The sequence below is a fragment of the Varanus komodoensis genome, unplaced genomic scaffold, assembly GCF_004798865.1.
Source record: "Varanus komodoensis strain SLA01 unplaced genomic scaffold, ASM479886v1 scaffold7_3, whole genome shotgun sequence".
NCBI classification, from domain to species: domain Eukaryota; kingdom Metazoa; phylum Chordata; class Lepidosauria; order Squamata; family Varanidae; genus Varanus; species Varanus komodoensis.
The window spans coordinates 11772806-11844894 of record NW_025336480.1 but is presented as its reverse complement, the minus strand read 5'-3'; the positions used below and the strand labels follow the sequence as shown (position 1 = coordinate 11844894).

Sequence of the window (72089 nt, the reverse complement as noted above, 5' to 3'; positions counted from 1 at the left end):
AACCTTGACAACATCCTTGACAGTGGGTTCCAGAAATGCTCACAGCATGGAAAGGTACATAATTAAACTCGATATGTATTAATGTCAACATGCTTTCCCTAGTTCTTGCTTTACAGGAAAGAGAAATAAGAGTTCCTAATTCCTCTCTTCCATAATATTCTTGATCTTTTATTGCTCTATTATATAGCTCAGAAACCCACTAAAATCTATCAGATTTCCAGTTGTGGAAGACCCCTTCTTTGGGACAAAAATAAATGAGTTCAGCTTAGTTCATTTGCTCTATGACAGCCTTCCCCAACCTGGAGGTCTTCAGAGGCATTTGGACCGTAGCTCCCAGAATTCCCATCCTGCAGGGTCATTGACTGGGAATTCTGGGTGTTGCTGTCCAAACGTGTCTGACAGGCATAAGGCTGGGAAAGGCTGCTCTATGCTGACATTTGCAGCCTGCTGCCATGCATTTCTACCCTGATGCAAGTCCCACAGAGTTCAGTGGAGCTCACTTTGAATCAATAGGATTGCAGCCTCATTGTGCAAAATGATGATAGCTCAATGTTCAAAAAAGTTCAGTGTTGTAATGAAGTATAATTGACTTGCCAAATATATAACTGCTCTTAAATTAAAATACGGGAATGCTTATTTTCAGGGCCTTTCCTTTTAAAAATCCTTTGTTTCTGCCAAATAGCGCTGCCCACCGTTTCCAAGGCCAGACAATAAATCCTTTCTTTTATTTAGTCCAGTGTCAATGGCTTCTACTTAAGGCATTTAGTTTATTACTGTTTTTCCATTGGCAAAAGCAGAGAAATATGTAGATATCTTAGGGAGCAAAACTTTGCTGCTCCATCTCCAACACTGGATATGTTTGTACTTTATTCATGAAACAAAGACCCTTAATATTTTAAATTTCACAGTCATCTCAGAGAATACTCTTTTTGGTACTAGAATTCACAGCACATTTCCTGTTCATGAAGTAGTAAATTTACTTATTTATCAGAGTTATATCCTGCTGCTTTTCTTACAAAAAACTCAAAGTGGCTTACATTATTCATCTCCTCCAGTTCTCAATCTTTTCCCCATAACAAGAACCCTGTGAGGTAGGCAGGGCTGAGAGTCTGTGACTGGCCCAAAGTCACCCATTTGGCTCCATGGCTGTGTGAGGACTAGAACTCAGATCGCCCGAGTCCCAGTCCCACACTCTTGAGCAAAGCACCACACTGGCTCTCTGTACTCTCTCAAGTTTCTATTTGATAACAGATTCATTATCATGCATAATTGTCATTTCCCCCAGTGTTTCACTTTTTCCTGAGGGAATATGCTTCTGGTTTTCCTGGTTTCAAACTTACTTTTTATCCAGAGATTTCAAAGTAGTTCTGGCTGCAGACTTACAAATCAACCTCTGGTGGGCTGGAAAATTGGAAGTGCTTCTTTCTGGTGGGGCTGAACTTGTGTCCCCAGAGGAGGCGCCAATATGGCAGCAGAAATATCTGCTAGCACAGAAGCCCGGCCAAGAGGGTTTTGTCGCCTGTGTGGGCAGAATGAAAGGGCAGGTTTGGAGCACAGGTCAAAGCAGACGAAGGAACCTCTTGGGACTGCACTTTCCCCCTCATTCCCCAACAAGGTGAGAAAAACTATGGGAGAGATTTAAAAATAAATAAATAAACAGAGTGGGAGGAAAAATCTTTTCCTTCCTTCTTGTTGTTATGTGCAGTTGAGTTGTCTCCAGTTTATGGCATGAATGCCCTTCAAAACGTCCTGAATTTGATGGCTCGGCTCGGCTCAACTCTGCTCGGCTCATATAAACCCTGCACTTTCTACCTGGGATTTAAGAACTGGCAGCTCCTTCAGTATAGATTATATTCCCATCTGATAAGATTCCCATATTTAATTCTACTATGGCATCTTTGCAGTAGCTTATTTTCTTCTTTTGCTCCCATCCCCACTTCCTAGTCTGGAGTTTGAAAATGTATTTTTGCCTCTGATGAAATAGATTATTGCCTGAAAATTCTCATGTCACAATAAACATGAGCCTCTGATTTTTTAAAAAAGTTGGCTTTCTGCTCCATGTTAACATCTGGAACAGTCATTTGTTAATGCATATTCAGAACAGAAGGAGGATTTACTTTTTAAAAGCTCTTTCATATGATAAAACCCTGCTCTGGAGCAACTCTAAACAAGAATCCCCAGTCCAGTTTTTTGATGTATAAAAGTAGCAGTTTGGATAGAAACAATTGGGTCAACTCCCTCTGGAAAGTAAGTATTCAGCACAGGGTCATAATCTCATCCCTGGACTATTATATACAATAAAATTGGTTTCAAAATCTGCACATGGGATTAATCCATAGTCATGTTTTTGATGCTCAAGTTCCTAATGTGTCTTTCCTGTGTTCTTTTAAGTTGCAGTATTTCAGACCCTTTTCTCTCACAGGTACAACAGCAGAAGCACTGGGGCTTGTTGATAAAGAGAGCTTCAAAACAGAAAATCTCTCTTCATTTTCAGCAATAACACGCAGTGGTGGATGCTGTTCAGCACCATTGCAATGTAAAAACAGAGACGTTGTTGTGAGAACACGTGCCTGGATAGCTGCTAGTGCACAGAGCCTTCCCCAGCACACCGACAGCCCCCATCACAAAGGAAGGTGCCCTCTGCATTGATGGTGTCCAGGAATGGCAGAGCTCTCCACAGCCACAAGAATGATGGCTCCAGCCCAGCGTTCACCGCAATCAGTGGCGCGCCTCCCTCTCACGAGGTCATTAGTGCTTTGAAAAGTCAGACAGAAGACGAACACATGTTCTAGCACTTGCCAAGTGGATATTGCACATGTTGTCTTGGAACGGAGCCCATGCATGAGTGCTTCTCATCATTTGCAAGTACCGTGTGTGCAAAACCAGACTCCTTGTGGATATTGTTATTACACAACAGCAAGGAAAGCTGTCCAGTCTTTTGGAGAATGCCTAATGCAAGAGCACTACATTAGTTAGGCTGAGTATTCAGTGTGGAGTTTCAGATGATGATCAACATGCTTCTGGCAATGGCCTTGGTTTACCATTTAATTAGCTTATATACAACATGGTTAAACTCCAAAGTTTGCTTTCTTTTAGTCAATGGTTTGGATCAAGACTTCCATGAACAGAGTTCAGCTTCCAGGATGGGGTAATGCCGGTGTGGTGTATTGGTTAGAGTGCTGGACTGAAACACAGAAGATCCAAGTTTTTGTCTCCCAGAGACAGGAACGTCATGGCTGAATAATGAAGTTCCTTCAGTGACTTTCAGCCAGTCACTGATTCTCAGCCTAACCTACTTCACAGGGCAGTTGTAAAAATAAAATGGAGAGAAGGATCATGCATGGCGCTGTGGTTTCTTTGGAGGAAAGGCAGGATACAAACAAAAATACAAAGTCAATAAATGGAAGGCTCTCTCAGATTTCAGCTTCTCCATTCCACAGGAAATTGGCAAATGCCACACATGCCCAACCTCCATTAATGGAAGCTGCCACTGGCCCAAATTCATTCCATACATGGAAGGAGCAGTCCCATGAAAGTTCTATGGACAGCAGAGAGCTTTGGATCCATCCCACTTGCCATCCGCAAAGCCTTCCCGATCCATCTTGCTTTGGAAATTGGGCATGGTGTCTTTGTAAGAATCCTGATTATTCCAATGTTTAAAAATATATTTCATGGTTTCCAGTAGGATGGCAGCAGCATATCCTGAAGATTCAGGAAGTGCAAGATTAACATAGAGCAACTCGTACTATTAAATGTTCTGATCTCAACGTGGCTAAAGATTTTAAATATGAAATTACTCAGAACGTTGAATGCTGTTCCAGGACTATTACGGATAATTCCAACAAGCTGACCTACTTCCAGCTATGAACAGCTACCGTTCTGAAGGTTGTCTCTTCCATGTCTCAGCACTCACACATCTGAGCAAGTACCATTACGACTGCTGAACCTTAAACAGAAGTTGAATTAAATGTAGACTGTTTCCCAAACAGCTCAACATACTTATCTCTCTTGTTTTCATTTGGTTTGTATTTCAAAACAAACCAACTCATCTGTACCTTCTGGACAAATGTATGGCATGAAATGTAGTTACTTAGAGTTTTACATTTCTCTGAATTTTGAGATGCAGATCTCAGCACACGTGCATATAAAATGCATATTTTAGGAAGAAACACACAGACTGGATTGTCCTGTTACAAAGTGGTAACATTTCGGTGCCCTGGAACCACTGGTCACTGATTTGACCACAGGAAAGACAAGCCTGGACCCAATGCTATGTAGCAACCAGGACGGAGTGCAAGATGGGAATGCTGTTGAACTGATTGGAGCATTGGCCATAAAGATATCCAATTTAATTAACATGCAAGAAGTAAAATGCCAGACAGTCAAGAAATCACATTTGACTTTGAAAGAACTATGTAAAAACAAGAGGCTTGGTTAAAAAAGAAAGAGGGAAATGACATTTAAAGGGAGAGCCAAGAGAGTCTAATTTGCTCAGAATGCTTGCAGATTATCCAAAACCACAATAGCAGAGGTTCAGATAGAAGGTATCCCACAGGTCAGTAAAGGTACCACTGAATCAGGAGGCTGCCTATATGGATAATGAGTAGTGTCAAGGAAACTGTTAGATCAGACTCCTTCAACCTGGTGTTCTCCAGATGTATTGGACTACATTTCCCATCAAAATAAGACAGCCTAATTAAATGATGGGTTTGCTTCTGCAAGTTGTAGTGACAACAGCCAACCTGCATGGCCTTAAATAGGCATTAGACAAACTAATGGAAGATAAAAGCTACCAGTTGTAAGGGCTGTGAACTGCTGACTGGTTTGTAGTTCCCTGGTGGGTTTTTTCCTTTCCTTTCTTGAAGATAGGGACAACATTAGCCTTTCTTCAGTCACCTGGCATTTCTCTTTCCCCCCATGATTTCTCAAAGATGATAGACACTGGTTCTGAGAGTTCTTCTGTAGCTCCTTTATGACTCTAGGGTGGTATTCGTGGGACCCTGGAGATTTCAACTCATTCAACCCAATTAGATGATCCTTGACCATTTGTCTATCTATCTTGCGCTTCCATCCTGCTCTTTCAGCTTGTACTTCCCCTTCATCAGGAAGGTCATAGCTTTTATTTTGGAAGGAGACCAAAGTAGGAATTGAGCAGTTTCTGCCTTTCTTTGTCATCTGTTGTTGTTGTTGTTGTTGTTGTTGTTGTTGTTATTATTATAACATTTCTATGCCGCCCCTTGCCGAAACCTCGGGGCGGCTTACAACATGATAAAATACATTGAAATACAATAGTACATAATAAATTACCATTAAATATAACAATACAAAAAATACATTGATTTACAAGTACAAAATTAAAATTATCAGTATAAGATAAAAATATAGGAGGAGAAAGAGAAGGAAGAAGAAGTTGCCCAGGCCAGATCATATGTTTTAACAATTGAAATGATGTTTAAATAAAAAGGTCTTTACCTGGCGCCGGAAAACCAGTAACGACGGTGCCAGGCGGACCTCTTTGGGGAGTTAATTCCATAGGTTGGGCGCCACCGCAGAGAAAGCCCTCCTCCGGGTACTTACTCTCCTAATTTCTTTCATGGAGGGTTCCCGGAGAAGGGACTCTCCCGCAGATCTCAAAGGGCGGTCGGGCATATACGGACGTAAGCGCTCATTCAGGTAGCCAGGACCCAAGCCATTTAGGGCTTTGTAGGTCATAATCAACACCTTGAATTGGGCCCGGGCTTCAATGGGAAGCCAGTGAAGCTGATGGAGGACTGGAGTCATGTGAGCATAACCCCCCGTCCCCGTCAGCAACCTGGCAGCTCTATTTTGCACCAATTGAAGTGTTCGGACTGTCTTCAGGGGAAGCCCCACGTAAAGCGCGTTACAGAAGTCTAGGCGGGAAGTCACCAGCGCGTGTGTCACCGTCGCCAGGCAGTCGTATTCCAGGTAGGGGCGCAGCTGATTAATCAGCCGAAGCTGAAGGAAGGCGTTCCTTGCTACCGCTGTCACCTGAGCTTCCAAAGAAAGCTCCGGGTCGAGGAGTACTCCTAAGCTGCGGACCTTATCCCTAAGAGGGAGTGTTGCACCATTCAGGACCAGGTCAAATCCACCCTCTCCGAAACCCGATCCGCCAACCAACAGGACCTCCGTCTTGTCTGGGTTGAGTTTCAGTTTATTGGCCCTCATCCATTCCCTTACCTCGGCCAAGCACCGGTTCAGCACAGCCACTGCCTCACCTGGATTAGTGGAGAATGAGAGGTAAAGCTGGGTATCATCAGCGTATTGATGATTCCGCAGCCCACACCTCCTGATGACCTCTCCCAGCGGTTTCATATAGATGTTAAATAGCAGAGGGGATAGAATGGAGCCCTGTGGTACCCCATGGCATAGCTGCCATGACGTAGAGACATGGTCCCCCAGCACTACCTTCTGGAATCGACTGTTGAGATAGGAGCGGAACCACTGCAAAGCAGTGCCTCCAACCCCCAATCCCGCAAGTCTATCCAGAAGGATACCATGGTCGATGGTATCGAAAGCCGCCGAGCGGTCCAGAAGAACCAACAGGGATGTACTCCCCCTGTCCTTCTCCCTGCACAGGTCGTCGTACAGGGCGACCAAGGCAGATTCAGTACTGTACCCGGGTCTGAAGCCGGACTGAAAAGGATCCAGATAATCAGTTTCCTCCAAGAGTGCTTGGAGTTGTCCCGCCACCACTCGCTCCAGCACCTTGCCCAGAAACGGGATGTTGGCCACAGGTCTATAGTTAGTGGCCATCTCTGGATCCAGTGACGCTTTCTTCAGGACTGGTCGTATTACCGCCTCCTTTAAAGGGGCAGGCACTCGACCCTCCCTCAGAGAAGCGTTAACCACTTCCAAAATCCAGGTCCCAATCCCGTGCTTGGAGTTATTTATTAACCAAGACGGGCAAGGATCCAATAGGCACGTGGTGGGACGTACTCTTCCAAGCACCTTGTCCACATCATTGGGCCGCAATAATTGAAATTCCTCCAGTAATTTTGGACCAGACGGTGGCATTGGCGACTCCTCAGAGACCTCTGATTCATTAGTGGAGTCCAGCTCGTGACAAATCTGAGCGATTTTCTCCCTGAAATGCCTGGCAAAGTCGTCACAGCGGGCCTTTGAGGGTGGCATCGGATCTTCCTTAGGACCCAGGCGAACCAGGCCTTGCACCACTCGAAAAAGCTCCGCTGGACGGCATTGTGAGGAGGCAATGGAAGCGGAAAAAAACTTCTTTTTCGCCGCCTTCACCGCCACAGCATAGGCCCGATAGTGGGCTCTCAAGTGTGTTCGGTCAGATTCATCCCGTGATTTCCTCCACCTACGCTCTAGCCGTCTCCCAGCTCGCTTCATCACCCGTAATTCAGGTGTATACCAAGGGGAAGAGCGGACTCTGCCCGGTGGGAGAGGACGCTTAGGAGCGATCGTGTCCACAGCCCTGGTCATCTCTCCGTTCCACAGTTCGACCAGAGCCTCGACAGGAGCACCAGTCTTGTCCGCCGGAAACTCCCCCAGGGCCCCCAGGAATCCATCCGGATCCATCCGGCTCCGGGGGCGGGCCCATACAATCGGGTCCGCACTCTTATAGAGGGAGAGGCCGCTCTCGAGCACAAACCTCACCAGGAGGTGATCTGACCATGACAGGGGAGTCAAACATAAGTTCTTCACCCTCAGGTCATCCTCTACCTGCCCCGTCGTGAATACCAGGTCCAGAGTGTGTCCACGTTCATGGGTAGGGCCAGTGACGTGTTGAGACAGGCCCATGGCCGTCATAGAGGCCATGAAGTCCTGAGCCGCCCCGGTCAGTCCAGACTCGGCATGGAGATTGAAGTCCCCCAGGACCAACATCCTGGGGGTCCTCAACACCAGATCCGAGACGGTCTCTGTCAGCTCAGATAGGGAGACTGCTGGGCAGAAAGGTGCACGGTACACCAATAGAATCCCCAATCTGTCTCGTTCGCCCAACACCAAGTAGAGGCACTCCAGCCCTGGTCTCAAAGGGACCGGAAGACCCGTGAGAGAGATGGAGGCTCTGTAAACCAACGCGACTCCCCCTCCTCTCCCTTCTGGGCGTGAACAGTGTTGAACCAGATACCCGGGCGGGCACAACTGGGAGAGGGCAACATCCCCTCCCTCTCCCGCCCAGGTCTCCGTTATGCAAGCCAGGTCGGCCCCCTCATCCACAATCAAGTCATGGATGAGGGAAGATTTATTATTGATCGACCTGGCATTGAGCAGCAGCACCGTCAGACCCGAGGGGTGGTTGACAAGGCTACCTGGCGCCCTCTGGTTGGGGGCAGGATCAGAAGGAGGGACAGGTGTCAGCCATCTGTCCATCCTTCTTCTACGTGGACACGTTAAGCCCCTATTGTTGTAACGACCATTGCCCGTGACCACGCCAATAGCAGCCCCCGTGGGTTCCCCAGGATATATAAACGTCGACATGGCCTGGAATGACTCAAAGCACTAATTAAAGCAGGGTAAGATTATAAAGTAGGTCGGAGGAGGAGAAAAAGAACGATAAAAAGAAAAAAAAAGGAAAAGGGGATCCTTCCTCTTCCCTGAGAATCAGCAGTAGGCAAGCCTATTTCAACAAGAGTCCATGGCCAGCCCAGCCCCCCTCTCGTCCCCCCGAACGGCACCCCAAACGGCGGCAACCCCTTTGGTCGCCGCCCTTCGGCCGCCGGCCCGAGGCCGCCGGCCCCGGCCGTTGCCGCGGCTTTGACTCCGCAGGGCGCCTCCGAGACCCGCCCCGTCGCGCACCGCGTGCGCCCGATCACCTGGGCTGGCGGGCGGCGCTCTCCGGCGCCGCGTGCGGCCGCGCTGGCCGGTGGAGCTGGCTGCCGTCGAGGTCGCAGCCGCGTGCGTCTGCCTGCATTCGCTTGCCCGGGACATTTGCTATCCACATTGAGTAGTTGAACTCCAATTTCCTTCCTCTGTCTTTTACTTTGGACATATCTGAGAAAGGCTTTTTTGTTGCTTTTAGCATCCCTCACTAGCCTCAGTTCATTCCTGACTTCAGCCTTCCTGTTGCCATCCCTGCAGTTCTGTGTTACCTGCCTGTATTTCTTCCTTTCTAGCCTGGCCTTCCTCCCACTTCCTGCACATGTCCTTTTCTGTTTTCAGATCATCTCTAAGCTTTTTGAGAAGCCACATGGGTGTTCTCTTCTACCTCTTTTCCTTGTTGGAATTGTACCTTTAGAATCTTTCTTTCTTTTAATTCTCACCCATCTTGGACTCCTTTTCTCATTAGAATTGCTTGCCATAGGACTTTCCTTATCAGTGTTCTGAGCTTATTAAAATTGGCGTTCCTAAAGTCCAGGGTACATGTTTGGCTACCATTGGCTTTTGAATCAAGAACGGCATAGCAACTTTCCCCCGGAGTTCCTGTAGTTTGTCCACCAGGTCTTCCCTGTTGGTCAGAATCAGGTTAAGTATGGCCATTCTTCTTGTTCCTTCCTCCACTTTCTGTTGGAGGAAATTATCAGTAACGCATGTTAGGCATCTCTTGGAGGGGTTGTGCTTGACAGAATTTGTCTCCCAACAGATATTGAGGAAATTAAAGACACCCCCTAATGACACCATGTCCCTTTATTCTCTGTAAGCTATCTAGAGTTCCTGTAATAGATATACATGAGATACAAATATTTTAAATAAACAAACTCTGGCAATTTGCTTTTCAAAAGTTTCATCCTCATCTTCTCCTTGACTGGGTGGTTGGTAATAGACTCCAACCATTGTGTGCCTTTTATTCTTTGCTCCATTAATTATATTTATATTAATCCAGATGCTCTCAATGGGGCTACTAAGTTCATCCTCCTGTATTTCTGTGCAGAGATATGTATCTTTAACATATAGTGTAGGTCCACCTCCCTTTCTGTTCCTTTTGCTCTTCTTGAGCAGGTTATATCCTTCAATTGTTGAATTCCAGTCAAGGGAGTCATCCCACTAAGTTTAAGATATAACTGTCAGGTCTTGTTCCGCCTCCTTCATTAAAAGTTCAAGTTAATGCCTTTGTTTCCCATACTCTGAGCATTAGTATATAGACATCGAAGACCATGTGCTTTATACTCTAGCTTTTTTCCTGCATTTTTGGAAGATTATTATCAGGTTCTGTTAGAGCTGCTGTTTCTGTTGCAGAGGATAAGGCTTGGTAGGCCTTTGGTCTAATCCAGTGCTGCTTTTCTCCTGTTCTCATCTGCAATTCATTTTGCTTTGCTTTGCTTTGCTTTTGCAGAAGGTTGAGAGAAATAAGTGTCTACACATGGATCAACAGTACATATTTTTATGGCTTATTGTTTATTTCTAAACAATATCAAAAGCCTACTTTGTATTACAACACTAAAGTTTGACTTAATCTATTTTCTTATGATGGGTATGTGTATGTATGTCTTTGATAAAGTTGTAATAAATAAAATGGCAAGCACACATGTACACATTTAGAAAAATATAAAAATAAATGCTATAACATATAATGTATCTAAAATAATATGGTAAAACTCAACTAAGCCAGCACAAAGCTCACTCTCTCCCCAACTATAACCCATTCTGTCTCATTTTTCTTCAACATTCCTTGCTTCAAGGTCAGAAATATAATACCCTGCCATTTGGTTGCTATGGTCCAGCATCCACCAAGCTCATGTAAATATTATATAATCACACTGTTTAGGTATAAGTGGAACATGCACGATGCACTCCTCCAATATCTGTTTCTGATCTGAACGCCCTCTTTCTCAAGGAAAGGGATTCCAAGCTAAGCCTTGCATGCTAGAATTTTTGCCTTCTTATCAGGACAGGAATGGGAGATAACTGCACTTGAAAAGGTTATAAAAACCAAGAATTAATTCCAAAAGCTTTGGGCCCAAAAAGTATTAAGAGGCCAAGCAGGTTAGGGAATAGATTCATCACAGGGCAAAGAACTGCAGAATCCTGTAACTTCCCAATATTCAGGGGATGCTTTTTTGGGAAACACTTAGGAAAGGATAATGAATTACTCTTGGGATTCACCTATAGATAGCAGAGCCTACAACACACATGGAAGAAAGGGACTCATGATCAGAAATGTGTGTCGAAACTTTCTTGCCAGTTAGGTCAAAACCTGAACACAGCTTGATTGATAAAAGCAGAAACAAACTCCCCGTCAGCAGCAAGAAAAAGGTTGAAACTCTTGAAGCGCTTTTTGTCTGTTAGGCAAAGCGAAAACACTGAATCGTAGAATCATGCAGTTGGAAAGGCTTAGAAGGCCATCAGGTCCAGCCCCTGCTCAATGCAAGACACAAGGCTCCCATCCAGATTCTAACCAGTGCGTTAGTTCATTGGAATGAGGGGGATTCCTGGGTTCCCTTAAATTGTAGCCCACTAAAGGAAGGAGAGATGAAGCTCTTCCTTCATTGTTCCTTGCATCTAAAACCGCAGCTCAAACTGTGGGTGCGAGTGTGCGTGTGTGTGTGTGTGTGTTTTATAAAAAAATATTGAATTTCATCTTGCAGGATTATGGAGAAGACATTTAGGGGCTCTTTTCTGGGGACAAAAACAAAGCAAAGCAGCTGGGAGGGATTAGGCCAGACTGGTGTCTGCTTTTCCAAACCAATTCACTTTTGCCGCACAAGACATTGTATCTTAAGCCTGTTCAAAGCAAGTACTTTTCATTTGACCATGGGGTAAGTCTGTTTATAGTGTGTTGGAGGCACCAGTTTGGGGAATTCAAGGAAGCGGGGGTGCACCCCGTTCTCTGCTGGGCTTCTCTTTTTGGAGGCACTGAGAGCACAGCTTCCGGGGCTGGTTTACAATGCACAGCGGCTCCCTTTCTCAGCACTGCACGCCTTGCTTCCAGACGTGGGAGAATGAAAGTCAGCTCGCTGGCAGGCTGGCTGCTTGCACCTCCACTGCCTCCAAAGGGGAAGGGCTCCTTTCTCGTGCGTTAAAATCAATAGCTGGACCTTTCTTTAATGGTGGAACCATCTGTAGGACCAGATGAGATACTTCAAGCAATGGGGCTAAGATTGCTCTGAATTTCTGTACCCTTTGCACTGTGGGCTCTGGTGTGACTTGTGTCGTTAGGATTCTAATCACATGTGCGTACAGCAGTGCACACCTGGGCACCTTTTGCATGCATTCATCTGAAAGTGTTGGTTGGAACAAGGCTAGTCTGCACAGTCCCCAGACAGGATGAAAATTAATGGGTTTTTTCTATTTTGAATTTTTAATTTCTAGCAGATTTTTAATTTAAATTGGATTTTTTAAAAAATAAAATGCTTTTTGGGGTGATATATGTGTGTGTGTGTTGCCACAAAAAGGATTTTATATATACGATCTATTATATATAGGATATACACGTTTATCTCTATGTATGTATATGTGTGCATATATGATATGTGATTGAGATATAGATACGTATGTATGTATGTATGATCTATTATAGTCCAAAGGTTATTCATTATGAAATAAGGATGAGTTTTTAATTATGTAGCATGAGGCTGTATATTCATACAATTTTAAAAAATTGTGGTAAATGAATTTCATTAATCCATTCACAATGTCGTGCTCTTCCAGAGGTTTCTGTAAGATTATTGGGCACTTTTTCTACCTAGAAGATAGCACAGATGCTTGGCTTGACAGTTCTGAAAACTGAATTTGTGCTGCAGAGACCACATGCCTTTTCTTCACAGCAAAAATGTTACAAAATAAATGTACAGAATTGACAAAAAGACCCTAATCTCATTGCTCCTTTGCAAAACTATGAACACATAATCGGCCCCTTACCTAAGTGTTAAGTTTCAAAAATTCAATGCATAGAAGATTGTTGGGAGTGGAATTTATCTTCACAAGAAGCTTAAGTGTGAGGAGGGTTCAGAATAACCCTTTTGAGCAGAATACTTGACATGTCTTTGAGTCTTTTTTGGTATATTCTGAGGTTTACCATAATATTCTTTCCATGGAGGAGAAAACCTATAATGGCAGCAGGCTGTAAAAGAGACCCAGTTTGGGAACATTTTAATGAAGTTCCTGTATCCACGGGTAAGGCAAGCATGCATGCAAAATGCAAGCACCTCACAATACTTTCATAATTATCTATCTGTTTCCAATAGTATTACCAAATCTGTAATTTAGTATTATCTATGTGTTGCTAATATTATAATCCAATCATTATATAACTGTAGAACTAATCTGAAAAGTTTTTATTCTAAAAATGAATCCTTCATCTGATTGCAAATAATAAGATTATACCAGCAAGCATGAGCCTTTATGTAGAAAACCATGATTTAAATCTAGTCTTAGAGACTTGTGTTTTAAATTGTGATTTAAATCATGTTTTGAATTGATTTGATTTAAACCCACCCTGACAGTCCGTCTCCGACCTTTTTGTGCAAGTGCCCATGAAAAGAATGGGCAAAAGAATCCTTTGGAGAGTGGAAACGGGTGAAAATGTCTATTAACAATTAACTGCATGGGGGCATTTATATCCTTTAACCAGATCTGGTTGGCTATAGAGCTTAGTGGTATTGTCTTCACAGATTGGATGAAATCATGCAACAAGTGGGGGGAAATGGTACCTAAGGAGAATGGTGGATCACAATAGCTGCAAGAAGCCACCTTGGCAAATAGGTACATGATGGGGTGGGAGCATGAACACTTGGCACTCTTTCAGAAAACTTTTGCACCCTGACCATTTGCAAAAGAAAAAGATCGGAGCAGCTCCAGCAGAGGCCTAAATCATTTTGCCCTCTACTACATGCTGCAAACGCCAGGCAAAAGGGAATGTTGCTCAGATAGCTTCTCTTGTTTGATCCACCTTAGTCAGGGATTGCAGTGCTGATGCAGTCTCTAGCTGAAAGGTGTAGACACCTGGGATTTACCCCAGAACACTTTAGCATCCGGCACCCAGCCTCAGCTCAGGTGTTATCTGAACACAGAGCCGTTCTGTCATTGCCCTTAGAAATGGCAGTGCAGGCTGAATACACAGGCGGTGGTGGAACCGATGTCCAGAGTGCCCAACCGAGTCTCTGAAAGACATAGAAGAAGCATGCAAAATTGGCCAGTGGCTCTGTGGTGAAGCACGCAGGCAACCCTCTGTGTCACTCCCTGCCTGCCAGTGTGCCTGCCAAACTGCTGTCGCGGGAAAATCAAGCCAGCGGTCCTGTCATTTAACACCAAACAGCTGGCTTCTGGTTAACAATGGGGCAAAAGGAAGGGGGAAAGCCCTGGGGAAAACCCCCAGTGGGAAGAAAAAGCAGGGAAAGCGGAAGGAATGCTTTTAGCAACTCAGTTATGTAACTTGTGAGCTAGGCTGTACGTACAGTCTTTCAGGATGAGAAAGGGAAAGGCTGTAGCTCAGAGGGAAAGCATATGCACCGTGCACAGAAGCTCCCATGCACAACCCCAGGCATCTCCCTTGTGCAAAACCCTGGAGACACCCTGCCTGTCAGTCTGTATGGTGGAAGATGCTGAGGCAGACACTTGGTCCATCTGGCCCAGTATTGTCAGCACAGACTGGCAGCAGTGGCTCGCCACAGTTCCACGCAGAAGCCATTCCTAACCTGGAGTTGCCTGGAACTGAACCAGAGCCCTCTGCATGCACAGCTGGCCCTCTGGCACAGAGCAATGGCCTTGCAGAAGGTCCTTTCCTAGATTCCTAGGAGAAGCCCAGGTAGCTGGGGAAGGTTGTGAACAACCTGAGTTGATCCAGGTTGTGAACCATCCCAGGAGACTCAAGGTGGCCATAACTCTGGTTCCCATGACCTACTCCAAATGCACATATCACTGACATTGCTCTAAAATGCTTCGAGTGTCACATCATTGCTAGGTTCCCTTCCTTAGCTACGTTAGGTGGAGGGCAGAAGGGTCCATTGTATATGCCCTGGCTGACATGCAATGCTCATTCACCACTTCTGCTTTGCATCATTTTGCTAAAACAACCCCAGGAGACTGTTCCTTGGTGGCTGAGAATTGCACAATCCGGAGTTTTATCCCCTTCCCCCCACAAAAATAGTCACAGTCAAACTCTGGATTGTTTCATCCTCAGCAACCCAGAGTGCTGGGTTAGATGTTACAACCATCAACCCATGAATGGGGCATTCCTAGGCTGTTTCGTTCAGCTGATGCAAAGGGGACGCAGCAAGTCGGCAGGAAGCAAGATGCCCGTTCACACTTAGCCCTGCAAGCCGTGATTTAAACAGCCCCAGGCTGCTTTGTGCGTGAATTGGGCCATAGAGTTTTGCTGGTATTCACATGTGTGAATCAGTCTTTGGCAAGACAGATGAAAGCATTAATTCTTTGACTTCACACTGATTACCATGCAGCCCTTTTCAGTGCTGAAAGTCACTAACAACTTATGGTGAACCAACTGGTTAGACTTAAGCAAATACCATCAAACCTGAACTTGGTCAATAGTACAAAACAGGAAAGCTTTCACTCGTTTGACTTTTTATTCAACTATTTCTATCATTGTTCTGATAATAATCAACAGACTTTCCCCCCTCCCAAGTCTAATATAAATTCATGTAGACTAGGCACTAAAATACACCCTTCATGGAAAACCCACATGTAACTTAAGTAGATTCATTTTAATTAATCACAACATGATAGTAGATCCGACTCTTAAATGGCCCCATAGGGAACTCATATTGTTTAAATATACATTTTAAATATGTCAGCCCTCAGGTGTGTAGGAATTAACACATTTAGGATGGAATCCTATCACCTCCCACTATCATCCAGGAAGCCACAAGATTCTTCAGAGTCCCACCTCTGAAATCCTATGGTCTCAGATTTGAGACTCCAAAACCAAGCACCTGCCCCACCTCCTCACAGCTGACACAGAAGGAATCACACCAGGTCCTTCCCAGTGGCTGTAGCTCAGAGGGAGGGAAAAAAGGGCCATCTGGAGAAAATGCAGAAAGTGGAGTGCATCCTACTTCCACTGGATGCTTCTAAGCATCACCTGTGGGCACTCTTACAGAGCAGTCCTACTCCTGCCTACTCATAATCAGCCGAGTTCAGTGGGATTTCTGTTCAGGGAAATGGGCACAGGATTGCAGCCTTGAACATGTGGGTTTACGTGGACCATTCCCCTTGCACAGGGTAAGCTGGGGGAAGCTTCTATACATTGCAACTGGAAGACCTCCATGAAAATGTCTTCCTAGATGAAGAAGCACTGGCACAAAATGAAGGCCTTGGCCTGGTGCAGCTGCCAGTAGGTAGCCCAGTTCAGGAAACCCACGCTAGCACAGCTCAGCTGCAGAGGCAGGCACAGGGGGGCTAAATTTTGTTTCCCCTCCCCCCGGAGAGCTACAAATTATTGACGTAGGACTAGAGGCACAGAATCCCAGGAGAGGCACACAGGATGCTGCTGGATCAGGGCAGAGATGATAATAGTGCTGGAGATCTTGCTTTCCCCCTAGAGACCCAGCCCCGGACCCTGACCCTGGAGCGGAAGCTGGGGGAGTGGCACCCTTTCAAGCTCCACCCTGTTTCCCATATCAGAATTTTTTAAAGTTATAAAATTATAATAATATAAATTATACATGTATTAGATTTATATCCTGCCTCAAGGAATTCAGGGCAGCTTATACAATTATCCTCCCCCTCCCAATCTGATCCTCACTGCAAGAACCCTGTGAAGGAAATGAATCTCGTGACTGGCCCATGGTTACCCAGCAGGCTCCATGGATGAGTGGGGACTAGAACCCCGATTCCCTGAGTCCCGGCCCTGCGCTCTTCACCACTGCACCACACTGGTTTTCTTGCTCATCAGCGGCTGCACAACAAAGGGGTCATCAGAGTGGCAGCCAACTACATTTAATCCTTAATCCCTTGTAGCACTTACAGTTAAGCAATGTATAAATAAACTGAGTAGTGGGTTCTCTTCATTCTGATGGGTGCCGCTAGAGTTGTTACTGGAAGAAAAGGTACATGGGCTGTACAGTCACCCTTGTCCTGCACATAAGCTGTTGACTCTCAGAAGAACTGTGTCCACAGAGCTTTCAGAGGCATAGCTTGCCGAGTTTTTGGTGGAAGGCTTTCAGCAAAACAACCTAGAAAAGATGGTTCAAGGAGAACACAGCACCAGGGCTCCATGGAGCACATCAACAAAGCTAAGGAAAATCTTTAACTGCTGGGGAAAATGGTGGTGGCTTTCAGCCTTGCTCTGTGCTGTGGAGGAGGCAGAAGTCACTGCGCTTGAGCATGGAGCTGTCAGAGGAAGAGCTTGTCCTCCTCCATCCTGGGGCTTCTCAGGTAGACCTGGGCTGAAAAAGATGATTTGGAGAGAACAGAATGAGTAAATAGTGTGCCTCACTGAGCCGATGCGCCCTTTGGGAAGAGGTGGCTTTACGACTTCATTCCATTCCTATAGTGCCCAATAACCAAAGCTCTCTGGGCAGCTCAGAGCAGCAGAAGAAGCAAGTCCATGGGAGGCAGTAGCCAGAGGAACACTCATATGAGGCTCTCCACTTTTCAGGAAGAGGGTCGAGCCTGGAAGGCATCCTCTGGGTCCGAAGGGACACAATGCCTCCATTTTGCTCCAGCGGCCAGACCTTGTCTGGGTGAGGTGCCAATACAAAGAGGTCCAAAGTCCCGAGACTCCCACTAACTACAGCCGGGTCTCTCATCCTCAGGTGCCACTTGTGGTTGTCACTCACAGTGCCACTGTATTCAATACAGCATAGTGCTCTATTGAAAGCTGCTCTGTCAATATTTTCTTTAACCGTCTAGATTTAAAGCCTGGACAGTTGTCATCCCATTATGTCTTGGGTTAGGGTTAGCGATGAGCAAAGAAGGCATTTTGTGAATGCCGAGATTCTTCAGACTTCAGCTTGATGCTGGGATCCCTTGGTTACCCATGTTTTCTGGTGCTGTGGTTTCCATTTTGTTCTAAGAGGAGAAACGGACGTTTGAAAAGCAGGAAGTGCGATTTTTAAAAAGTGTGTGCCCAAATGTAAACTTTTCCTGCACAGAATGAAGTGTGAAAATGCTCCCTTTTTAGCTGCAAATGCAGGTTGAAGAAAGTGTGAGCTTTGTTCAAATCAAGCACGTGTGTCCATGTTTGCATTCAGAATTGTGAGCAGGACAAACCTGAGTCTGAGATGAACCAGAATGAAATCCTCAAGCAGCCCTGCTTTGCTTCTCCTCACTGCATTCCTCATGGCCACTGGCAGAGGGGCAGGGATTCAGAGGATGATGAGACCAAGCCATCCATCTAGCAGATGCTGTTATTCTGTGGCTGAAGGTAAGGATTCCCCCACACGGGAGGGGTGCTGATATTTTTAGTGGAATCCCCACTGAAAGTGTAATGTGTCTCTTGGCCCAGACTCACAACATCACACACCTGGAAGCGATTTCCTCCATGCCTGTAGTTCCTTCACAACATTTGGGGAACCGCAAATGATGACATGTTAGTTTTAGTAATATGTCTACAATGTGGAAATGGGGCTATTATTTTCTTATTATATCAAGCCCAAAACTCCATGATTGCCATTGCAATGAAAAAAGAAAGAGAAACTGCCTGCAGATTGTGTGCTCTGACCATTATCAGCTCCGGATTGAAGGTGACTCTGTGAAATGCACCATTGTCTCAAAGCAATCAGTCGGATCTACGCATGAACAAAGAGCAGGGGGACTCCATGAAAGTCAGGATGGCAGCACTAAGACTTAATCTGAAGGACAGGTGAGATAAGGAAAGGAGCATTCCTTGATTGTGGAGGGGTGATGAACTTAGTCCAAGTTTTTTTTAATTGGCGAAGGCTGACTTGTTTGTTTAACGAGCATTGTGTAGGTGAAGTGACTGAGGCAAGGAATCGAGGCTGAAGTCCTCAGAAAAAGATAGCAAAAGGGAAGACATTTTAAAAACATGTTTAAAGCTTTAGTAATTTGAGTTATAAATTACTGCTTAGTATTTTTATAGTACTTTTCCTAAGTGTTCAAAGAGCTTCACATATGTTATCTCAATAATCCTTGCAATGATCCTGTAAGGCAAGCTAGTATTGTTGGGTCCCAGGCCTGGCCGAAACTAAAATGACCATGTTTTGCCTAAAACCATTTTCTGAGTTCATCTCTGAGGTGTAGTTTTTATGTACACAACACAAGAGTTGTGATACAGTTCTCCCTAAATTATCATAACTTGGTTTGATCACAAGGAACAATCCATGTGCACCGATTCCCATTCATTGCAAAGGAGAGCAACAGTCTACACACAGCAGGAAATATGAAGTCAGACTGGCCCCATGGAGAACCATTCATTGGGGCATGGAGCCCCACATGTGTCCTGAAGCTCACGTACCTGGAAGGCGTTACAAGATCAAAGTGTCAGCTTATATCCAATGATTTAGTAAAGCCTGCTAAATGGACTTCCAATGCCTGTTCTGTACTTTGGATCACTACTTCCAGGGCATGAGAACATGGGCTACACAGACTCTAACATTAGAGACTTCCTAGATTTTGAACTGAGGGCAGCCCCCAGCAATGCTTGGAACAGCACAAAACCTGCCTCTTGGCTATCCTCCTGACCACATCGAAGGGAGCACTCCGCTCCAACCTCTCCCTCGGCTGCATCACAAACAACACAGACAAAACCTTGTAGCCCATACAAAAGGGGGCATCTGAGCAGATTTTGTGAGTCCAGGGGCACTGTTAACACCAAGTGTTTAAAAAATCCTGACTCAGGCCTTCAAATATCATGAGAGTCGTTACTGCAGTACAGAGACTTTTCAAATCTAATAAACTCTTTTTTCTCCCCTTCAGATATACCTTGTAGTTTTTACAATTTTAGAGAGCCCTGAAGTCACATTTGCAAGCGTTTCTTGGAAAATATGAGGATTAAATAAGCACTTGGAATAAAACATCAAATCCTCTTAGTGTAGGCAGATGGGGTTTTAAAGATGGTTAACCCAAAGGGGACACAATGCTTTAATGGCTCCATGGTTAGAAGAAGTCAGGAAGGGCAGATGCCAAAGCACTGGAGCGATGAAAGAAACCTGAACTTTTCCTCTTCCATGCCTTACACCTCTCACAGAAAGTCAATCCAGGCCGCACAACAGAACTTGTAACTTTTGGAATAATAGGGTCAATGAGAAAATGGAAATCATCCTCAACAGCAGCTTTCCCTATCCTGGTGTCTGAGGCTGCTGGGTACTGAAGTCCAAAACATCTGGGGAAGGCTGCTGTAGATTGCAGTACAGTCTCAGCCTTGTGGATATGTTGAGCTTAAAAGTAGTGCCTTGTCCAAGGCCATCCAGGGAGCCCCAAATGAGGGAGTGAATGTGGCTTTCCTCAAGCTGTTGAAATTTTGCCACGCTGACATGCCATACCCTGTTCTGCTTTTTTAAGTGGCTCCACAGCCCAGATGGTCATCCATCAGCCACATCATGTGGGACAATTGCTAAGTGCCAGAAGGTGTTGTTCATTTCCCCACACATCACTCTGACATCACCTCGCAGAAGTGCTCATACTTTCCATGGTGTTCAAAGGCTACCAAGTCATGGCTTGGTCTGTTTGTGTGGGTTGTAGTGTGCAATCCCTACAACAGTCCTACACATCCCAGCGTTCCCAGCCAACCATGGGATAAGAGGGGAGGCCCTCTTATGGATCAGCAACTGATCAAAGAATAGAAGGAAGAGAGTGGGGATAAATGCTAATTTCGCCAAATAGAGAGACATTAACAGTAGCTTTCTGCAAGAATCTGTATTAGGACCATTGGTTTTCAACTTATTCATAAATGATCCAGACACAGGAATGAGCAGTGAAGTGACCAGGTTTGGTTGAAACCAGAAGGTATTGTGAGGAGCTCCAAGAAGATGTCTCCAGACTGAGAGCATGAGTATCAAAATGGCAAATGCAGTTCGGTGCAAACAAGTATAAAGGGATGTGCGTTGGGGCAAAAAACCCCACTAGCTCAGGTAGAAGCTCTTGGGATCTGAGCTAGCAGTGACCAAAAGGGTCCTTGGGGCTGTGGCCAGCAGATCAGTGAAGATGCGGATTTGTGCACGGGTACTGCGGAAAGGCAAACTCCATGGTAGGCATAGTTAGGGAAGGAGTGGAACATATAACTGCCAACATCACACTGCCCTTATAATAATCTAAGGTGCAACCATACAGCAGAGAATACTGAGTACAGTTCTGATAGCCACACCTCAAAATGGGTATTGCAGAGTTGGGAAAAGTGCGAAAAGCACCACTAAAATGAGTTGTTGGGGCAACTCCCTATCAGGTAAGGTTACAACAGCTTAGAAAAATGATGGTAAAGGGGGGCATGAAAGAGGCATTCAGAATTATGTGTGGTGTGGAGAAAGAAGAGCGGGAGACATTTTTCTTCCTCTCTCATAAGGCTAGAACCTGGGGTCTTTCGGTGATGCGGAATGGTGGAAATTCAGGGCAGATAAAGGAAGGACTTCTTCACACAGTGCCTAGTTAAACTGTGGAACTCATTTCCACAAGATGAAGGGATGGCCACCACTTTGAAAGGGCTTCAAAAGGGGATTGGACAAATTCATGGAGGAGAAGGCTGTCCAGGCTACTAGTCTCCCTGGTCGGACCCAGTGTGCTTGTGGGCACCAGTGCCTGGGCGACTTGACCAGGTGGGTGTCCCTGCCCTTCGGCTTTCCAGATTCTGTGGGCAGCTGCTTGGCCACTGTGTAAACGGCAAGACGGACTAGATGATCGCTCAGCCTGAGCCAGCAGCACCCTTAATCCGATCTTCTTATGGTAATAAAAAGCTGCCTTTGCATTCTAAGAGAAAAGGTGTTATTTGGGGACAGGACACCGTGGGGGCTCCTAGAAGTACCTCCTCCAGTGCTTCTTCCATCTAGAATGCTAGAACTGGTGCCTCAATCCCCCTTTTGGTTCCCCATCCCCTTTCTCTTTGCATCTTGACTTGCTGATTAGAAATGAGCAGACTAGGAGTGTAATCCTATGCATGTTTAGACAGAAAAATACCCCGCAACTCCTCGCATTCTCCAGCCAGTACGTGCCTGAGTTATTGCTGGATTGAAGACGTGTTGCTAAGCCTCCATAGAAACTTGCAATGGTCTTGCTCATTTGCCTGTGTCGGTGCTACACGGCCATCTCGTGCAGTTTTAAGGCTGCAGCTAGGTAGAAGGACTCAATGCACATACCAGCAGCAAAGAAAAGATTACCTACGGGCCGCAGTAAAGGGGCACTCTGAGCTTCGCAGAAGTTGTAGGGCCTGGGCTGGCGGAGGGAAGAAAAGGAAAGCGAGCATCTGAGAATGCAATAAATGCACGGGACGCAGCTCACCATAAAAGGTGGGGAGAGAAGGATCTTTTATGCGGAAAAGACCTGGAACAAAAGAAGAGGGCTGCTAGAGAAGGATGCTGACAGAAGGCGTAAGAGTCTGCCTTGCTCCCTTTCAGTTGCAGGGGAAAATACAGTAAAGCAATTTAATGAAAACACTTAAATAAGCAAACATGGACGTTAATTGAAGCCATATGTATAAGGAAGGAAATCTAAAGTCGACTGATTCATTAAGTTTTATATAACTGTAAACCTCTAGTACCTAAGAAAAAGCAAGACGCCCTGATGAAGTGCCAGCTAAGAGACTTTCAAATGCCAGCTACCAAACTCCTTTCAACTGGGTTGTTTTTGACAAGAGCAAGCAGTTTTCCTTCATACTGCATACATTTACATTCATCCTTCCTTTGGACTGCTCAGATTAGGAGAAAATGTGTATTTTTCCCCCCATGAAAGCGAATCACAGACTTGGACTGAGGATTTAGAAGGGGAAAAAAGATTCCATTTAGTCAACATTCCTATCGATATGCACAAATTTCTGCCAAAGCCAGACTGAGTAAAAATTTCAGTCTTCCAGCACTACTTACTATAATATTTTGAACCAAAAGAAATTCTGGATTATTTTCATGGTCAGCCTGATGGAGTAGTATAAATCTATTCCAGAAGTTATAAAAGCAGATTCCCAGCCCACAGATAAGAAAGCAGCTGGTAACAAAATATTTCAGAAGACTGCTGCCATCCAGGAACCATGAGGGGAGCTGGATATATTTTTCGCATGAGGAGATGCATATGTCCAAAATGCAAATGCACACACATGCATGCAGCAGTAATAAATTAACCATAAATTATACCGACTCCACTCCACTGATGATTATTCTGATTATTCTACAGATTCCCCTATTTAGCCTCTGAAAGAGACAAAGGTGTGGCTCCCCAACTGGAATTCTGAGTGCCTTTAACAAAGTCTTTGCTGTTCTAATTCAACTTTGTTTTGTGGAACCTTCGTATTCCTCAGAAGCTTGTCTGTGGTTCCTCAAATGAGAAGCAAGAGCAGACAATGTTCCCCTGGAGATAGCAGGCTCCATTTTAGCAGTCTGGCACTAAACGATACATTCAGGTCTTTTAGAATAATGCTGAAGCCCAGCAGATTTGGTCAGTAAACTGTGTGAACCACAGAGCCAGGTAAATGTCCCAATTCCCTGCAACCCACAGGGGTCTGCTGCAGATGCATGGGGATTTCTTGGCCAACATAATAAGATAGACAGAGGTGCTTGAAAGGTACCATAATTCATCATATAGGACCACACAGCCTTCATTTCTATTAATATTCCATTTTTCAAATCCCACTGCATCACTCCCACTACCTCAACATTTTAACACTGCAGAAACACTTAAAAGATACCATAATATTTGTGGATATTTTGCAGCTTTTGATCTCTTGAGTATGGCAATATCTTGCACAATTATTGCTTAATAAAGGGACATCCAAAACCAGGGAAAGAAGGGACATTTCTTTTCCTCTGTACATTCAGCACCTGTCATTAAAAAGAACCTTCGTCATACATATCAACCCTTCATATTTTGGAAGGGAACTGAAGGTCACCCCATGCAACACTCTTGCCTGAGGCCAGGCCTTCTCTAATCTGGCTATCAATTTTACAAGTTTAGCCAATGATCCAGATGTTAATGCTCCTCGAGAAGCTGGTAGGCTGACACCAACAGGCAAGTCTTCCAAAACAAAGCACTATAAATATCCCTGCTGATGCACTGAAAATGCCTTCTGTATCCAGCACCATTCTCCAGTTTTAAATTCGTAGTTACTGAGAGGCAAAGCATGTTCATCCTGCACTCACCTCCAGCTTTGATAATTGGTCTGCTGCCCGACCAGAACAATGGCCAAGAATGTCAGGCAACTGCTTAAAGGTGATTTACCCTAAGCAAGTCCTCATCAGGATTTGATTGGTAAACATTTAACAAGAGAACTCGCTATCCTCTCCTGGTACGTATTAAACTACTGCCTTTACTTTAACAAGGGAAACTGTTTCCTCAGAGCTCTGTTCAGTCTGAGCCCTGCAAAAGACTAAACGAGAGTGAAGCTTCTAGGGGGTTGTAACTCAGTAGGACTAAAGCAAAAACCAAAGGCTGAAAGTCAGCTGCTCATGGCCTGAACTTTGGGACCTCCCTCAGGCTGGAGTCACAGGAAAGTGGGGCTTCTTCCATCTCTTGATAAACAAATGCAAGCAAACCTGACAGTGTTTTAACTCCCTTCTGGCTCCGAGGTTGTGCTGAGAAAGCTATTATTCCCCAAAGATGCCTTCAGGACATGTCGCAAACTGGCTGGCTATGATCATGCCCTTTTGCCCAAGCCCACTGGTCCATGAGCAACCAGTGTGGCGTACTTTGACCCTGGGATTCAGGAGAACTGCTGAGTCTCCACTTAGCCATGAAACTCACCGGCTGACTTTGGGCCAGGCACCATATCTCAGCCTAACTTATTTCTCAGTGAGGATCAAATGGAGAAGAGGAGGTGTGTCATAGAAGTTGGTTGGGCTCTTTGGAGGAAAGGTGAAAATAAATGTAATAATTACACTCTTCGCATTTTTTGCAACTCCACCATTTGGCACACAAGCCATTCCAGAAGATTATGCCTTCCTTCACACCAGAGCCCTAACCATCTGTTCTTGCATATAAGGCCTTGCTCTCTCACACTGGTGTGTGTGTGTGCACGTGTGTGTGTGTGTCACTTACATGTGCATTACAGTTACAACGCCTCTCTCTCTCACCTCCGGTGATGGATGCATGTCATCAGGTAAAACAGATCAAGGCCTGGGCAGCCCTTGAGCCAGAAATGTTCCACTCGGGATAACCCATAAACAAGTGGACAGATGGCCGGTCCCACCAGCTCCCACACCAGGTGAGGCCAGTGCCTTGCGCTCCACGCCTGAGGAGAGGGGAGAGCTTGCCAGCGGCCACACGCAGCCTGCACGGTGACTGACAGCAGGCCCAGGGGACATTCGAGGACATTTAACCTCTAGCCAGCTCAATTACACATGAGCATTCCCAGGCCGGCCAGCGCTTGTGCTGCGCATTCCACACAGGGACCCTCTCGCTCTGCCCTCCGTCCCATCTCAGCCCGGCTTTTGGGAGCCGCCTGCCTATTTCAGGGAGTGATTTGGACCACGACCAGTCAGACCTTCTCTGCCTCTAGAACATGATGAGCGAGGTGCCCCTAATAGCTCTCTGGGCAGGCTGCATTGGCCCTAGAACGACCCTGTTTGCTTGCCGTTGCCCATTCATTGAACAGCTGCCATTCCTGTCCGCAGCTCAGCAATATTGCAGACACATATGTATTCATGTACGCATTACACTTCTATTCTCCCCTATAGTCAATGCTCTCTGGGTAGTTCACAACAATTAAAACTGTCAAATGCAATATCAGATGTAACATAAATGTTGTACATGTTTGGACTGCAGTATAAAATAAAAAGCGAAATGAAACCTAGCAACAATACAAAGAGTTAAAGTGATCAACTATTCCTCATCTTTTCAGGTGTTCTTTCTCTCTGTAAAGCCGCTGTCTTTCACCCAACATGAGGTTAGTAAAATGTCTGGACCTCTGTCTTCGTTCCCCCCAAGCTTCCACGCGTGAAAGCCACAGTGATACAAATACAAGGGATGAACTAGCTGGAGGTTCCCCCAGCAGTCCTGGGTAAGCTCGAAGTCAGCGTGGATTATGAATTCTTTCTGTGTGGAGCAAGTCTGGAAGTACATCCTCTGAAAGTAAAATTGCTTAAGTGCTTCTCAAATCTGAACAACCAACAGTTCTCTTGCCCTGCTGGGACTATTTCAGGATCTTACCAAAAAAAAAAAAAAGCACCTGTGGCTTAGAACCTTTGTTTTAATTTTGTTGTTCATGGCAATAATTGTCCAGAATAATTGTCCAGCCTGATCTCCACAGTGATTGAATAAGAAATTGTTACCATCATTAATATAACCAGAAAGTCGGAAGGTATATTTCTGATGTGATTGAAAGACAACTCCAGGCATACTTGGATGGCAGTGATGACCACTCTGTTGTTGACTTACCTTTGGCACTGACATAGGCTTGGCTGCACTGGTAGACAACCTATGCAGGAGAACAACAGGGGGACTGTGCCCCTGCTACTTCCTTCGGACCCTTTGGTGGCTTTGGATCTGGCATTCTTCTGGACTGGCTGCCCGGGGTGGGGATTCAAGGCACTGGGCTCCCGGCGGAAGGCAGAGCTACTTGGCATGGCCCTTGCTCCTGCACACAGGTGAGCCAAACTAGTTTCAGTAACACCTGCAGAGGGTCTGTGAATGTGCTGAAGCTAACCTAGTATTGCCAGACTGCTGATAATTCTTTCTATTTTGTAAAACCTGTGATGGATTTTATTTCCTTTTAAGTGAATATTTTACAAATTGCTTCCCCTACTACTCCCTTTGGCAATTAAAAAAAGGCCTGGTAATTTTTCATTCACTTTGTAAGCAGAGATTAGCAACAAGCTGATTTCAGTTGGCTCAGACGTCTGACAGTAACCCAACATGACATTTAAGAACCATTAATGCCACAAAGTCTTCAGTCAGCTACATAATCTGCCATGTAAAACTGACATAGCACGGACCATTGGAAAGAATGGAGATGTCTTAAAGACTATCAGTGTTCAGACATATTTATTTTTAAATATTCCCTTTGACTAGAGTATCAATTGATCTTTGACACTAAGTAGAGTAATAGTTTTGAAAGGAGGCCTCCAAAGGAAACACAGGATGCCCCAGGAACTGACATCAGCAAGAGCACAGGTAACACCTGTCACTCCGTTCACACACAGGCCCATTAATGAAACCAGGTGGCAGATGTGCACAGACACCTGACACCACTGCTGGAAGCTCCCTCCGAGCATAAGCAAGCGGAATTAAAAAGCTCTCAGCTGTGAGGAATGGAAACGGCTTGGTGCTGAAAATCTGTGGGAACTGTTTTACTCCCTGGAGTGGCAGAGAGTTACTCCCTGCCGCACGTGGGACAGGGTGCGGGGTGGGGGGGACACATTTGTTTCTCATTAATAAGGGGTCTGTAATGTGGCAGAATCCCTTCCATGGAGAAACTGGGGACATGGGGAACTCAGTGGCAGCATCTTTGAAATACTCAGCTCAGAAGAGCTTGTTTCACATGTTCCCTACCGCCTCGAACAGGAGGAAGCTAAAAGGACACAGACTCTTAATGGCAGCTTCATTTTAAAGACAGATTCTCAGGTTTTGTGATACCAGCTTCTTCACAAATAAACATCCCAAATATTCCCAATTGAAAACAAGTTATGCCTGAAGCCCCAGCAGTCCAGTCCTGTGGTCTCCAGCCATCAAAAATCACTGAAAAACATCTGCCACCCAGACGTGGCTGCTGAGAAAACATAGTCAATTAAAAATGGATAATAATGCATCTCTCTCCACACAGTTCACACATTTTTATGATTCCTTGTTATTTATTCCCCTGAATTTCTCTCCCCAGATATGAATATGTCCAAACTTTCAGGTTTGCACCACATGGTTACGTATCATGTTTCTTCCACCAGTCTGATCTGGCTGGTGATGGCTCGAGCCTCCCAGGGGGGCTGATTGTGCCCAGGGCATTTTCTGGGATGGTGCAGCATCACCTGGTGCATCGGGGTCTTGTCCAATACAGCAGGTGCTGCCAAGACTTTGGGCAGAGCAGTGAATGGCGCATTCCCACCCACACCAAGAGGGCTGTTGCATCAGCAAGATGCAAAGGCCTTGTGAAAGATGGTCTTGCTTTGGCTCCACTCCTTTGAGGAACTGTGTGTGCTCTTAAAGGGCCCTTGCCCAGTTCTGCAGCTGTTGGCTCTTATGACACAGTCCTGATAGGGAGTCCAGAAGAGCAACCTCTGCTGAACCAGAAGACTCTGGAGTGGAGAAAGACACCCCCTCCCCGCAAGAGGTCCCCCCTTCCCATTTATGCTTTCTTCTGAACTTGAAGTATATAAAAGCCAGATAACATGACACAAGTCTATGTTAAGTTCCACCATTAGGTAAAAATTCCATATGTATCACCAGCCTGGACTGAGAAAACAGATACCTACTAAATAGTTACCATTAGAGTGTGTGAACAAATCTACATTGGTCCATTTGCCCAAGAAAGGAGGCAGGGCAGACACCACTGAGCCAAAGTAAGGTTGCAGCTGTATGGAGCATAAGCGGTATTGAAAGCAAGCCTACTAACTCCTGGTTATTTCAAACGCGGTCCCCTCAAGGGCAATTTGCTGTCTTTGTATGAGGGAACGCTGAACCTCAGTGAAACGAGAGGGGCATCAGCCTCTTTGGTTCTCCTCACCAAACCCCTGGGGGGGGGGGTCCGATGATGACACACAAGGCCTCCCCCACCTTTGTGAAAGCAAAAAAACACCCACAGTGAAAATGCAGCTTCCTGAGATTGACGAGGTCCACATTGCCTTCACTATGACCTTTTCTGCCTGACACATAGGCAGGGAGCCAACATATTATTGGAGGCATTGGATATGTTGCATGGATCTGATGCCCAGGAAAGGTATCAAGCAAAAACAGCTTTGGTGAACCTCTCTGCTTGTACAGTTGAAAATTCGCTGATCTCCCTAGGAGCTCAGAATGGGTAAATGCATAATTTTAAACGAGAGAGAGGGAGAGAGGGAGAGAGAGACTCATTGGGCTAAGAAAGTGGTTTCACACCACTTGTCTGCATAGCAAGGGATTGTATATATAATTCTGAAGACATTGCATCTTCACACCAAAAGGTATGGAGAGCAGACTGACAAAAGCAATGTTACCTTTGCTAAGTAACTTTGGAAGTAATTAAGGAGTGGCTTTATAAGCACAGGAACCTGCTGTGCAATAGACTAGTAAAACTGGTTCTGAGTCTTCTGATCAAGGTGTGCACAAAGGCTTATTAACAGATGGCCATACAACTACCAGTGGGGGGCAGGGAGTTAATATTTTGCCAGTTGGAAATAAATAGGTGCTGGTTCTCCTTCCCCATCTCCCAGTTTCCAGCTGCCCTTGATCCAGAGTATGTGCAAAGGAGTATATCAAAGTATTATGTCAGGTCTGGCTAGTCATTTGTTTCATTTCTATACCACCAATGCCTTCTGGGTGGGTCACAAGGAAAACCCTTAAAATATCCAAATATGATAAAATAATGGGCTATAAGCAATGTCAGCCCTCCTTAGAACAGAACCACTGGAATGAATGGGACGCCTGTTAGATTAACATTGGATGCAACACATAATGTAAAATCTAAAGCTGATTAAAGCAGCCATAAAACCAGACCAAAGCAAAGCCTACAGCAGAGGACTAATGCAGGGTACATAGCTGCAAAACACAAGCGCATCTTTAAAATTGAAAGAGTAAAAGGACTGGAAGAATGAACAGTTTCTTCTGTTCGGCACCAAAAAGACCATAGTTTAGGGATTTTCTTTACAAAGGCTTAACTTGCAACGTTATTTAGGTTTCTTCTTCTGTTTTCATTGCTGGAGGTAAAATGTGTTCTTTGCACTGATTTTATTTTCCAGGCTATAGCTCTGTCTTTTTATATATTCTATGAAGAAACCACAAGGTGGCGCTGTGGTATAGCTGCAGAAGAGCTGAATTGCAACTCTACAGGAGTATTTTGGTTTCAGTTTGAATTTTAATGCATGACTTTCCTTTCTCTAAAAACCACCCACAAAAATGGCTCAAAAACAAAGGAGAGGACAGCAAAAAAGACCCACTAACTTCAGTAAATGAGGGATCATAAGCACACAATAGAGGTCTTGTGTACAGAAGCCCTGAGACACCATGACCTAGGGGGCACATTCCACAGGTGGGGACCGCCACCAAAAGAGCCATTCTTCTTGCGTTATTCAGTGGGGACACCAGAAGTGGGCAAGTCAACTGGCTTCTGAGGACACCTCTTGTTCTAGCTCTGGATTTCCTGCTTCAAACAGGGTTGGAATAGATACCCTGCAAAGCCCTCCCAGCTCTTATGATTCCATACATCTCCCAAAATCCTCATGGATTCTGAACTGTTGATATGCAGGGTCAGCTCAACCATTAGGCAGAGTAGGTGCCTGCCATTTTTAATTATTTAACTTATTTTTTGGTGTATTATTTTTGCCCCCCCCCCCCGGATTTGTTGTCTTAGGTCCATAACAACTTGGTCAGACTTGGGTTGTGTGCGTGCCATGCCCTGGAGAGCGGTGGGCAGCATTTGCTATTCCACGTCAAGCAGCAAAAACTCTGGCATAGACCACAGACCAACGCTTTTCGTAAGTTATCCTCCACATATATGGAGGGAAGTCACCCTCGAGGTTGGTGTGTGTGTCACAGGGGGACTGAATGTTCCACCTTCAAGACAAATTTCACACACTGAGAAACATGGAAGTAGTTCTCTTCAGATCTGTCTTCCAGCCTTACTATAGTGTAAGGCAAATGTAGAAATAATGAATTAAAATAAACTTCAGGCCCTAACAAACTCAGAGGATTGCATTCTGAGGTTTTGGTTATTATTTTCAGGGCCTTTGAGATATTAATGCAGGCCAATTTTCTCCGTCAGCATACTGCCCCATATATTTAATAATGAAGATTCATGCATGTGTTGGTCTGGCTAGGTAAGTCTCCTTAAGTTGCATGTGAAACTCAGAATCCTCTTAGGTTAACTGTTCAAAATGTGAATGCCCTGGTCCTAGATGACAACGTGGTGCCCTTGCAAAACAGCCAGAGTTGACTGGCCGGTGCAAAATTTTCTCATGCACACTTAAGCTCAGGTTACAGGGTGCTCAAGCTTTTGCAAAGAACTCACCTATAGGCCTTTTGCAGTCCCCTGGCAGGAGGACCTGCTCGGTTAAAAATTTCTTGCTGCTCTAGTTATGTCTTTTCTGAACAAGGCCATAACTGCAACATGACTACAGAACCAAATGTCATTTAGTTTCCCATCACAGTTTAAATTCGATCACACTATTCTAAACATCAGAATGACAAAGAAAACCAGTAAGATCTGAACAGATTCAAGTGAAGAATTGGTACACGGTTACATAATTTTGGGCTTGATTCAGAGGAGATGCCTTCTGTTTCAGCAGGATCGACGGGTTCACCAATGAATGTAAGAAACACCATCTTCCCCTTCCTCACGCACTCTGGCTTGCTTAAGAGATGGCAGCCTTGCTGGGTTTGCACAAGTGCACCATCTTGGCCAGGAATTCTGCAACTGGCTGCTTCCAGGTGATCCACTGGAAATTGGTCAATGGGCCACCAGCTGGTGGTTCTTGGTCTTCTTATCCAACTGTGTTTTAAGGAAGGGCAGAACAAGGCACAATCCTCTGAAGTGAGGTACTTCTGAGTGCCACTGACAAATTCCATCCTCATCCTCCAATATCCATTTTGATGCACCCCAAAACCAAGTGACAACTACAGCTAAAACACATTGCAAGACATAGGACTAGGCAATATAAAATCTAACGCCATGCCCTATAATAACACTATTGCAGATGCATCATATTTAATCATATTTTCTATTCAATGTGTGCTTTGCTTATTGTTTCAGAGCATATGGATATTTCAGACAGTATTAAATTATTTCCGACAGAATTTAGTGTTCAACACGAAGCAAGGTCACCATTAAGGTAAGAAGTTCTATGCTTTCTTTGTTTTGCTGAAATGTGGTCTATATAACTGTCAAAGTTTAAAAGAAAAAGAAGAGGTTTTGATATACTCTCTCCAAGAAAATGGTCCCATATTGTCTTCTGGAGCTACATATGTTTTCACTATGCTGCGGAAGTCTCAGAAAGTGTTCTTCATAAAACATGAAATTACTACAAATGACATCATGAAAACCAAATTTAGTGGGAACTTGTATCATTGATTCCTCTTTTGGACTTTTATGTGGGACTTCTGTTTGCGGTTGTAAATGTCTTCCCAAAGAAAATGGGCAGAAAATAGATAACTGCAGATAGATTTGCAGCTTGGAAGACCCTGGAGAATTACACTATTAGCACATTTTGGCAGAATGATCTGGGTGGGAAAGTATGTTGAGAAATCCCTTATACGTAAAAGGAGGCATTAAGTGATAATCGTATGTTCCCCCACCCCCACTGAGCAACTCTCTTGAGGTAAGGGGGCCCCAGTCCCTAAATACACACCCATGCATGCACCCACAGAAACCATCAATGAAATGCTGGCATTGCCAAGCATCTCTTCAAGCAACATGTGCAGCAGCAAGAATAACCCACCAATCCATTAAGGTCTGTTCAGGGGGCACCCAACTTCAGACACACTCCCAACGTGTAGCAACAAAGACAGGATCTTTCAATGGGAGCACCTCAGCTGTGGAGCACCATCCCCTTTCTATTTGATCAGCACCCTCCCAAATGGCCTTTAGATACCAATTAAAAATGCAGTTGTTCGTACAAGCTTTTAGTACAGCTCATGGCCTTTTCAGTGCATGTTTAGTGTCCAAACTTTCCTTGGATGTTTAGTTTCTGCTGCTCTAACTTTTTTTTGTTTATGTTCTTGTGTTTTTGCTGTTGTCTTTTTTATCAGTTGGTACATGTGTAGGAGGGATCCTCTTGCAAGCCATCTTGAAAAGTAAGACAGGATTAAGATAAAAATAAGTGGCAGAATGTAAATATACCAAAATTAAATGCAATCTGCTTTCTATCTCTGAACTGGGACCCATCATTTTGAGAAGGTAATGAGGAAATTGAGTGGAAGCTGTTGAAATTATATGGTACATCCAAGACTATGATTAAAAGTAGTCCAAATATACTAAATGGCTGGATTAAATGGCCCAGTCAAATTTAGCCACTTCTGTCCAATGCATACTGCACTTGTGTAACTAATAAATGGCACACAATCTTCCAGTGTACAAGAATGACCTATAAAACAGGAAATCAATGCCGATAGTCTTTGGAGAGGAATTTTTGTTCGTTGGCACAACCCAGGCTCAGAATGATTTAGCTGTGCAAAGCAAAACCCAGTTTGGCCAAGTGAGTGGCACGCCAAAAGGTATGTGCAGAATGATAAATGAACTTGCTGTGTTAAACTAAAAGTTAAACAAAAAAATTAGCCCATATCTCTGTCAGAAAGTGTCAATAATTTTGCTTTATGGGCATCATTTTTCAAACATTTCTGAACCTAGAATTAGATACTGTTCACGTCTGTTTCTAATTTATTTTACTGCTAAAAAGCCATTGAGTGATCCAGACGAACCACTTACTATTAAAGAGAACATTTTTCAAGTGGTACTTTGCGTAATATTATACCCCAGCCCACTATGTATAATCACAAAGTGCTTCACAGCTGTAATATGAATATGAAGCTTCAATGCAAGCTTAGAAGACTCAGCATCAACTATTGCGAGCTTTGCTTTTGCTTCCTTGGGAGAGGATTGGTAAATTCTATCCGTGAAAATCTCAAAATACTCCAGGAGCTGAAGGTTTCTCCATCCACTGGTGTCTGGAGTGTTTCCTTGCCATTTCTCATACTTTGGGTTAATTCAAGGGGGGCACAGGCTCAACATTTGATACATTCTCCCCATGAATGGGCAGCATCTAGGAGCTCCAGAACAATGAACTTAATCACTACAGAGAATCTCTTCCATCTTGCCCAGACTAAGAATAGCATTCCAAGCATCTGTTTCAGCTGATTCACCCCCAAGTCTCCTCTGATAGCTTGGAAGTCAAGTCGCATTACATGGACATGAGTTCTTTCCCCAACCACTGTTTTGTCCTGACCCAGGGATAGGCAACTTGGCGCTCAGCAGATGGACTGTAATTCCCATCAGCCCCAGCCAAGGATTATGGGAGATGTCATCCAAAAGAGCATGCTCTGGAGAGCATGTTCTTACTCCTGCCCAAACTCTATGCAAGGATACTGTATATACTCCATTTGTGAGGTGAGGGTCCCGTTGAACTTAGATAAGCTCTCCTAGCCTTGCATATGCATTGCATTAAGATGGGGGCAGGGGTGCTTCCACTAGCCTCTAATAAAATAGATTTTATTCCCTTGTATAAGCAAAGCTAAAGGGTTCCAGTCTTTATCAGAAGATATAAGCTCTTACAATACAAGCTGTCATAAATGAAGCATGAGCTCTTCATTAGTGCCTTCAGAAGATTCATTGGAGTTGAACTGAAACATATGCCTGAATGCAATCAGAAACAATGAAAAGATGAGGGATACTGGAAATTCCAAATTGTCCCTTTTGAAGAATAAGCACTGTAATAGAGGAGGGGGTGTTACTGGATGGAGGTACCTTGCCATTCTTTATTGGGAAGGTTCTAGAAAACATCCAAGGACACTCTCAGAGGAAGCTACGGTAAGCAAGCAAATTACATCTCAAGACACTTGCGTCTCACTTTATGGAGGATTCATCGCTGACTCTCATGGCTGCAACCTGCACCCAAAATGTGGCTATTCGCAGCAGCAGCAGCAGCGCATTTTCTATGTCATTTGGGCACAAGTGCAGAACAACCTAAGGGGCAGCTTAAGAAGCAGCATGGAGCCAGGGAACCAAATGCTTTCATGACACAGCCGATGGTTTGCATGTGTCCGTTGAACTGGCGGTTACAATCGTGCGCGCTCTCCTTTGTGGGCTTTGTTCCCCTTGACGGCAGCGTGAAGGATGCTTTTGCATAGTCACCTATCCTTGATCCATAGCAAACAACAGGAAAACCCTCCCATGTGCACAGCACACCATCTTCAATTTGCAGCCCATCTGGGTTTAACAGTTAACAACTACCACATGGCCTTGAAGAAAAATCACAAGAGATGATCTAACCGTTGGGCCAAAGCCTATGAAGATCAGTAGAGATACAGCCGCAAACATGAAGATACATTAGCGAGGCAGTCAAATTAGGTTTACATTTCCCAAAATGTGAAAAGAACAGGGTAAACTCCCAGCTCTGTTGGATGTTCATGTACTCAAGCAGTGTATAAGAAAGTTCTTTTTTCCAAACGGGGACAAAGTCACCTCCACTCTTTTAAATAAATGAAACTCTTGTTTTTATTCAAAATAATGGATGACCCAGATTTGGCCCTGAAAGACTGCAAGGATTGTAAAGACCTTTGTTGCGATTCCTGCAGCAGGGTTGTCAAAGTGGCAACGATTTCGTAATAGAGCTCTTGCAGCCTGGAATGACATAAGACGCAAACTTATTCCGTCTCTTCTCATTGTACTTTAAGGCATAAAGGCACTCTGATGCGATCAGTAGGGTGCCAGTGACGCAGGGACCCCCTTTTATGCCCGGGGCGGCCTTCTGGAGAAAATCACAGAGCCTCCGTGTGGGATAGACAAAATATCAAGCCCTCTACTGGGGGACAACTTCTCTAAAAGGTAAGCAAGCCTTTTTCAACAAGCTGCCAACACACTCTTGAGTTTATCTTTTCTTCAGCCCCTAAGAGGAGCTTCAGACTTTTGAAAGAACAACTCATGTCTCTGGTCTGAAGCTTCTCTGTAGCTTCCAAAAGGCTGGAATAATACATCAGCGGGCTCAGAGTGGCCTTTCCCAAACTTCCCAAACGTTTTGTTCTACAAGCCCTGGAATCCCTGGTTGTTGGCTTTGCTGGCTGGAGCTGATGGGAGTTGAAATGTGAAACTTTTGCAGGCCACCAGGATGGGGAGTACTGATCTAGAGTTGCAGGGGTGGCAACTTGTGTTTTTCTCACCCTCACTAATTTTAATTAGCACAAAACCAAAACTGAATCCACCTGTAACTACTTTTAGTATATGCTTTATTTTAAATATATTAATCAGTCATAAGTCATTGACTGGCATCCTTAAATACTAGAACTGTATCTTCAAAGCACTCTGCAAAGGCCAAATCTGTAACAATAGATATATAGTATGCATATACATATAGTACCCACAAAGAAGGACAAAAGAAGGCATTGGGTTGTACAAATTTAGAAATAATTAGTGTAAGTTAAATAGAAATATTTATAGCCAAGTGACTTGTGTGCTTTTCCCAGTCTTTTGTCCCAGGAACGCCAAGCTCTCCCTTCCAGTGGTTTTCATCCTTCAAACAGAGGGCTCTCCTCTGTAGAAGAGGACACATGGTCATCCTATAACATGGTTTAACAAGAGTGAAAGATATTTTTTTTCCCTTTAGTAACCTAAGTTCTCTGTTTACCACAGATGCACCCTGACTCTGTTCTTGTACTCTGTTTTTACATGTGCAAATGGTTAAGAAGTAGGAGTAGATATTAAAGAGGAATCTACTCTGTTCCTTCCTCCACTTCAACTGCTCTCTCAGAGCTGATTCCTACTTAGAAAAAGTGTGTGGTGCAGTTACCTGGATATGTATAGACGGGGTGATGGTGAGATTGAACTGTATCCTCCTTTCCACTTCCAGATCATCTTGCACTTGGAAATACAGTATCTCTGGGAGAACCTTTCTTAAAGTGCTCTCTTTAGATACAGAGAAAGCCTTTAATTCTGAGAAACATACCAGGAAGAGGTATACCACCCCTCAGCCATGTTCTGAAATCCTTAACTCCTTTCCTGGAGAACGATGCTCTATACTTCTTTCAGTGTTTCCATGGGACTTTAGGGTACACAGTACAGGACTTAAGTACAGTGTTAAGAACTGAATGTATAATGGGTATTTTAATTAATCATGCTGGCAAAACTCAAAATTAGATTTGACATAGCTCGTAATGTTATGCTCATGTGCATGCCAGTCTTAGACAACTACCCAACAAACTTTGTTATTTAAATTGAGACAGACTGCGAGAACATGTGTAGCACACATGCCTTTTCCCTGGTTCTTTCAGCTAGAAAAGAGCTTTTCCGAAACCCTGCTTTGTGCTTGTAGTAGCACCTTTATCTCTTTCTCCCAAAGGAAGAACCACCTGCTAGGAGCACGTGTACACAAGGTTTCAGGCAAGAAGGGAGCAGTGCAGCCCGGCAGGTGGGCAAGCGGAAGAGCTGTGCTCCTTCAGCACTTCCTATACACAAAATGAGAACTTGAACTAATGGGGACTTCATCTGAGACTGGACAGAGGAGTTCAAAACCTGACGAACAACTTGTAATTTCTGCTGGGCGAAGCTCACCCGTCACTAAAAGTGATAGGAGCACACTCCAAGCATTATTCTATTTATTTATGAAATGTTAGGTGCTTACTTATATACTGTGGCATCTTGGCGGTCCAGAGATGTCAAATAAAGATCAATGAATGGCAAGCTGGCACAGAATTCTTCTAAGATCACGGGATCTGAATGGAGCAGGGTTTTTTTAAAGTCTTCCACCAGTTCATCAAAAGTTTGATATTCAGTCGATTTCTGATATGAAAGGAGAGGCACACCATTTAAACACCCGCATGGTGATGTAACGGAACGAAGGACTGTCCCCACCAATGCCCGCAAATGGTCAATAACCAACACTGGAAAGGGGCAAACCCTCCTCCCTAAAGTAGCAGCAGCCACCCCAGGTCAGAATTTCTGCAATGTATTCAAGATGCTTTTGTGAGATGTTTATGGATAGCAGCTTTAAAACTTTAGGAGGTTTGTCCAGTCCTCAGTGCTAAAACTTTCCAAGCTGTGGTGAAGAAGGGTCCCAAAGACCTCAAAAGTTGGTTAGCGCCATGTTTCTCAACAGGTTTCCTCCACGTGTCTCTGGTTTCCTTTCCAAACCATTGGAAGGGAACCAAAAAGGCACCACCAAATTTCAAAATGGCCCATGGCACCCTGCCATACATGGGAATGCAAATGTATGTACAGGAGGTGCAGATGTGAAAGTTACCCCAAGGCAGAGCAGGCCAGGGCTCTTTTGTTAGGAAAGGTGCAGCATTCTATACCACAACATAAAAAGGGACAGTGGAGCAGACAGGTCATCGCAATAATCCATTTTCCTTCTGCCTCAAGCCGGGGATCCCAGTGGGGTACTTATGAGCATCAATCTACCCCAAGGACGCCACTTTGGGCATCTACCCAGCTCCTTCCCCTCTCCCTAATTTTATGTCATGTTTTGAGATTGTTTTAATTACAGTACATCCCCGTGAAGTCGCGGCTCAGCGTTTGCGGCCTCAGTCTTTTGCAGAATTTTCTGTGCGGCGGCTTGTGAGCAAGGAGATTGTTTTCTCCAAGGGAGTCCAAACCGATCTCCTTGCGAGCAGCCTGCTCACAAGGAGATCGGTCTGGGCTCTCTCAGAGGAAACGATCTCTGCGCGCGCCCGCCCCTGCCCCTGCCTTGCCACACGCGCGCCCACCCTCGGCCCGGCCCCTGCCTCGCCACACGCGCGCCCACCCTCGGCCCGGCCCGCGCTCCCCATGCGCACCACCTTGGTGCCCATCGCCAGCATCTTTCAACTAAGTGCTAAGGCTTCTGGCAATGAACCTTTACCACATTCAAAATTCGCGGTTTTTCATAATTTGTGGGTGCTCTAGGAACGCAACCCCCGCAAATTTTGGGGGACTATTGTACTATTTCCCCCCACTGGGGGGCTAACATACTGCACAGTGAAGGGCCGTGCTCCAGCACCATCTTTATTTGGGCTTTTCAAAAGCAGTCCTGTATTTTGGAGCTCAGACAACCCTCCCACAGTGCCTTGCACTGAGGTTCTTCAGCAAGTTACTTAGTGTTTAATCTAACCAGTTTGCCTTCTGGGGAATAACTGGCTGTGCATGGCAGCCACTTTGCGAAAGCACCCACAATGTGCTCAAACTTCCAAAGGCTCCAACCAACCAAAAGAGTTTGGCAATCTCTGGTTTCAACACCACAAGCAGGCATAATGCTCTCTATTGACCAGTTAGATTCCGTCTGGCCCGGGGTCGGCCCCACAGCTGGCAGCATGGAAAAAAGCCACAGTGAAACCGAAATAAACTTTCTTGTGTTTCTAAGCAAAGTGAACCATACAAGTCTCAGCTTTAAATGTAATGAGACTCCGCAACTTGGTTTATTTTTGAAATTGTATAATACTAGGACTTCATGGAGGCTAATTAATACAGGCCTCGACTTTAAAAAGCATGTGGCTATGATAACAATATGAAAGATATTGCTAACCTGCTGAAGGAGCAATTCTTTTAATTCTTCTTGTTGCCTCTTTAAGATGGCCTGCTTCTTGGCAAGCAGAGCAGCCTTCCTCTCCGTTTTCAGCTTCTGCTCATATTGCTCTGTTGAATGCTACGCATACCAAAACAAGGGACAGTAAGTGGTCTTGGCAGAAACAGAAATCCTCTCCACTTCTTGCATCCTAAGGGCTCTCCGCTGTTTTGGAAGCAGCGATGAATGGGGGGCAGACATCCTCTGTGCCTCCAGTGCCTCCCGCTTCAGACAGGCTGGTTGGCCAAGCCCTGCTCAGGCACATAACGCCAACACAGCCTCAGGTTTGCACAGTCACCAGAGAGAAAAAACCACAGCAGTTCACTCTCTTCTGCATCCCACCCATGCCGCTCAAATGCTGCATGACTGACCTCGTGAAAGGTGGGTTGCCGTGCCTTTGTATTCACCCAGTATTTTAAGGGTTGAGTGGTTTTCCCTGTATATGCTTAAATATTGGAGATCATGTTTGTTAAGTGCTGTTGTGGCTTTTGTCTTCTGTAAACTGTCTACAGATTCATCTTGGATATAAGATGGGATTGTCATGTTTTAATAAATAAATAAATGTGAACCCACCAAGGTGCCCAGCAGGGACAGGCTTCCAAATCACCCCAGAACTCTAGAAGAAGCCAAGGATTTGAGGGTGGCTTGGGAAGTGCCTCCTCCTTGCCCCTGGCTCAGTTTGACCCTCATGTCATTACACAAATCACACCGTGCACCGCCACCTGTGCAGGTGGGGATGAGCAAGCATCTTGGCTCCTTTCCCAAGGTATTGTGTAAACATAGACACATGGAATCTCCCAGGCAAGGGGCAGATGAGACCACCTGCCCTCCCGCCCTAAGGATCACTGGGGCTGCTTCCTCCACCCCGTCTCATGCCATCTCTCAACGGTCTCCAAGGAGGTGGTCCGAAGCAGCGCTACTCAATCGGTTTAATTCCCCCACATGATTGAGAAGCCAAATGGTGCAGGAGTCGCTGCATGTGCAGAGGCCCCGAATGCACACTCTCCACCTCAGACCTTCCTGCACCATGCACGGATGGTGGTCCAGCATGCGCTGGGATGGCCTCGCAGTGGCGATCATCCCGAGGCATGGCTTCTGCATTGGGGTCAATGCTCCTCACTTCCAGAACACTCCGAGGCATCCCTTCCTACAGAAGATTCCTGGATGCGACAGTATATATGAATTTGCTAAGCAATCGCATGAAGGGCCTTCTGTCAGTCACAAGAAATCTCCGTATGAGAAATGGATGGTAGCAAGGAAAGGGTTTCATTTCTCACAGGTCTTTCTCTGATTTTCTTTGTTTGTTTGTAGAATCAAACTAGAAAGTAGAGTGGTGTATTTGTCTCATTTTTCATTCATTTTCGAAAGGGATGCATACAGCCCTAGGTGCGCCTAGGGTAAAAGGTTGCCATGTCTGCTTATCTGCAATGATGTCAGCAAAGATGGGTGTGACTGGGCAGTACCAGTCTTAAAGCAGCAACAGCAATGAAGCCTCAGGACCCAAACTGCTTCCTCTGTCTAAATTCAAGGCCCCAAAACCCCAGCCCCAAATGTTCACATATAGCGGCAACTGTGGGGCAAATCATGGCTTGTGTGCCACTGCCATTTTGAATATCCAGCCTCCAAACAGCCCAATGAGGGGCTGTTCTGTGAGGGATAAACCAGACACTATGGGCCAGTCATGGATTAAACAGCCCACAGTTCACCTTCAATCCATTAGCTTAACTATGAGTTGTTTAATTCACAACTAACCCATTGTTAATCCACACATCACAAAGCAACCTCATATATTCAAAATGGCAGCAGCACACATTGGGCACACACTGTAGCAAACTGTGGCTTGAGCCATTGAGGATTTGCCAGCTTTATGTGCAAACGGGACTTTATTTTCTGCAAATTAGTTCCACAGCTGATTTCACAGGGTGGGTTATCTGGCAATCCAAATGCCAATCCAAAGAGTGATCCCTTGCATCAAGGAGCCTATTAATTATAATTCATTATTACCGGACAGATCATAGTGGATCCAGAAAGACACTCTGCGCAGCAGAACAGAGTGTGCGACAATATGACGAAGTAGTATGATAAATATGATAAATTGCTGTGCAGAAGTGAAAGCAAAAATTTATTTGAAGTCATTCATATGAACTATTGGTATTATCACCATGATGGCTCATCACCTTCCTGCTTGCAGAAAGACAAGGACAATCTGAACTAATGTTAATCTACTTGCTGTAGTTCAATTCAGATGTATAAACAGTGCAGGATGAGTATAATGACCGACATGGTTCAGTTTTTGCCAGCTCCCTTTACTCATAGTGCTTGTACATGTCTAAATTGGACCAGACTAAGTACAACAAAAATTATTTCAGAAGGATGTTCCCACCAGAGCTTTTGTTAGATGAGAAGAAATATTAAGAGAAAATATTGTTCTAATTCTACAGTGATAAGAAGGTCACACTTTTACTTCCAACTTTTCTATCTTGGGGTGTTGTTTTGTTTTTAGACACTTGGTCCATGGCAGTTACCAAATAAACAGACTTGAATAGAGAGAAAATTATTCCTGCTGTCATACAATGGCCACTTACCTGAATTTCCATAATGACAACTCCAATAAACATGTTGAAAAACACAAAAAATCCCAGCAGAATGAACACTATTGTGAATGTCCGGCTTGTAACAATTTGTTTGTTATCCAGTTCCTCCTGCAAGTCTGTCCAGCCATCAACCTAAAAATTCATCAGATCAGTCACTATTTCTAAAATAAAAATCAGTCAAGAGTCATATAAAGCACCGCCTGAATGTAACACATGCCTCGCTCTGTAAGACGGACATGCGCCAACCATTGCCTACCTCCAGGCTGAAAACAACCGATCTTACATAACCATAATAAAGATTACCAGGTTGTAACCTGAGGCTTCATCCATACTGTTTCCCTTGTCCCATTGTATTTCTTTTGATGTTTCTTTTCCCTGTTCACATCTGTCCTTCAATACCCCTCGGTAGACAAATTAAGGCAGGGACAAGTCTGGCAGAGGCTGCTAGTCAGGATGGATGCAGAACTGGTTCCAGGATCAGAAGCATCCCACTCCTGAATACCAGACGGGAGAACAGCCGTCCTCCTCTGTTGGTTCCTGCACTGCTGTTTGTGTTGGTGCACAAGAATCAACACCGAAAGGTTCAGAGGCAACTGATAAAAAGTCACCACAATGTTGCCCCCAGAGTCAGTCCAGGCATGGTGAGGACATTGCAAGAAAGCTGGGGCAGGGCCACGGGGCTGAAGTTCAGGGGCCCACAGCCAAGCAGTGGGTGATACGAACAGTGGCAAGTAAGTCTGGTGCCAACGTCTGGATTGCTAGAGGCAGAGTGGAGACCTATTGGGCTGCTGCTACTGCTGCTTTCCATGACCTCCTTTTCTTGCTTAACTTTTGAAAATATTTTATGGTCTGGGGCAACCTGTAAATAATTACCGATGTACATTTCATTATTATTTTACTCAAAAATATATTATCATTTTTTTTCTACAGGGCTTAGCATGAGGGTGACAGAAGCAAATTTTATGGTCTTTCATACTATTATGATAGAGCTATGAGTTCAAAATGTGGACCTGCATACGGTCAGAGTCTGTCTGTCTGTCTGTCTTTAGAAGCAACTTGTTTGCTTGTTGCGCTAGCTTGTTAGGAAAGTAGAAGCAGTTGTAAAGCATGCAATAGCGATTGGAAGGCAAGGAGAAGGGAAAAAATTACTAAATCACTAATGAACCAAAATGCACCAATACCATCTCAACTCCCTTTCCCCCCATCTCAGTAGATAAATGGGTCCAGAGTGTAAAATTATTCAGCTGCCCCGAGAAGAAAAGGCTTAAAATGCAAAGGTACGTACACCTGTCCTCTTAGAGTCACGCAGGACTGCAGTACATTTCCTGATGTCTCTCCTTGCTGCACCCCCAAAATGGTGTCGATCCAACTTAATGTCACTGTTAGTTGAAAGCGTCAACATTTTTCCTTCTTGCTCCAAGTCAGGAATATTAGTTAACACAATTTATCTAACAGAAGTAGCCAAGGACTGAAACACTTGTGTACGTTACCGTTACTAAGCTGAAGAGAGTGAAGAAGGCAGCTGCTAAAGTGCCCCAGTTCTGAGGGTCTCCATTCTCAGGGTCTCTGTACAAACCGTGGCCCAAAATTGCAAAGATAAATATTAACAAGAACAACAAGACAAGCACATTGATGACGTTCTTCATAGTCTTGGCCAAAGCTGCCATCAGAATCTGGACAAAGAAGGAAGTGGGGCGGGGGAACAAAGCAAGTAGATATGAATTACATCTTCTGCGAAGCAAACTAAACTGAACTAAAACAACAGGGTAAGAAAGAAGAGTCGGAGATACACTTTTTCATCTCAAGGAGAGATGCATCTTAACAGAGAATGGCAGAATTCAATGGCAGAACATGCCAACATGGAGAAATGCAACAAACAGAACCTTCAGTCCACTGCAGGGAGCATTTCTGGATTGGAGAACTGATTCCACAGTACAAATGCAGATTCAGCATTACACCAGAATGCCCACTTCCATGGGGATGGGTTCCAAGCCCCCAGGGGATGCCTGAAACGGCAGATAATAGCAATCACTGCATTCGGCGGTTTAGGGGCACAAGACCCCTGCAAAAGTGGAAAAAACATGAGTATGTCTAGAGAAAAACCACAAATATCTCTTGAGTCTTCACACGCACTGAGAGACAAAACATGTGAGTGAGGCTGGCTAGTGCTGAGACAAAGAGCATGGCATTCCCAGACATGGGTTTCTCTAAAGATATTTGCCATTTTTCCACGTTTGTGGTGTCCTGCACCCCTAACCCATGTGAATGTGGAAGGCTGACAGTCAACATCATTTAAGTGAAACTGCAGTAACTGAGACAGTGGATATGGTGGTTCTGCTGTATTCATAGATTGCAGATGTTGCTTTTGTAGGGCTGGAGCCAGGATCTCCCTTCCAAAGCAGGTAGAGTTCTGCCTGTAGAAGGTCCCTTTGCCTGATATGTGAGGATCCTCCTTTCACTGTGCACAACTCAACCCCATTCAGCAGAATCTCCCAACTCTCTGACCTGGTTTGTTTGTTACCCATGCTGTGTAAGCTGGTCATGTGCCAGGAGGATTAGCATAATGACTCTAGGCAGTATTGCCTGCATGTGTCCAGGGTGGCTTGTTGTGGTGGTTACCAAGCCACCCAGAATTCATGGGCTGCTGTAGGGTTAACCACAGCGACAAGCCACCCTAGCTGGGTTCACACAGCACTACAATCCCTGCTGAGGGCAATTATGCTAATCCCCCAGCACATGTGATAGGGTACGTGTGTCCTGTAGTCTTCCTTATAGTATTTTCAGGAGGCTGAAGAGGCTTTTGTGGGAAGAAGGGGGCGCAGAAGTAATGCATGGTTGATCCAGCATTGTTAAATCTACATCCGACCTAAAGCTACTGGTTTGTTTGTTTGTTTGTTTGTTTGTTTAGAGTTTTTGTATGCCATCCCAACGCTTATAGCCTCGGGACGGCTCACATGGTTATATTTACATGACAGGCCAAATCAATGACATCCACACATGGACACTGTTGATACGTGAGGCTAAGTCCTTGCATTGTTTACATAATAATGGGTTCCCACCAGGGACAAAATGGAAAACACAGATGTGCATAGATTTACTGATGGAAGTAGTCCTTGGACAAGGCATGGGAAACTCCCAAACTGCAGATCTCCTTGATCAAATGTCTTCAAAGTGAAGACACAGAAATTCCTTAGCCATCAAAAGATATGGAGATGCATCTTATCCCAGCTTTGCACAAATCTATTAACCAGAAAGTGACACCTGAATAGACCAACACATGAAGTTTGGATGTGAAGTAAGAGACGGTACTGGCAATCACAGATGCTTGTTCTAAAAGAACCAGCATATTGTATAAGAATCCCTTTGGCATTTGCGTTTGGCATCTGCATGCTTTCCATAGTGAAAGGAAGGCAGCCAGCCTATTCTTTAGTCAGTCTCTGGGGTAATATAATACTCCGGCAGTGCAGGATTCTTCTGTAGTTTCAAGTTAATAGAAATGTTTGTGATCTTGGCCAAGATCCATGACCAACAGTCTGACTCAAGCGGTATTCCCAAGTCAGTATTCACATCAGCTCCTAAGAGAGTCTAGTGTACATTCTGATGTAATCTGCAGTACTTTATATGAGTTCATTCCATTTAGAGTTCTTACCCCGTGACCCTGTGCTTTGCCGTGCTTCCTCTAGGGGCATATTAAGCAGGAGCTGTCGTGGTGCAAAAGATCAACAAGACCAACATCTGCTGCACAATGCAGAGGACGGATGCATTAAGTCAACAGTACTGTAGTGGGCTGGATGTGGACATCGAGCTTCTCAAGAAGCAACTCCTTCCCTTTGGAGGGTGACAACTCTGGGTGGGACCAGGAATTTGGGTTAGGAAAAGAATCAGTGCAGCTTTACCACTGGGACTAAATAAGTAATGCTTGTGAAACTGACTTCCTGTCGTGCTGGAGAACAACTTCCGAGGGCAGGGTGGCAACCTGCATCTGAGAGAAATCATTCAATTTCTCTGAATCCGCAGAAATAGGGAAACCTCTTTGCCTTGCACAGAGATAAATTACCTGCCATGCATGCTAGGGTACACGGACTATTAGCTAACTCTTTCAGTGGGTTATTTAGGTCAGATGTTTGGCCTACAACCCCTTTCAGCCCTAGCTGTCATAGTCAATGATGAGGGCAAAACATCTGGAGGGCTACAAGTTGCCCACCCTGATTTAGTCCCTAGCCATACAGACTACATTGTAGGACGTGGACTGAACACAAAAAAAGCCACCTTGCTGAAGCTAAGCTGGTCTGGTCTGGCCAGTGTTGGATGCAGAGCCACTTGGGAACTCCATCTAACCACCCTGAGCTCAAGTAAATCTTCTCCAGAAAAGAGGGTTTTGAGCAGAGCAGAGCAGAGCAGAGCAGAGCAGAGCAGAGCAGAGCAGAGCAGAGCAGAGCAAGGAAGGAAGGAAGGAAGGAAGGAAGGAAGGAAGGAAGGAAGGAAGGAAGGAACACATCTGTTTCTAGGAGTGAGCTCTAGGAGAGGAACTGGAGGACTGAAGATCACAACCAGGCATATCTTGGAGTGTAGGAGCAGAGAGATAAGGAGACACCTGTCAGGTAACTTGGGCAGGGAGGAAATAGGGGAAAGAGATATCAGGAGGTGTGTCATATGGCCAGTGTGAGGAAAGACATAGATTATTTGGCCTTCAGAGTTTCTGAATTAAGGTAAAAGGGTTGAGGTGCTACAGAGAAGGCCGTAGTAGTCAACATGAGAGACTCTTCACCAATGGGATGGAAAGGAAGAGCCATATCGAAGGATACTGTGTATCCAACAGTGTTCTTCTGCCAGAAGAACTGAAGGGTCCCTCCAGAGCAGAGTTGGGGTTCTGCAAGGGGCTGAAAGGGGAAGAAGGAAGAGAGAACTCCACTTAAGTAATTGGATGTAGCCATTAGACCTGCAATGATGTACAGGGTGAAACAATATGAGTTGACAAAGGACTGAATACTGGGAGCAAAAATAAGAGAAAAGTGGGGCGCTGTTCAACATGTTGAGTGGAGATAGTATCAACAGATATGGAGGATGCAGTAGAAGAGGAAGATAGAGATTTGGACATACTGAATTTGAGCAGGTGCTGATTCATCCAAATGGATTTATCTAGATAGATGTCTGAAAAAGGACTGGGCAGAGGAAAGAATTCCTGAGGTAGAGAGGTAGAGATGGGTGTTGTCAACATACAGATGGTATTTAAAGCCGTGGGATGTGAAGGGATCACCAAGGTAGAATGAACACAGCAGGTGTGATTAACTTCTTTTAGCCAAAGACAGAAAATCTATTTCAAAGTCACTGTCAGAGGCCACTTCTCAGTGGTGGGCAGGGCTAAAAGCAAGGAGATGGGACCAAAAATATAAAAATAACATCATATTCTAGCTTAAATGCCCTGCATTTAAACCTTCCTGAATGGTGGGCAGACTGCATAGAAGCTTAAACCCAAAAGCAATCCATGCTTAGGAAAAGGGTCATGGCCACCTGAAGAACCCCTGAGGATCAGACTGGTATGCCAGGCATGCCAGATTTGATGTCCCGGCCTGAGCTTCTGCACCCCTGGTGTAGGAAAAGAAAGCAGAGGGCCAAGAATAAATCCCTGAAGAATCTCAAGAGAGGCAGGAAAATAACTTGCCACTGGGAACGCTACATGACCTAGTAAATAAATAAGAGAACAAGCTGAGCGTACTGCCCCAGGTATCTAAGTCATGGTCAAAGGGGAGAGGGTAACGGATGATGTCTGATACATCAGAGAAGTAAAGGAGAATGGCAGGGGCACTTCAGATTTGGCAGTGAGACCACAGGTGGTTTGGTGCGGTTGCCTTCAGTGAAATGCAGAGTGCAGGCTGCAGAAGAGATCAAAACAGGAGTTGGAAGAGAAAAGGTGAGCATAAATAAGCAGCATGTCCCAGGAGATGGGAGCAGCAGAATGAAGGGGAACTGGGCCAGAGCTGCAGAGGATGCATGGGTCTCATGGGTGGGGGGAGGGGTTAAGGACAGGGGAAACAGCATGTCTGAATACAGTAAGGAGGGTCAGGGGAGATGGACCAGTTCATTATGCTGAGGATTGGACAGAGAACCGATGGCAGGAAAGATGACGGCCAGTTATTTGGAGGCGACTGCAATTATTAAAAGCGTAGCTGCAGGTAAGCATGTTTCAAAAAGAATTTGGTGCCATAAAGTTTTGGGGTTTTAAGATGCGCTCTGGTGGCACTACTGTATGGCTTTTACTATTTAGGCTGCCTTCGGTCTCCTGCCAAGTTTGTTCTCTGCCTTCAGTCCTTTGGAAGAAAGTTAGGTAGAATTCCAATAAAATATATAAATATAGTTGTTGCAACTCCTGATAATGCTAACCTGGGAAAGCTGTGTGAGCCTTTTTATGTATTTGGTATGCATGTTCCAGGATACAGATCCATTTAACGATTGATACAAATAATCACGATGTCAAAACAAGTGTGTTGGCCCAGATAAATACCCCCAAAATACAGGGTGCTTCCTGATAGAAGGCTCCCAGCACTATCAGTCCAAAGACATTGTGCACTGTTCCAAGATCTTGCTCTTCTTAATGCATTTTTTATTAATGTAAGTGAAAACCGAGATGGAGCAGTGGAAAAACATGGGATGGTCAAAAGGAAAAACATCATTCCGTGAATAAGGAGGCAGGACAATAGCACTGTAAAACCTAATCTGCAAGCATCCACAGCCACATCTGGACTGAACTGCAGAAGGGGAGACTGCCTCACTAAATAGCAGCCCAGGCGGAAGCTGAGCTCTGGTTCAACCTTTGCAAAGTCTTTTGCCAGCAGACACGTGAAGACCTACACATCCCTAAGCACTAAGGAACATATATAAGGGAACTGTGGGGCTCTAAATGCTTGGTTAAAAGAGGGAGCCATTATAGCTTTTACTAGATAGAAAACTGATTCTGGAGCAAAGCCCAAGCCAAAAGCACAACCCAATGAACTGTATTTGAGCCCAGCTACAGACGTGCCAGGAAGCCTAGGCAATGCCACTTATCATTTCACCGCTTTAATCCTCAGTTGGTAAAATGAAATTAGCTGATACTTTATTCAAGAGGCTGTTGGAAGGACAAACAAAATGCCGACACCACAATCCAATCTAGTTAAAAGTGTTTAATCCCCTGGCCTTCAAGCCTTGCATTGGACTATGGCCAAGACATATACTATAGCACGACATGCACCACCCTTAAGGATAGTATCCTGCCTCAGGGGTGCTTAGTGTCTCTGCAGGAAGGGGTGGCCATACAGTGCACGTGTCCTGTTTTCCTCCCCGTCCCCGTTGGCGCTTGCACATAGCCATTAGGGGAAATGGTGATCCATGAGCTTCCTGCATCCCTCTCTAGTCACCCCTCCAAATGGTCATTCCTTGACTGGTTGGGAAAGGTGCTCTGGAGGTAAACATGAACTCCCCATTCCCCATAATGGCCTAGCATTTGGTACATACACGTGCGCTGAAAGGCAGAGCTAAAGCACTCCCTTACACCCCACAGAGACCTCTCTGTGCCAAAGCATCAACGCAGGGAAGGGTTTTACCTTAAAGTAGTACATAAAAAAAATAACAGTCCAAAAACACGGGGCTTAGCACTCTGCATGATCAAGCTCTTAACCGGGCTGTTAGAAAGGGACCTCAATATGAGGATGAAGAACAAGCCTATTTACACTCCCCAGCGTGAAATGTTTTTATAAAGCCATGTAACAGCAGCTCAGTCAATCAGGGCTTTAGGTACAATCTTTAAATGTCAGCCTCCCTTTAGGTGAAGCCAACGGGAGAGCTATAAAAACGCTGGTGGCAGCACCAGGCCAGCAAGCGCCCGTGCACGTTTCTGTGCGGTCACGTTGTTACGCGCGTCCACCTTTGCATCTTTCCATGCCTTCAACAGTCCACAGGCGTTCCTAGAGGTGTCTGCCAGTAAGAAGATGCTCTGCACCTCTGAAACTGGCAAACCATGTTGGAAAGGGCCCCAGTTCCTCTCCAGAACCGGCACTTTTCAGAACGTGGCATTCCAAGCATTTGTTTGCAAAGCAAAAAGCCAATGAATGGAGCCCCCATAATCAGCAACACTGCATCTAACAGAGGCACTCTTGTGTGGAATACAACAAGGAAATTATATCCTCAAGGTGGAAATTTATTGCACTGAAGTGGAAGGCAGAAAGTTGTAAAGAGGTTGTTGCTTTTTAATTAATAAAAGGGAACCATACTAAGAAGGTGTGATCTGTTTTTCAGGCTTGAATATAATTTCCCTGCTAAGGGGTAATTTAAGCTGCAATTAATAAAGTATAATGCACACGCAGATAGAAAAAACCTCCCACATCTTTGGGAAGGAGGGGGAGAGGGTTATTTATTTATTTAGGATTTTTCTAGGCCATCCAATCACTTCTGTCTCTGGACGGCTCACAACGATCTATAACTACAACAATAAATAATGGCATCTGTATCCTAAACAATAATAAATAGTAATAATAAATAATGAATTAGATATACCACAACTGAAATACATAAAATTAATTCATAAAATAAGTTCCATTAAAATAATTCTAATAATAATTTTAAAAAATATCATACAAATATTGGTTAAATAAAAGGGTTAGGGTTAGAACACGACATAGGGTTGTCACTAGAGCACAACATATGATTTTGAAAACATAGTTTCTCTCCTTAAAAACACAAGGGAGTTGTCGCACTGCGTTGGGCTGAAGGTCTATCCAGTCTTTGCCTTTGGTACAGTCAAAGGATTTTGGAGGAAGATGCAAGAGACCCTGACCCTGGTTGGATACTCTACTCCAAAGGGACTCTTTTAGTAACTGAGGGATTGCCAGTCTTGAGCATTCTGTAGCTCAAGGATTTCTATAGCTGACACGGCAATCTTTTCCATGTCTGCTCAGAATTAGCCCCCCTGGTTTCACTAGGGAATACTCTGTGGTAAGGATGCACAGAATTGCATCCTGCTAGTGCAATCATACACATGTCTAGTCTTGTAAGTCCTATAGAGTTTAATGGGGTCAAGAAAGTGTGTATGGAATTGCAGCTGAGTAGTGTGATATTTTTAAAACAAAATTAATTTATGCTCAAAGTGATTTAATTTTCTATGCTCAAGATTTGCATAAACAAAGTGGCGTTTCTCAATTATAAGTTGAACAAAGTGACTTCCACAGGTCAATTGCAAGCTGTATTAAATCATTTTGCTCTCTTTCCAATTTCTTATGGGGTATCCCTTTCTTCTCACAAATAGAAATGCTTGATTTTCCTTCAATAAATCGTGGGTTGTTTAATATTGGCCCACTTCTCAACCATTTTTCCAGAAACACAGGATAATTAGCATATAAAAACCTGCTGATAACTGAAGTCCAAGATCAAAAGTAGTGGATAAAGGCTCAAAAGTGATCATTACAAGAGCTTTGTGCCTATAAATGTCCCACTTCTGGTGAACTCCTGAGCCAATTAATAACAAGCGGAGTCTTAAGCTGAACCACCCCTGCACACATTCGCTCCCTACTGAAAGAAAACAAAACCTTCACTTGCCAGGAGAAAACCAACGGTCAACCCTCTTGTGTTATCATTTGTACACATGGGCAGATACCTAAATAGTGCTATGAACTAAGCACTGCAGCCCTTGTTCCTTCATGTTGGGCTCTGTTTAATGGAACAAATGATGGGGTTAACTGATCCATAGCCTTTTGGAGGGCCAGTGTGGTGTGGTGGTCGGCGAGATGCACTGGGACCCTGCAGATCTGGGTTCTAGTCCCCACTCAGCCACAAGGCTCTGTGGGTGACTTTGGACCAGTCAGAGACTCTCAGCCTGGCCGACTTCCCTGAGTTGCTCTGAGGTTGGGTGGAATGGAAGAGGAGGACTGTGCGAGCCACTGCAGGTCCCTTACGAAGAGGAAAGGAAGTGAGACATAAAGGTAACAATGGCTTTTTTAAAAAATGTGACACGGACCTTGATTAGCTTAGTCACTTGCTTTTCAAGGCAGTTGTCTGTTTCTAGAGCAAGTACTTAAAAACAACTGTGGGCACTACCTTAGAAGAGGCATTCCAATATCTTAGAAGAGACATTTCTACCGCATCTGAGGGAAAGCCTCTTCCCTCCTGCAACACGTGCACTCATCCACTAAGAGAATTTTAGCTTCAGAGGTACTTGCATATGCAAATATAGGTATACCTAATACAAATGTATATCAGTTGGGCAACCTGTACAATGGTTCTAGTGCAGCCCCAAGCACTCTGACAGAACAAATTACTACCAAATCGCAGTGACAAACAACTGAGGAGGCCGCACATGGGAAACGAGCAGCTTGTTTCCAAGCAAAATCTGTTTCTTTTACATTTCCAAGGCGTTTGCTGCAGGATTTCAGCACCAAGCAACCATGATTTTTGCTCCCACCCCACAATTCTGGTAGAGTGATGATAGCATGAGTGCAAAGATCTGGCAAGTGGAAAGCAAACCCTGAGCCACACAAGGTGGCTTGCTTGATTCCTCAACTAAAACTACTTTTCTCTGTAATAACCCAAACACAGCAGGAGGAAAAAGAGAGGAAGGCAAACAAATGATCCTGCATCTTGCATTAGGAAACCCTGGAATCCCCTCCGGATGCCTCTTGGAGCTGGCAAGGGCCACAGCAGCCCTGTATGCTTCACAGGTGCTGGAGCAAGTACTGGGAAAGGTCTCTGCCGTGAAGCCAGGGGTGGGTAGACAATGCTAGGCTAAATAGATCAGTGGCCTCACGCAGGATGTCCCTTGAATACAATTGCCGTCCTCCTCCCCGACTCTTGATAGCACATACTCAGCAAACACTACGGACCTCACGGTGCAAGAAAGCAGCAGTAAGTGGGGAGGTGGCCGATCAGCATGCTTTCTCAGCGCCATCACCTGTCAAGAGGACCTGAAGCCATGCTGCGATTGGCAACTATGTCAGAAGGAGCACTCCTGTCCCCCAAGGAAGACCGCAACATGTAGATCTGGTCCATGCATAACGGCAACCCAGACCATGAGTTGAACATGGGTTCAGCTTGGGCTGTCATTACAGATCATTTAATAATGGATTGCTACCCATGGGCAACCCAACGTTCACAGCGTAACAATGAACTATGATTTCTCTTCCTGGGTTGCTTGGGGTCAACAGCCCATAGTTAAAAAAGATCAGTGCAGGGTTTGCACATAACAATTCACAGTGCAGCACTAAGCAATACTCATTCCATACTCTGGGTTGTTACATGAGCACTAGACGATAGTATCTGCTGTACAGAACTTTTCCATGTGGGAGCACCATTCCTTCCAACATTGTCATGGGGTCTGTGAAGCGAGAAAGCAGCAGCATCTCCTAAAGGGCTGACAAGCTGGTTTTGGAGCTAAATGCCAGGCTCACACATACACACTGGCTCCCCTTCTGCTGCAACAAGCAGTTAATGTTCTTATTTCATTTGCTGTAACTGCTTTTTTTGTCAAGTGTTTTGGAAATCCCTGTGACTGAAAGGTGGTCTTTAAAAATTGTAAATTAATAAATCAGTTGAAAACAAACCAAGTCTTCAGTCCTGCGTAGTTAAGCATATGAATAAACAAATAAAATGTGATTTTTTGACTCTAAAAAGGTGAATGCAAGTTAATACTTTTCAATATGAAAGCACTCCAAATGCTTAAAATGATACAAACAAAGAACTTTGAAACAGTCTAAAAATGTTGGATATTTTCCTTCATTGCAGTCCAGAGGAAATTTTGTAAGACACAGTCGCATACAATAGTGTCCTTCTGCTGCTGCAACAGAGACTGCCGGGCAAAGGGATTTTCTTTCCCCCTACAACTCCCCCCCCCCAAATCCCCTCCAGAGGGAAGTTCTTGGCACTGGATTCCAAATGGGTGGGCAGAAGAGCGTGGAAGGTCCCTCTCTCCCTGCCCTCTGCCCCCTCTTGCCCGTTCAGCAGGGTCTCCTGATGCTCAGTAAAGCATTTTCACAGAGCTGGGGCAGCTGTTCCTGGAAGAAGAGAAGGATTCCCCTTCTTGATCAGGGGACTTGATCAAGCTTCCGTCTGGACCTTTGTCATGATATCCTTATCATGATTTCAATATTCAACAATCAAGTTCAGTATCAGAGAAATCATGACCACAAAACAAATTATTAAGCTCATATTCTGCTGAATTAGCCCAAGGGCTCTCTAAACAGATTACAATAAATTAAAACCGAATATATCAATAAAAACAATCAAATAAAACACCTAACAATATCTAGGAGGAAAGAACAGTGTACCGCTGTGGGATAATAATGTCAAACGGTGTAGATTAAAAGAGCAATACTATAAAATCACCTTTGAATAACATTAAAAGAGACGTGAAAAAGCCAAACGCCCAGAAGTATTCCCTGATGTTGACATCAGAGGTCAGCACTGAGTCAGCGCAAATGCTGCAGCCGCGCTCTGCCGACAGCGCCGTGATGCCGAGCGAGGTTCCCAGGGTGGGACTGAACTTCCGAGGGGGCACACACAGCACCACCTTTCTTTGCTTCCCTACTGTGGAAACTTGGGGACAGTCCAAATCTATAGAAACAGCACATGCTTCCGCACCAGGTTTGCAACGCTGTTCTTTCTCTACCACAGAAAATTGACGTGGTAGGGGGACGATAGGCTAAAATCTGTGCTAATTCTCTGAATATAAAAAGGAGGGGGGTTTTTTTGGGGGGTGGCTCCAATATCAGCGGGGCTATATAACCACTCAGGAGTTTATTCAGGTTCGCCTGGCACCGACGTTATATGCTTTTTGGCACCAGATCAAGACCTTTTTATTTACCCAAAATTTTAATGTTTATTTTAATTATGCTTTTATTGATATCCTCAGTCTTGTTTTATCTTGAGACTGATTGATGTATTTATTAGGTATTTATTATACTGTAAGCTGTCCAGAGACAAACCATATTGGAAGGGATAAAAATATCCTAATAATCAATCAATCAATAATATTCATGGTGCTGACCCTATTTTGGGATTAGTGTGCAAAGCCATGGGTAGGTCCTTTAAAGCCCAGAGCAGATGCACAGCCCTGCTGACTTTGGGGCCACCAGCCTCCATCAGCTTCTACATCAGGGGAGTGTTCATACCTATGAAACCCACTGGGAATCTAAGTGGTTCAGGCCAGGAGAGGCTCTGCCATGTGCTATGTCTGGACATTTGAATCCCCTTTTGAATAACAGAGAATGAAACTAATCCTGAATGGGCAAGGGAAGACACAGAAAGTGGTGTTCAGCAGAGATGAGCTATTAATTCAGAGGAAGGAAACTAAGGAAGTGACATCCACTTACTGTCATGCCTGGACTGTAGTAGATCAGTTTGAGAACCCGGAATGCCTGGAAGCCTTTCAGCACAGTGGCCACATGGTGCATTTTGGGGTTGCTTCTGTCGATGGTGTATGGGAGGTAAGCAATGAGGAGGACAGCAAAATCATACTGTTTATAACCATCCTTCCAGTAATTTATGGGGTCCAGATAAAGGTTCATCAGAAACTCTGCTGAATAGATGGCCAGAATAATCAGATCCGATACCTGAAAAGAAAACAAAATGCATGCAAAGGGTAATGCTTTATTTGGGGTTTGAGTTACGAAGGAACATTCCTTTGCTGCTAAAAACTACCAGGATTAATTAGACAAGGGGTGAGGACTGCGTGGCTCTCCAAATGTAGATGGACGGCAACTCACATCGGCCCTAGACAGCAGAGCTAACACAGATCTGATGGGGGTGCAGCTGCAGTCCAGTGAGAGACTACCCCATCCCCGGGGAAGGCCACGGGCTCTTGGCTGCAAAATAAGGGACTTCCAAAACTATGTCAAGATTCCTTATCCAATACTGCCAGATTTTTCAACATTTCCCAAAAACAGTGTCTATTTTTTCAGATATTTAGGCTTCCTCTTCTTGATGCACGTTACAATGATCAAAGTATTTTCTTTTTACTGCCCTTTATCCAAAAGGTCTGCTTATTCGAGGCTGCCTTGGTAGGGCCAGGATCCCTTTATAGGATGTTAATTTCTTTGGAGGAAAGGAACATCCTCAGTGATGTGGTCAATTAGATGGAAAGGATGGAGGCAAGCGTGGATTAGCCCAACAGGCATTGATTTTCCCAGTCAGTGGATTGTGGAAATTGAGTGAAACTGGGATATTTAATAAGGCACCAACATTTTGCTTGCTTGCTTGCTTGATTGATTTTATTCTATGTGGCCCAAAAGTCAAAGCTTTCTGGGTAGTCTTCAACAATCAATCAAATACAAAAAATACAATAACAATACAAATACAATAAAACACAGGATAAAATCTCAGTGTGCAAGTTTTAAACAGCTAAAACTTCTAATATGCAAAGATACAACACAGTTTAACATCCAAAATATTTCCATAGATGTAATTAAAACAGCAGATATAACCCATCATATGCCATTAAATGCCTGGAAATAGTGGGCAGTTTTGATCTGACACCAAAAAAGCTGATAATGTTGGCACCAGGCTGGCTTCAACAGGGAGACTGTTCCATAATTGGGGACAGCAGTGAAAAGTCCCTTCTCCTTGTTGCCTCTTTCTGGGCCTCTCTTGGAGGTACCAATCAGAGGAAGTCTCCAGATGTACACAGGGGTTGGGTAGGCTGCAGTTAGGAGAGGTATTCCAGAAGATGCTGAGGTCCCAAACCTTGTACGGCTTTATTTGTTGAAACCAACACCAGCATATAGGCAGCCAGTGCAAGTGGGCCAGAATTTGTGTTATACTTTTGGACCTTCTGGTCCCACTCATTAATCTGACAACTGCATTTTGCAAAAGCCTGAACAGATTTCAAGGACAGCTCTGCATAGAGAACGATGTGGTTTAGAGATCACCAGAGCACATTGTACTGAAATGAGGCTATCCCTGTCCAGGTAGGGGCATAGCTGGGTAACCAGCCAAATCTGGGCCTCAGGTGACATAGATGGATCAGGGGACACCCCCCCCCCCCCAACTGCATATGAGAGATTTCACAGCCAAGCATCTGCAAGGACTTCTTGTGAAGGATACTGGGTATCAGTCCCTTTTGGAGAACATACATTTAATTTTCATGGCATGGTCAACACACATATGACCCAAAGTTTTTGGGTGTTGTTTTATGTGTGGTGTGTGGTGTAGTGTGTTTTGTGGTGTTATGTTGTGTTGTGTTTTGAAGTGATTTTCAGAAACTTACCCAGTGTGAAACAGTAGCAGGTCTTCAAGAAATCCAGAGCAACAAAAACAACCAAAGCAAATCAAACATAATTTGACAGACAACAACCGTATGGAGTCATCTAGTGGAAGAACCATCACCCAGTGCAGCCCAGAATGATAGCTCTGCCCTCTTAATTTGATGTCTCATCTGCTCTATAAGTCATTTAAAGGCTCTATCCCATTAAATTCCAAAGCTCTCCAATACCACAAGCCTCTAAGGATAGTGGCCAAGGCCCAGCAGTGCTCGGATAGTTGAATGGAGGACCATATCTAGCCTGCAGCTTTCCTGTCCTCATACTCCTATTTCAGTACCTGCCCATCACATCCAATCTTAGGCAGAACTGTGCTGTAAGCAAATATTTTCACCACAAAAAGTGCATGAAATGCTGCTCACCCCCACTCAAAGATTCCTCATTATGGGTACATTGGAAGCTGCTCCCAGCCATTTCTCTGCTGCTTCTCAACTGGCAACATTTCATTGTCTTTCAATGCATGACTCCAGGATATCAGGGAACCAGCCTTCCCCAACCTGGTGACCTGGCTTTGACCTACAGCTCCCATAATACCTGACCCTTGGCCAGATTGCCTGGGGCTGGTGGAAGTTGTGCAAATATCTAGAAGGAAGCAAGTTGAGGAAAGCCTGCTTGAGTAGGATGAAAATATGACATTGTGTGGCTAGATTTATCTATTTATTTATAAACTTATATACCACAACCTATAGCCCAATCCAGGGCTCCCTGGGCAGTGTACAATATGTTAAAAATCAGTAATACAAAAAAGTCCATAAAATACCACATTACAATAAAAATAAATATAGCAGTTTAAAATCAATGAAAAATCCATAAAAATATAAACAATATAAAATATAAATGTTAAATGTTAAATGTATTAATTGTTAAAATATCTAGAAAATAAGACAGTCTTTACCTGATGCCACCTTTGAGGAGCCCATTCCAAAGAAGTGGTGCAACCACCGAGAAGGCCCTTCTTCTATTTGTCATCCCCCTTCTATTTGTCATCCCCAGCTTGGAAGATGGCACTTTAATAAAGGCCTCTGATTCATAGCTTAAAGAATGTGTAGGTAAATAAAGGGAAAGGCTTCAGGTATCCCAGTCCCAATCCATTTAGCAATTGTGATAGCAATCTGATGCCACAAAGTCAGTTCAGAATGAGGTGATGCTTCCTACCCTCATTCAGAACAGGTGAACATATACATCCCTCTTCACAGCTTCCACCTTCATCACTTTTCACACTTTACAAACATGACTGAAAAATCAGAAGTCATATTAGCTCAACCCTAAGCTTATATTTAACTGGCATCAACTATATATATTATTCCTGTTGTTATTCTGAAGATAGTTCAGTGTTCTGCCTCTGGTTCCTGAGCAACATAAGAAGCAATTTTAATAAGTTAATACAATTCTGAGAAGTCAGGAAGCACTACTTCAAACAGTTATGTAAGTTATTTATCTCTGAAATACTTAACTTACATACCGTATTTTTCGCTCTATAAGACGCACTTTTTCCCCCTCAAAAGTAAGGGGAAATGTCTGTGCGTCTTATAGAGCAAATGCGTGTGTGCCCGACGCCCGGGACGCTGCCAGCCGCCTGCACCACGTGGCACCACCTGGCTGGCACGCGCTCAGCATGCCCTGCTCCGCCCCCACCCCCCGGCACAGGTGAGAGCTGTGCCGCTCAGGGAGAGAGGTGTGGAGGAGGAGGAGCCGCGGCCTTTAACCCACCGGCCGCACAGAGAGTACGGAGAGACGGACTGCTCACCCCCACCGCCTGGGAAGACCTGCCGCTGCTGCTGCGCCGCCCGGAAAACCATCGCCGGCACGCTGCCGGCCGCCTGCAGCACATGGCACCACCTGGCCGGCACGCACTCGGCACGCCCTGCTCCGCCCCCCCCCCTCTGGTGCAGGTGAGAACTGTGCCGTTCAGGGGGAGAGGTGTGGAGGAGGAGGAGCCGCGGGCTTTAACCCACCAGCTGCACGGAGAGACAGACTGCTCACCCCCACTGCCTGGGAAGACCTGCCGCCACTGCCGCCGCTGCACCGCCCAGAAGACCACCACCGGCACGCTGCTGGCCCCATGTGGCACCACCTGGCCAGCACGCGCTCGGCGCGCCCTGCTCTGCGCCCCTCCTCTGGCGCAGGTGAGAGCTATTAATCACAGGTTGGTGTGTGTTTTCAAATGGCAACCCGTCTTTTAATGAAGCCCATGGGGAAGTGATGGGGAATGTGCCTGTGATTATCAGGAAGCTCTCCATGGATCAGTTATCTGTTGGTTGATCAGACACATTTTTTTTAGGATCAGTGGATATTTGAACAGCATTACCTTCATGTATGAAGTTTATTCATCAAAGGCTACTTAGTCCGCTGTGTGTTTGATTTACCGTACAGTATCTCATTTTTTGTCAGAAGTTTTTTTCTATTATTTACTAGTAGGGCAGCGTAGACATTACTGGTTTTTTTAGATTTGTTATTGAATTGTCTGCAGCAGCTCTTGTATAACTGGTGTAGATTGTGGATTCCTTCAATAATTCCACTACTAAGAAAGGGATGTCAGTGATTGTGAGCAACAGAGCTTCATAAATTCTGACTCTAGTGGTGATGAGTTCTATGGGTTCAACGAAAACTAGAAGAGTACTCGAACTTTAAAGTCTCTCTTTTGTTAATGACAGTGATGATGGTTCTTAATGCCACTGTTGAATGCTGTTCACTTTATAAGGTTGAAATATGGTATTACTGTATTCTGTTATAGTTTATTAAATAGTTTAGTAAACCATTTGATTCAGAATATTTTTTTCTTGTTTTCCTCCTCTAAAAACTAGGTGCGTCTTATGGTCAGGTGCGTCTTATAGAGCGAAAAATATGGTAATTTGAGTTATGTACATGTATCTATATATCTATCATAATTGTTGCTAGTTGCAAAGTCATGTCTGACACATTGCGACCCCATGGACAACACTCCTCCAGGCCTTCCTGTCCTCCACCATCCCCCGGAGTCCACTTAAGCTCACGCCAACTGCTTCAGTGACTCCATCTAGCCACCTCATTCTCTGCCGTCCCCTTCTTCTTTTGCCGTCAATTGTTCTCAGCATCAGGCTCTTCTCCAGTGGAAGTCCTTCCTTCTCATCAGGTGGCCAAATTATTTGAGTTTCATCTTCAGGATCTGGTCTTCTAAAGAGCAGTCAGGGTTGATCTTCTCTAGGTCTGACCGGTTTGATCGCCTTGCAGTCCGAGGAATCTCCTCCAGCACCACAATTCAAAGGCCTCAATTCTTTGGTGCTCAGCTTTCCTTATGGTCCAACTTTGACAGCCATACATTGCAAAAATACATAACTGATGTAACCATTTATATCTCAAGAGTTGATGAAACCTCTGACACCAGTTGGCTGAGCTGGGGTAGGTACTTCTGTAGCAGAGGCACTGACAGAAAGTGCTCCAAAAGTGAGTAATGATCAAAGCAGGGGGAATGGACAGGGAAGTTTCCTGCCCTGGGGACAAGGGCACCAGAAGTGTTGCCATGCAAAGGCCCTGTGAGAAATGCAGGGAGTGCCCTGGAAGACTGGGAGAAACAGACATGCAAGCCACTAAACAGGCAACTTTCTTTCGGGGAGTAACATGGGTTGGTGAGTGAACAATGAGCATGGCCCAATGTTTCATTTTTCAGGGAACTGTTTGCAAGGGAATAAAGAGATAGCAGCTTGGGCAAGAGCAAAATCTCGTGCTTCCTAGAGGAGTGGGAAGAGGCCCCAGAATGCCATAATCAGGACAGAACAACGAGGGGCAAGAACCCTGAAGAAACATAGGAGTACCTGCTGGCATCCCATTGTGCCTACGGGCTGGCAAGAATGACCACATGTGCAACGGGACTTTTGCACTTTCAGAAACAACCCAAAATGAATAGAAACGCTAATTTCAGGAATGGGGCAGAGCACTGGAGCTTTCCTAGCCCCACCTGGAGGTGTCAGGGACTGAAACCAGGATGTTCTGCGTGCAACCCAAGTGCATATACCAGTGAACCATGGCAGACTAGAGGGAAGATTGAGAAACGGGAATTGCTAGAAGTTCTTGTCTGAAAATCTGGAAGGCACGAGGCTGGACTAGACTGTGGCCAAAGAAGCAAGAACTAAGGAAAGAGACCCAAGGATGAACACAGGAGGACCTGAAGAAAATGTCGGCCTGGGCTGTGCATTATGGGCAGGAAGGCTGTGAACATACAAGGAGGCTCTGGGAATCTGGAAGGGGGCGGCAAAAGTGCGCTAAGTCCAAAGTCCAGACTATGCCAAGAGACCTTCAGCTTTCCAGCAGTGTGACCGTCAGCCCCTATGGAGAGCCAATGCAACAGCAAGTAAACAGAGGGGTGACATTGACTTTCACACATTGATTTGAACTCATTCTCCAGTTCATTGGCTACAGCTACCCAGCAGGATGGGCTTAAAGGACTTTCCAGACTTTATCTTGGTCTTTCTCAGAGTGGCCTTCACTGCCACACCTTCACAGAGAACAGTGTTACTGGGTGGCATATAAATGCTGCCAACCAACCAACCAACCATTCAGTCAAAAAAGCAAGCAAGGAAACAAACAAACAAGTCAGGTTGCAGTAATGAGTTAAATTTTGATGTTTATTGTCACACTAGATCTCCTGGTATGGAGAATGCATCCTATTCTGGATCACAGATTAGTATTGCTTTGCAGCCTAAGTCTGGATCAGAAGACCGTGTGCACATCAGATGATTATACAGCTTTATTATGTATGCAGCTAAAATATTGCAATTGGTTGTAATGTTTGAAAGAACACACGCAATGAGTTAAGAAATGAACAGCTGTTTCCTGAGTCCCAGGCTAAGCATGACAAGGATATCTCTTGGATGCAGGAAACAGTAAAAGTGATCTGTGTACACTTACATCATGCACACATTTTATTTAACTACTATAGTTCCCAAATATAAAAATTCATAACATACAACAGGGTACACAATATTTTCTATACAGAAAGAGCAATGGTGAAGAAAATTTGTCTTGTGAAACAAGGCTGATGCTTGGGTTGTGGCGTGTTGATGCACTGAAGCCACGATCCCATTGACTGAGGAACATGATTAAAATTAATAGGTAAGATGATCAGCCAAGAAGGGGAAATAATAGCAGAGACACATTTGGAATTAGTATTAACGCACTTATGTCCTACAGGGAATAATTAGTGTGCTTCTTGGAGGAATACAGTACAAGTGTGGAAATTAAAGTACAAAACACTTATTTCCCTCGATGCCCAACGTCCAAGGAAGGGTTGAAAACTCCCTGTCTCAGAAACTTGACTTTTTAACAAAAAGCTTTTAAAGCAATAAATGGACTCCTTGACATTAGCCAGACTTCTCTTTTGGCTTCCATGCCACAGGAATATATATAGTTAAAGCTCAGAGGTTTGTGTACAGTAGCTGACTTCAAGTAAGCAAAGACATTCAAGGTGCGTGAAAGATAAGTGCTTCTCAAGAGGAAGACTAAATCGCAAGAGAGAGGTGATTAACAAGGTGAACATGTTCATTTCAACTTTAAAACAGCATTCAAGCCAGATGGCGACACAAGAACCTCCAAGCATCAACAAACCATCAGGTGGCACGCGGAGCACTAACGAAGCTGCATGCCAGCAGGCACCAAAACCGCGTTGCTGGATTCAGCCCAGCTCCCTCCTGTGAGCCGTGCACTACAGCCCTCCACCAGCTTCGTGGAATACATTAGCTGCGGCTTGTTCAGATGACGGACCGACGCAACTGCATCAACTTGCAGGGAAGCAGGGAAACCATCGCACAGGTGGGAATATGCAACATCTGATGTGCAGCGATATCAGATGACTTGGATGATACTGATGTGACAGCATCAAGGGCAGGAGGCCAGCTGGGCAGATGTCCTGCGCTTGAGTTATGCTGTCCTCGGACAGTAAATGTAAAAACCTCTGAACTCAAGATAGCATCAGTACATACATGGCAGAGGAGCTTTGGGTTTTACTGTCTTGCTAGCTAACCAGCTCTGAGAAATGAATCAAGGTGGGTTACAAAAATGTCAGGAAGTCAAAATAATCAAACAAGAACACAGTAAAACATTTAAAAACATCATCAGCATGAACACTGGTTTGAGAGTCATGTTAAAAAGATAGCTAAGAAGCAGGAAAAGTGGGAAGGGAAGGATATGGCTTTACTGACAACCCCATACCTTTCTGCCTCCAATCCCTTCCACTAATCAAGTCTGAAAGCAGACAGAAGATGCTGCTGAAGAGGTGAGGTTAACGAATACCTGTTTCTAGAGCTCTAGAATTTTCTGAACTGAAGGACCATATGAAGGCCACAAAAGAGATCACGTGCTAGGCCACCCTTTGTCTCCTGTTTATTATCCGCCGGATAGTGCTGAGAATAAATTAGAAGATTGGTATGGACAATAAACTATGCATATATTTGATAACTGGGATTTACTGGAAAAATATATAGGGCACCTGACAAATTTCTCCAGTCACTGTAAAGAAAGGTAGCTTCTTCAACCTCTTGTGCAAAATGTTTATACTTTCAATATTAGCAGGGAGATGCCATTTTATCACCATGATCATTTACTGTACTCTGGTTTGTTCCATTACACAGAAGAATATAAAGTTTTGAAACCATATTTGTACAAATCTACTAAACAAGGTCATTTGGACAGCAAACAAGACAGGATAAAAAGACCAAGCTGGAAAATTGTGGTCCTTCATTGCACCATAATATCACTAAATACTTTTGTAACTTTACCCATTTTGCTCATTTTGCCCATTTTTAAATTTCAGTTCTGCCCCTTCTTCAACCCAGCAGTTTCCCAGTCTATATAGTTGATCTTCTGAACAGCAATCATCCCCATTCTGTTTTCACTGCTAGAGCAAAATACATTTTCCACAGTAACAGACGGCCATCGGCATTGGTGTTTGGCCTACCTACAGAATTAGTTGAGGTATTCAAAACATGTGGAGGAATGTGCAACGCAGGATCTCCCTGACATGTTTGCACCTCTCAACACCAGTTTTGCTGTGGTGGTACCAGCAGGATGAAATAAGGAACTCTCTGTGGTTTGTAAGCAAAACTCAACTGCATAGAAGCCCCACACGTGTTCTCGCACGATCAGTTTTACCTTAAACCATGGGTCCCCAAACTACGGTCCACAGACTGGATCTGGCCTGCCATGCCCATTTTTCCAGCCCGCCATAGCTCACCATGTGTGCGCGCATTTGTGCACGTGGCAAGGTGCTGGCTTGCTCGCAAGATCGTTTTGGACTCGTTGGGAGAAAATGACCATTACGCACGTATGCCCCTGCCTTTCTGCATGTGCACCCCCCCAGCTCGCCCCCCCCCCCCCCCCACACTGCCTTGGCGGCCTGCGCCCATCCCTGGCACCTTTCCACTGGCCGCCAATTCAAAAAGACCCCTGCCTTAAACTATGCATGAAACGAAATTGTTCAAACCAAATTGCACTCCCAGCACATGCAGTGACATGGTGGTGGTGGTGGCAAGGAGGCAGCTCCTGCGTGATATGGGGGGCTACACAGCTCCCACAATTCCCTGGAGTTACCCATCCTTGATGTAGGCCCTGATTTCATGAAAGTTAGTCATGATTAATAACCAGCCTAGATGCAACACCCTCACACAGTGAGCAATGGCATGAATGGCTTTTTAAAAGTAAACATCAGGCAAGGATCCCCTGTTCTGGATCAAGAAACTACTATGGGGCTTTAGCTTGTCATTTCTTTGACTCCAATCCATATTGGGGACCCCACTCCTGCTATTTACACGAGGAGAAATGCACTAACTGAATCTAATTCAATCTGTGAAATTTTAATTCTAATTCTAAGAGTCTAATTGAAACCAATGAGACATTAGTCCCAATTCACAGGCAGCTGCTAGCTTTTAGTGAAATGTAGCCACAAGTAATTTTATCTTGATCTGGGCCTTAATGTATTCCCGTTCCCCAATATTGATTTCTTTATTGTATTTATTTGCTGCTCCATAGCCCAGTAGGCTGTCTGGGCAGTTTACAATAAAACAGGAGAAAGAGCAATAAAATAAGAGTTAAAGGCATAAAATACAATTAAAAAAATACAAAAACTAGGAATCTGCAAAAATTTCAAGAAGGCACATAGAAATTAAAACAATGTCAAAATCAACCCCCACTAAAACACCAGATTGAATATAAACATTGTTACCTGATGCCAAAAACCTAGCAGCAACTTCCTTGGGGAGGGTGTTCCATAAATGAGGTGCAATCACGGAGAAGGCCCTTCTCCTAGCTACTTCCCCCTTCACTTCATTGGGAGATGGTTCACGGAGAAGGACCTCCCTCGAAGATCTTAGTGATTGCAAAGGGATATATGAAGAAAGGCAGTCCCTCAGATTCCCCAGTTATCCTTTGCAGCATGGGTGGGGGCCCACGGTCCTCCTGGCGCTGTTAGCCTGCAACTTTCACCCCCTTCACATTGCCTATACCAGCCAGGGCTGATAGGAGTCGCAGTCTGGCAGCATCTGGAGAAGCCCAGGTTCCCAACTCTTACTTTATGGGAACTATCAGTGAAAGGAAGCTGTTCCAAAATTATAGCTGGTATACTGTAGGGGCACATGGGGGTCGTGCGTTCCATCAGCTTAAAAAAGTGCAGAATAAGGTACTACCCACAACCTGGCTTGAAGCCACAAGAGAAAGAAGGGGAGAAGAGCCGTGAATCTTACACTCCCTGATACCAACCCTCATTATTTCCTTGTTAGGCAAACTAAGAAATCACGAGCCTTAGCAGTTACCTCCAGGAAGAAATGGGACTCATAGCGAGCTTTATAATCCGTTTCTATCGCCAAAAAGATTGCATTGAGCGTGATGGTGCTGATCATAATGGACTTAAACAGAGGATGGTAGAATATTTTTTCAATGAATTGGTAGAGATCATTGTCTCTTCTCCTGGAAAGGGAAAATAATGAGAGAGTTAAATCCATAGAATGGAGAACATTTCCATTGTCTTGACAGTAAAGCAGATCTCTAAACCAGCGAAGCCATTGCTCATTCAATGAAAGACAAGTTCGTACCACGCTATGAGAAATGCTTGTGCTCAGAAATGCTTCTGATTTTTATGGATTTTTTTTTTTTTACTTCTGAAAGGTTTTATATACTTCTTTCCTTTATAAAAAAAAAATCCTAAAGTAGTTCACTAAAGTAACATCTACAAAATACACTGAACTTGATCAATAATAATTACACAATGGCAGAACTCAACTTTCCATTAAAATCTCCAAGGGCCACCAGCCAAGGGTCACCAGGCAAACTGGTGTCAGCAGAAATATTCCAAACTAGGATAGAACTGCTGGGACAGTTCAGTTCAAGAATGGGGAAGGTGCAGCCCTCTGAATTTTGTTGGGCTGCAGTTCCCACAATCTGTCACAATTGGCTATGCTTGCTAAGGATTATGGTAATTGCAGTCCCCCATCTAGAAGGCTACCATTCCCCAGCCCCACCTTCCTGGGAGAAAGACAGGAGAGTGAAACCCTGTTGATTCTCCTGGATCTCTCAGCGATTTTCCGTGCCATCAACCATGGTATCCTTGTGGACAGGCTGGCTGGGGTGAGAGAGGGAGGCATTGCACTGGAGTGGTCCCACTCCTACCTGGCTGGCTGGTTGCAGGTGGTGGTGCTGCGGGACTATTGTTCTGTGCTATGTCAGTTCTGCAGTGGGGTACCACAGGGCTCCATTGTATCCCCATGTTGTCTAATGACTACATGAAACCGCTGGGAGAGATAATGTCATGAGCGGAGCTGGCTGGAGCTGGAGGTCAGACTAGATGGCCCGGGAGACCCCTTCTGACTCGCTCTGTTTCTATGTTTCTATAACCTGGAGGTATGTGCCGAGTACCACCAATATGCAGATGACATGCAGCTGTACATCTCATTTTCATCAAGCCCGGGTGAGGCAGTGGCCACTCTGAATTGGTGTCTGAACATGATAATTGGATTGGATGAGGGCCAATGAACTGAGACTCAACCTAGACAGGATGAAGATGCTGTTAGTGGGTGGTTTGTCTGTCTAGCTGGATGATATTCAACCTGTTACAGGTGGCATTGCACTCCCCCTAAGGACAAGGTGTGTAGTTTGCAGGTGCTCCTGGACCCAGTCTGGTCGCTTGAGGCCCAGGTAGACTCAGTAGCATGGAGCACCTTTGATCAGCTTCAGCTGTTCTACTTAACTATGACCCTGCCTGAACACAAGAGAGCTTAGCTACAGCAATCCATACTCTGGTAACCTCCTGCTTGGATTACGACAATGCGCCATACATGGAGATGCCTTTGAAAATGGTCCAGAAACTCCAACTGAGCCAAAACAGGACAGCAAAACTGTTAATGGGGACTGGCTTAGGAGCACACATTACACCCATCCTCTTCCAGCTACAGGGACTGCCAGTTGAAGTCTATTCAGTGCTAGCATTAACATTCAAATCCCTAAATGGCTTGGGGCTCAGTTGTCTGAAGGACTGCCTCCTCCCATGTGTACCTACCTGGACTCACCATCTCCAGGAGGCCCTTCAAAGGAAGCGAGGTGGGTGGCCACCAGAAGAGCCTTTTCCGGCGAGGCACCCCTGCTGTGGAATAAGCACCTCAAAGAGGTATGTCTGGTGCCTACTTTGTATTCCTTTTGGTGCCAGGTGACACCCTTTTTATTTTTTCAGCATTTTAACATTTTAGCTTGGTTTATATATATATTATTTTATATGCATTTTATTCTGTCCTGCTGCTATGCTGATTCCATCACAATTGTGCTTTTGTGTGTGTCTTTTTAAATATTTGTTTAACTGGATTTTTTGTTAACTGTCCAGAGAGCCTTGGCTATTTGGTATAGAAAGGCAGTAAAGAAATAAAGGACGAGAGCCCTCCAGGTGCAATGCATGATTGCACAGTCCTTCCTAATTCATGCCCAAATGCCCCATCATTTAACTCTCCTGCTCTCTTACCTTCCGAACACTGGTTTTGAATTCAACTTGTAAGTGAAACCTGCTTAGCATTAACACTGAGGCAGAAGTGAGACAAGCCTTCCCCGTGACCAAGATCCACAGCGAAAGAACTTGACGCCTTGACATCAGAGCTAAGAGACTGTGAGGCAGCCACACTGGCTCAGTGGAATCATGATAGCGCAGAGAAGCCAAGAAGTGCCACATTATTATCTGGGTGGACCACTGTTTCCAATTTGCTGAGTTAAAACAAAAACCAGAAATGCCGTTCACACACGGACTCAGAAAGGCTTCATTTTACAGTGTATGGGATAAAAGTTACTAGAGTTGCTTTCCGATGAGGTTTTTATTGTGCCATCAGCCTGCCTCATTCATGGAATTTTACCAGGGGACCAGGCATCTCTCCCTTGTAACCCTCCCATGTTTTTCCACTGCTGCTTCTTTCTTTCCACACACCCACCAACGAGGAAAAGACTGAATAACTGCACAACCCCTTTGGACTGACAGCTCTTCTTTGGCCTCAGAAAACCAGTCACTCCCTGAGCCTCTGTAGAAATCGCTCAACCCATCTGTGCCCATCGATTAGAAACCAAGAGTGGCGATCTACAGAAACGTAAGACGACACTGTAAAATCTATCCCACCTATGTTTCACAGACTGTCAAGCACATTTCATTCCATCATCTGCTCATTGACAGCACTGAATTTTGTAAATGCTCATGAGTATGTATCCGTGCAAATTAAAAGTTGTACAAATTTACACTCCTGAGAATGTACCCCCCAGAAAATCCAATTTCCTGAAAAATTCATATTCTTACCCTTTAGCCTATGGGGTAACTATGCACTTTTGGTGTATGTTCTGCATTTTGTAAAAGACAAAACTAAATTTGTGTAAAATTACCTAAAAGCTTTAAAAGTTTTTCTGTAAGTCTGCAGAAATTGCACAGATCTGAAGAAGTCAATCTGCTGTGGATGTGTGTGTCAGATTCTTAGAAATGTGAACTCATCCGAGTCTATTGCAGATTTCTCTGAGATTCTGTGTATGTTCCCAGGAAGGGGTACATCAAACCCAGCCTCCCTCTTGTATAGCCTCCTTACACACAAGACTGCAAATGAATGTGCAGGTAGTCTATCCTTGCCTCTAGTTAGCACACTGAGAGCCAGCCAGCTGGAGTCTTCCTGCTCAGAAGAAGGATTTGCACTCCCTTCCCTTCTGCTGGCTTTATATCACTCAAATGCCCGATGTTCTTTCTTGGAAGAACCTGCCCTTCGGAGGAGTGCTACTTCACTCGGACCTGCAGCAGGATTGCCTCCTCTTTCAGAAGTGACCCTTCTGGCCTGAGGCCGATGTGCCACTTCCACAAAAGAGGTTAAGCTCAGGTTTGGATACACCTGCAGTCTATTCCTGCTAGGAAGTTCCAAGTTCCTTGTCAAAGGAAACCAGTCAGCTATTCTTCCCTCTTCTGTCTTGGCTCAAAGAGTTTTCCTCTCCGCCTTCCAGCCCCTCTTTCCCACCTGCCTTCTCCCACTTCTGCTGCCCCCCAGGATGTCAGCGCCCCCTCTGGACTACCTGATCAGCCTCAGGCCCCTCCAGGCAGGACTCCATTTCACCTTTATCCTCAGGCCTCGCTGCCTGGGCATTTGCAGCCAGAACATAAGGCTGACTTGACCCAAGAAGTCCTGGTGGCCTGTTACACATTCCTAACAGCAGGTCAGGCTTTGGTCCATTTGTCTCAGTTACTCTCTGCTCTGACTGGCAGATCACTCTCTGGGGTGTGCGGCAGAGGGATATTAAAGTGTCACTACAACTGATCTGGATCCTAGATCCAGCGACTGAGCCTGGGACCAGGTGTGCTACTCACCGAGTGACAGTCAAATCACAGAATGCAATAGGCTGCCCCCTCTAAGAGAAGGAAGCTCTGCTGCTTCTGCACATTGGAAATACGCCATGACCCAGCCATACCTGCACGGAATTGGCTACCATTGAAAGAGGCAGACCTTCATGAAGCATTGCCCTACCCTTGTCTCCTTTCAGAGATTCAGCAGCAACCTTCCCTCTGGGATGGGAAGCGCTCTGGGCTTACAGGTGTCTCAGAAGGGGTCCCAAAGGTTACCTGGTGCAAATCCCCAGCCAAAGCAGGGAAACCGGGTATATATTCCTAAATAACCTTTTGGAAAGAATGGTCCTGTGGCCCCTAGGCAGCATCTATGACTTTCCAATTCCTAGATGTGAGGCCCAGGGGCTGAGCTCCAACCGCAGAGCTGGGCACCAGAGCTCTGAGACCTCCCGTGTCCCCTTGCAGCCAGCACAGAAAGACCCAGGCCAGCTGCTCTCCAAAGTTAGGAAAGTGGCCTCAGAAAGAGGGGAAGGGGAGGCGCTTAGGGGAATGGGGAGGGGAAGAAACTGAGGGGGAGCAGAATTATATTATTTTTTACATTTCTATAGCTCTCCACAGTCAAATGTAAATTCTGCAGCTGCTCAGAATACTTCTCTCCCGCTTTAAAATCTTCTAGCTAGATGGCTGAAAAATCTCATCTAGCAAAAATGTAGACCAGGAGGACAAGAAGGCAGATTTTCACTGCTGCTGTTCCCCCTGCTCTGCACGAAATGTCTGGATATGGGGGCTTACAAGCACCTCAGTAATATTGTGCCCTGCAGGGACATGATTCTTTTTTATTTGTGTGAGCAGTATCTGAACTTATGTTGGTTCAAGAACAGCTGTAGCAACTTCATTTTCCATCCAGAAAAATAATGGGTGTGTTAGCACTTGTAGTGAAGTCACAAAAGACAACTGTACAGCTTATTAAAAATTGATGGCATCTTTCCTAGAAGAATCTTACCCAGTTTGAAACATGGAACAAGTTTGCTGTGCATGTGCGGTCAGCAAACCAGGATGCCTTAAACGTTAGCCTCCAAGTCTTGGTAAAACCTTTAAATTGGTATTTCTTGGCAATGTGACCAGGCATCCTGGCCAAACTGCCTTAAATGAGAAACCTGAAGCCATCATACTTCAGGCACATCATGAGAAGACAAAATCACTTGAGAAGACATTCATGGTAGGGAAAGTTGACGGCAGAAGAAGAGAGAGACCAAACACAGGATGGTTCCATTCCATAAAAGAAGTCAAAGCCTTGAACTTACAAGAGCTAAGTGTAGATATCAAGGACAGAGTATTTTGGAAGGTATTCATAGGATTGCCATAAGTCAGAAATTATTTGAGAGCACAACAATGTGCGACAGTTTTATAAGGTTCTTTACTGTCAGAAAATACTTCCTGGCATCCAGACTGAACCTTGGTTCCCTGAGCTGTGCATAGCAGACTGTGGCTACCAGATTTTTTGGTTCAAAGGTCTGTGGAACACCTTCAGAGAAAAAAGCAGCATGTGAAGCAGGATTACAAGAACCTGACTGAAAACTTACCTATACCCAAACAAATATTGTTTCACCTCAACTTCAGAGCCAGACTTAAAAGCCTCAAAAGATAGCTTGTCGATAAGCTGACGTCCTTCAGGCAATTCTGTTGCCTCTACAACCATATTTCCAGATGTTTGAACTTCACTTATGAAGGCAGGTCCCAGGTGTGCATGTGTGCACGCTTGTGCTAAAGCCTTTAAACACACTGGAGACTAGAACAAAAATCCCAGTTGAAAAAGAATGGAACTTCTTATGTGAACTCACAAAGTATTCACTGCTACAGTTCTAGAATGTCACATGTAAGCTCCAGAATAAATTTGAATTCTCTAATAACAAAATAGTTATTAAAGGCATGAGGAACACCAAATTTCAAGCTTTTCAGGGCACAATCTTACAGCCTCCTGGCCTCAAATGGGAGACTATAGGGTTTTTTCAGAATCTAAGCACCAAATTGCTCCAACCTCAGTGGACTCCCAAGGCCAAATCTACCCTGCCTCCTTTGATGC

At 44.8% G+C, this 72089-nt stretch overlaps 1 protein-coding gene across 1 annotated transcript; it reads right to left on the bottom strand.

Moving 5' to 3' along the window:
• Window positions 1-35262: 35262 nt before the first annotated feature.
• CATSPER3 (cation channel sperm associated 3) lies at window positions 35263-71705 on the bottom strand. The gene is made up of 8 exons (XM_044454603.1): window positions 71590-71705; window positions 65982-66135; window positions 55261-55500; window positions 43420-43602; window positions 41921-42061; window positions 39297-39416; window positions 37419-37576; window positions 35263-35425 (listed from the first exon to the last, which is right to left on the bottom strand). The coding sequence occupies exons 1-8, from the start codon at window positions 71703-71705 to the stop codon at window positions 35263-35265; spliced, it is 1275 nt and encodes a 424-aa protein (XP_044310538.1).
• Window positions 71706-72089: the final 384 nt, after the last annotated feature.

Bases quoted from the DNA above. Each gene is read 5' to 3' on its own strand.
- CATSPER3 (XM_044454603.1), bottom strand. From the start codon at position 71,705: ATGGTTGTAGAGGCAACAGAATTGCCTGAAGGACGTCAGCTTATCGAC. The intron at 66,136-71,589 runs GTAAGTTTTCAG...TTCCCTTTCCAG, and splicing joins CAATATTTGTTTGGGTATAG to GAGAAGAGACAATGATCTCT. The intron at 43,603-55,260 runs GTAAGTGGATGT...TTCTTTGTCCAG, and splicing joins ACTACAGTCCAGGCATGACA to ATTCTGATGGCAGCTTTGGC.